At 39.4% G+C, this 69436-nt stretch overlaps 8 protein-coding genes across 12 annotated transcripts in view; 2 read left to right on the forward strand and 6 right to left on the reverse strand.

The window, feature by feature from the left end:
- Nucleotides 1-2414, reverse strand: part of mylk4a (myosin light chain kinase family, member 4a) — a 14058-nt gene extending 11644 nt beyond the window's left edge. For both annotated transcript variants that reach the window (XM_061732379.1, XM_061732380.1), the window contains exon 1: nucleotides 1620-2414. In XM_061732379.1, coding sequence (XP_061588363.1) covers nucleotides 1620-2147 — 528 coding nt within the window. In that variant the 5' untranslated portion in view covers nucleotides 2148-2414. The remainder of the gene's footprint in view (nucleotides 1-1619) is intronic.
- A 10265-nt stretch (nucleotides 2415-12679) lies between these two features.
- Nucleotides 12680-19940, forward strand: wrnip1 (WRN helicase interacting protein 1). Of its 2 annotated transcripts, none has more exons than XM_061732383.1 (7): nucleotides 12680-13304; nucleotides 14461-14655; nucleotides 15387-15625; nucleotides 16173-16396; nucleotides 17082-17237; nucleotides 19167-19246; nucleotides 19327-19940. In XM_061732383.1, the coding sequence occupies exons 1-7, from the start codon at nucleotides 12681-12683 to the stop codon at nucleotides 19606-19608; spliced, it is 1800 nt and encodes a 599-aa protein (XP_061588367.1). In that variant the 5' UTR covers nucleotide 12680; the 3' UTR covers nucleotides 19609-19940. The 2 variants fall into 2 exon arrangements, with proteins under 2 accessions (XP_061588367.1, XP_061588368.1); XM_061732384.1 differs by having other exon boundaries at nucleotides 19167-19241.
- A 10-nt stretch (nucleotides 19941-19950) lies between these two features.
- Nucleotides 19951-21839, reverse strand: LOC133452773 (chymotrypsin-like elastase family member 3B). Its single transcript, XM_061732386.1, has 8 exons — nucleotides 21795-21839; nucleotides 21548-21636; nucleotides 21195-21277; nucleotides 20907-21032; nucleotides 20641-20777; nucleotides 20392-20534; nucleotides 20142-20294; nucleotides 19951-20028 (listed from the first exon to the last, which is right to left on the reverse strand). The coding sequence occupies exons 1-8, from the start codon at nucleotides 21832-21834 to the stop codon at nucleotides 20011-20013; spliced, it is 789 nt and encodes a 262-aa protein (XP_061588370.1). The 5' UTR covers nucleotides 21835-21839; the 3' UTR covers nucleotides 19951-20010.
- Nucleotides 21840-23310: 1471 nt separating this feature from the next.
- On the forward strand, nucleotides 23311-32688 carry dhx30 (DEAH (Asp-Glu-Ala-His) box helicase 30). The gene is made up of 19 exons (XM_061732381.1): nucleotides 23311-23483; nucleotides 23696-23832; nucleotides 23951-24061; nucleotides 24145-24396; nucleotides 24477-24626; nucleotides 24714-24866; nucleotides 25990-26466; nucleotides 27644-28027; nucleotides 28154-28232; nucleotides 28326-28430; nucleotides 28514-28689; nucleotides 28782-28988; nucleotides 29267-29348; nucleotides 29474-29667; nucleotides 29821-29980; nucleotides 30542-30699; nucleotides 31344-31444; nucleotides 31529-31668; nucleotides 32042-32688. The coding sequence occupies exons 1-19, from the start codon at nucleotides 23312-23314 to the stop codon at nucleotides 32293-32295; spliced, it is 3492 nt and encodes a 1163-aa protein (XP_061588365.1). The 5' UTR covers nucleotide 23311; the 3' UTR covers nucleotides 32296-32688.
- LOC133452772 (alanine aminotransferase 1-like) lies at nucleotides 32579-49148 on the reverse strand. Its single transcript, XM_061732385.1, has 13 exons — nucleotides 49062-49148; nucleotides 44772-44933; nucleotides 37850-37939; nucleotides 37687-37776; nucleotides 37495-37603; nucleotides 34682-34815; nucleotides 34359-34602; nucleotides 34179-34258; nucleotides 33959-34095; nucleotides 33416-33590; nucleotides 33170-33325; nucleotides 32938-33050; nucleotides 32579-32830 (listed from the first exon to the last, which is right to left on the reverse strand). The coding sequence occupies exons 2-13, from the start codon at nucleotides 44862-44864 to the stop codon at nucleotides 32740-32742; spliced, it is 1512 nt and encodes a 503-aa protein (XP_061588369.1). The 5' UTR covers nucleotides 44865-44933; nucleotides 49062-49148; the 3' UTR covers nucleotides 32579-32739.
- A 1821-nt stretch (nucleotides 49149-50969) lies between these two features.
- Nucleotides 50970-56136, reverse strand: gpaa1 (glycosylphosphatidylinositol anchor attachment 1). The gene is made up of 13 exons (XM_061731137.1): nucleotides 56040-56136; nucleotides 55593-55713; nucleotides 55309-55488; nucleotides 55064-55175; nucleotides 54805-54952; nucleotides 54614-54715; nucleotides 54250-54446; nucleotides 53924-54120; nucleotides 53683-53836; nucleotides 53485-53556; nucleotides 53200-53393; nucleotides 52270-52440; nucleotides 50970-52166 (listed from the first exon to the last, which is right to left on the reverse strand). The coding sequence occupies exons 2-13, from the start codon at nucleotides 55664-55666 to the stop codon at nucleotides 51923-51925; spliced, it is 1845 nt and encodes a 614-aa protein (XP_061587121.1). The 5' UTR covers nucleotides 55667-55713; nucleotides 56040-56136; the 3' UTR covers nucleotides 50970-51922.
- Nucleotides 56137-57072: 936 nt separating this feature from the next.
- Nucleotides 57073-60141, reverse strand: exosc4 (exosome component 4). Its single transcript, XM_061731138.1, has 3 exons — nucleotides 59916-60141; nucleotides 57645-57851; nucleotides 57073-57556 (listed from the first exon to the last, which is right to left on the reverse strand). Exons 1-3 carry the CDS (start codon nucleotides 60084-60086, stop codon nucleotides 57197-57199), a joined length of 738 nt encoding a protein of 245 aa, XP_061587122.1. The 5' UTR covers nucleotides 60087-60141; the 3' UTR covers nucleotides 57073-57196.
- Nucleotides 60142-62085: 1944 nt separating this feature from the next.
- Nucleotides 62086-69436, reverse strand: part of prkacbb (protein kinase, cAMP-dependent, catalytic, beta b) — an 11834-nt gene continuing 4483 nt past the window's right edge. For all 3 annotated transcript variants that reach the window (XM_061732450.1, XM_061732448.1, XM_061732451.1), the window contains exons 4-10: nucleotides 69106-69204; nucleotides 68904-68986; nucleotides 68668-68794; nucleotides 68492-68587; nucleotides 66083-66205; nucleotides 65810-65974; nucleotides 62086-63604 (exon numbers count right to left, since the gene is read on the reverse strand). In XM_061732450.1, the coding sequence (XP_061588434.1) occupies nucleotides 63479-63604; nucleotides 65810-65974; nucleotides 66083-66205; nucleotides 68492-68587; nucleotides 68668-68794; nucleotides 68904-68986; nucleotides 69106-69204 (819 nt within the window). In that variant the 3' untranslated portion in view covers nucleotides 62086-63478. The remainder of the gene's footprint in view (nucleotides 63605-65809; nucleotides 65975-66082; nucleotides 66206-68491; nucleotides 68588-68667; nucleotides 68795-68903; nucleotides 68987-69105; nucleotides 69205-69436) is intronic.

Genomic DNA, 69436 nt, shown 5'->3' on the forward strand with positions numbered 1-69436 from the left:
AGACTCTTTCTCATTTAATTTATACTTTTTTGTGGTGGAGCTTTCCCTGTTTTGTTTATACCCAGATTTGTATTGTATGTATCCTCTGTTGAATAAAGTTTCGGAGGGACGAGTAACGACAGATTGCGGCAGATCTTCCTCAAGCTGTCATTTCCAGCCTCATTTTTGTATCTGTTTGTTTGTCTTCTTCTTCTTCTTCCCGTGAGTTACGTTGTTCATTTCAGCAAGCAAAAACGACATGTGTTTATTTGCATATGGAGCAGGAGGCCAGATTCAATCACTCAAGACACATTTGGGTAAACATTGTAATGCCAGGTGTAAACAGGCACACACCAAGCACCACCTGTGATCGGATTTCTTAGGACGCACAATCATGTAAGATCCAAACAGGACCTTTGTGACTATTTAATAGTCATCATGGTCTAATAATGTAATATTAAAATATGTAAAATGGTTGGCTATGGAGGTCACAGCATTGTCACTGGAATAGCTTTTTGGTGTGAAAGTTCGAGAAAAAATTGTATATTTGACTATTTTATTAATTCTGGGAAATCCAGCTGAGTGGCACATTGTTGGACAACACTGAGCTTCGTGAGATTAATTCACCTGGTTTTTTTTTCATTTTTATTTTTTTATATATATATGACTGGAAGTTTTTATTCCTCTTAAAGTTTTATGAAGAGTTGTTTTGCACCACAAGTGATCTATCATTAGCATAGGCTTCAGATAATACCTGTATTGCCATTTAGGGACAGCTCCTCATGTAAAAAAAAACATTCCCCTAACTGGCAGAGGCTGAACTAGGATACTGGGACAAGTAAGACTAGTTGTACTTGCACAACAGATCCATGGAAATGTGCGTGAGTGAAAGAAACAGAGACCAAAAAAACAGACAGATGGAAATTCGACTCATCATAAATTGTTGGCTCATGGTACACTGGTGGAGGGGGACGTGTGGTAAATCCCCTCAAACACCGCAACCCCCGATCAAAAAACAGCAAACTGGGCCACTCGTGTTTCACCCCAGGCCTAACAGTGGCCCTCTCGTGTACTGCTAAGGTTCCAAGAGTAAGCAAGAGTGGGCCTCGTGCCAAGGAGGCCATGCTGTCCCCAGCATGAGGAGGGATCCAACAGCTATAAGTGTGAGTTAAATTGGGAACAGTGTCATATTTATTTTGCAGTAGCTATTAATATGAATGTTACCAATTATTTTAACCTCAATCAGCAGTTGGCAACCTTGAACGGGCCACATCCAGAAAATGCTGATTACCCCACCACTTTATGTGCAAAACAAGCTCACAGGCCAAATTGCATTAATGAGGAAAAGAACTGTTGGTCAGCTTTGACGCCGTGATCATTTTCACATGTTCTGCCAAGAGCAACAAGATCCTACTAAGACCTAATAAATTAAAAAATAGCATAGAAAATATACTGTATGCAACAATGACAAAAACAATACTCAATATTCGTAACGATGGATCATCTGTCACAAAAACACATTCAGATTTTTTTAAATATCAATGTTATCCTCTCATATTGGTCAGGACGGCCAAAACAACATACAGCAGCAGGCCATATTTGAAGCACATATTTTGAGCATTTGTTTGAGCTTGTCTCACCTTGACAGTCTTCTTTGCTATTGTATCTGAAGATGATTTCCTCTTAATAGCTTGCTTCCCTTTACTGTCCTTGAGTTTGGAGGCCTTGCGAGTTGCTGGGCCTTTGAACATCATCTCCATAACCTTGGAATTCTTGACCATCTCCCCAATGAAGCTGATCACCTGCTGCATGCTGAGGACCAGTTTTTCCATCCCCTCCAGCTTCTGAGCCTGCTGCTCGGACCGCTGGTTCACAGCGCACATTATGGTGCTCATCTCCTGGCAGATATCTTTCACCTCTTGCCCCATCAAATGGGTCTGGTTCATTCTGGGCGAAATATGGATCTCTTCCTTGTCCACTTTCAAAGTCTCCATATCCTGTTCAATGCCACCGATCTCATGAGACATCCCATCTAGTCGAACGAGGACCTTTTCTTGAATGTTAATGAGTGTGTCCATCTTGCTGCTCAGAGACTCGATGCGGTTTTGCATTAGGTCAAAGCCTGCGCTACTGCCATCTTTCACTGCATTTATTACTAAGGAACTCATGGCTTCTGATTATGGAAAAATCACATTGAGAAACCAACCAAAAATAGCACCTAAAATGCTGGTCAAACAGTGCAAAACACTTTCTCAAAAATTGTTGCCAGCTCTATCAAAAGGGAGAGAAAAACAAAAGAAAGGACATTCAAAAACCAACCGATTATCAATCCTAGAAACTGAGATTCTGAATCTCTAAAACTGTAAATCTAAATAATAATAATCACAATAATACTCAGCTCTAAGTTGTTATGAAGTCAGCCTTCTGCTCCTCTCCTCTAAATGTGGTATCATGAATAGAGAGTCGGCCTGCCTAAATGTAAATGGTCAGCCTACGTCAGCAGGGTTTCAAGCATTCGGGGTGGGGGCTTGGCAGTACTTGGGCTACCAGACATTTGAGAGCCTTTAAGTGCTAAGCCCACCTCTACCACTTGCTCACTGGGTGTCAAAATGATCACTGTACACACTACCTTCTGTGTAAGACAAGTAGGACAATGCTTATTGATTTATACCCCTGCTCTTGTGCAACTAACAGCAGAATTAACCTGAAACTACTAATCCATGTGGTCCACAATTTTAAGTGAACTGTCCACAAATAAAGTATTGCCAGCAGAGGAGGAGATCTTTCTTAAATTGAAATGGAAAAAGAAGTTTGTTGTTTTGAAATGTTCATGGCATTGGCAAGTCTAAAGGCACACTACAGTGATTCCCCATATCCATATCGTGGTTCTGTGTGCATCCAGCCATGAATGCGAGCCATGCTGCAATGCAAATTCCCTCCTTATCTCTTGAATGCCTGTGACATCCAGTCAGTGTCATGGTAAATGAGAAGAAGCGTGCAGTTACGGGCTGGGGAGCCCTACAGTAAGAAGTTTAGCCTCTAGGCTGAAAGAAGAGCTGGGTGACGCAGATGATTTATAGGATGCTTACTCACTGACAAAAACATGCACCGATAACCTCCCTCGAGAGAGAGAGGAGGAGATCCCCTTTGACTGAGCTTGTATAATATGACTGTAATCCACATTCGCTATAAGTCAAAATAGATCATATATGGTGTATTCAAACAGCCATGCGAGTCAGGTAACACATCCTCTAACTAAAATCAAGCCATTTCTTGTAACTTTGCCTCTGCAAACTTCCTAAACTCATTTTGTCCCCATAAATTCGAGCATGATTGAACTGAGGGAGAATCCAGCTTTGCTCAAGCCACCATAAAATACTTTTGACAACAGCAGAACACAGCATAAATTGGGCCACAGTGAACCCAGCCAAACTCGCCACACTCCAGCAACCCAAGCCAAAGTCTGGGCTCATAGGAGCAACAGCCAATGAAGTGGGATAATTGGATGGGAAGGGGAGGACTTCGTCTGTCAGCCCAGATTTAATGACGAGTCACAACACTGGGATGCAAATTAAACTCCTTCATGTGTGGACAAGACCCAAGCTGTGTTATACAAAGTCTTCGGAAAGTCTCATCCACCACTGAGTGTTTTCTACTCTCTCCTGGGCTTACAGGGGCAAAATGGAATAGAGAACTATGATAGGGCAGAAACAGATGGGAGAGAAACAGGCCAGCCACCGATAACTCATGCTCACACCTGTGTTTGGATGCCCCCAGATGACAGACGACGTAGGTCATTTGTGGCGTGTGCTGGCAAATTGTTGGGCACGCACAGTCAATTGTATTATGTACTGACGTGCATGGAACAGACAAGGTTTTTCCACAACAATGGTGAGAAGATTTTAAAGCATTTGCAGTAAATATTTCAAAATGATGAAAAGAAATAGATTATGCATCATTGCACTATATTCAAGCATACAAAGAAGTTGGCATTATTATTGCATTACATCGTTCATTGCGTTGAGGCGGGAGATACATTGAAATTGTCAAACTCTGCAGGGGATATAAACAGAGCTTGAAGTCTCTGAAGCCGATGACATAAAGCAAATATCAAGTTTACATTACTTAGTGGAACTGAAGCCAGAAAGGTAACAGCATCATGCCAGCAGACCAAAGTCCTGTCTCACCTGCCAAGAGTTAGGATGTGTACACACAAGGTGGAAGCTGAGAAATCTCTCTGCGCTCCACCGGTGCGTGATATAGTGCTGTTTACTTAATGTGACAGCGAAATTATCAAGATGTTTAAACATAACGCAGCTGCATCAAAATGCTCAGAAAGCCTGTAAACCTAGGAAATCCTTTGGCTGTTATGTTCTGCACATGTGTTTCCATGCTGACATTATAGCTAAAACCTGAGGACTCCAAGAATGGAAAAAACGCAAAGGTAAACTGATATACACCACAGGGGATGCCGCCTTTAAATAGTCAATTTGTAGTATTTTAAGGTCACTGTGTTTACTTTCTAGACCCAACTGCAAAAAAAATAAAACATGGCGTGAGGTTTTTCATCAATCGTAAACCTGGAACATAATTGTTCTTCAAAAAGAGAAAATATTTGATTCAAGTCAGTGATGATCAAAACAACTGGAGGACTCCTTTTGGTCTCTTTCCTACTATATCTGTCATGCGTTGATTGAGGATTGAAAATTAAAAATCATTAGTAAATTATTAACTGGTGATTATGAGAATATTTTGAATTCAGATATACATCCTGAAGTCTTACCTAAAGCCCATTTGATTAAATGAAGTTGTAATCAAAGCAGATTCTTTACAGTAAATAAACTAAATGAACGCTAATCATTGAAACCCTTTACCGAACAAATACAGGAGACCAGAAGTGAAAAAGCTTCATTTAAAGGCAATAATGTGTCATCTTTAGACAGCATACTCTTTCTTAAAAGGCTCTGTAGTTGTAAAGCTAAACGAGTGAATGTGGTGACCTGCGTGACCTGTGGGCCATTTGTCTGGCAGTGAGACGAGGCCAGCTGTTAAAAATGGAGACAGAACACAATGTCCAAAGGAGCACGGGGGTCCATGTGCTGTGTGGCTACTGTCCAGTCACCTCTGCCGTCTCCACTCACACATCACCCTGCCAGCCGGCTCTGGCTCTACTTTCCCTCGGAAACTTTTAGGCTTAAGTGTGTGTGGCAGCCATGAAACTCAACTCCTCGCGCTAATGTCTGAGAAGTCTCCACTGTTCTTTCGCTGTCATCTCAGGTTTTCTCTTGGCATCTGAGCACAGTTTGTGGCTGCACTTTGACAGACTTCTTGGTCGTGTTTATATAATGTAATAAAGCCACATTGCACAAGATTTTTCCACTAACACATGCACAGTGTTATACATGTTGCAGAGGCATGCCCAAGTGTTAAAATATTGAGAGATTTCACAGTCTATGCAGGGATGCTTTTTTTAAACTGGGCATACTGAAAAGAAACAAACTACATAAATGTCCATTTGCCTGGCGCATTAAAAATGTAGGAGATTTAGCAAATGTAGCAAAAATCTGAGAAAAAACAAACAGCTTTTAGCATACGTGTATTTTAAGGTGGTGCAGTATGCATGTAGAAACATGTCAAATGAGCTGTGACCACTTCCTCACAATCACAGCAGTTGAATTTAAACTGTTCACAACTCAGGGCTCATGTTTGCTCACAAACAAGACCAATCTCTCACACTTTCAGATATTGATTGGTGACGATATTGAGAGGTTGGTGAGTTTAACTTTTGTTGTCAGCAGGATGGAGCTACTGACTCCTCATTGGTGAGTAAGCCGTTTTATAAGTAGAATCTCTATATTTTTGTTATTGACTCCAACAGGACATGTTCGGAAAATACAGTCAATTTACAGTACGAGAGGACTAGGAAAGCAAGTAAATACACACTTTTGGCAAGGTTAATAAATAAATGTACGCTGACTGTAATTAATTATCGGTGGTGACATCATCTGCACTTATATAGCACATATTCAATGTTATTCTCAGTCACCCATTCACACAAATACTCACTTTTTTTAATCTACTTTATATGAAAAGGCAACACAGGGATTTGATATCTTGCTCAAAGACACAGATCATGTCAGAACAAGTAAATAGGCCACCAACCTTGGAAAACACAACTTTTATTTCCACTCAGCTCAAGTTAACGTTCAGATATTGTATTTTGTGACATCAGAGTCAAGCACAGAGCCTGGGGGTAAGACTTTCCCAGACACACTATTATTATCAAAATGGAAATGTAAGAGGTGCATTGCGTTGAAGATGTCCTACAGAGTGTTAAGTCGGTGACAGAATGCAAAGAAAGCCTAGTTGCATGCTTGTAGATCTTCCACAGTAAATGTCAGTGTGGATCTCCTAAATGCCACGAGAGGAACTGAAACGAGAGAGGGTGGGAGAGATTCAACTAGTCTCTGATGTATACTACCACAGCATTAAATGACCACCACAGTGTGGATATTTATAGTAGTGTTATATACACAGTAGAGTATATACATACATGCTATATGGTATATAAGTTAACTATATATGTATGTATGTATGTATGTATGTATGTATGTATGTATGTATGTATGTATGTATGTATGTATGTATGTATGTATATATATATATATATATATATATATATATATATATATATATATATAGCCTATATTAACTCCGGTGCAGACATATCTTGAATATATGAACTTTCTGAAGTAGAGGACATATTTCTTGTAGTTTCAATGACCAGTTGGAGAATGTATCGTATCAGAAAAACTGACCTTATATGAGGAACCTCAGAAATTGAAAGCGGATATCTCACAGCCTTCTTGTATTGACCATTAATAATGAAAACATTAAACAGGTAGCGATGTCGCAGTTGTACTCATGTAAAGTAGCGTTACATCCAGCAGCCACTAGATGGCAGCATAACCAATATTATTCTGCACGACCCCTGTCCAGATTTACTTCGAGAGTTCACTCTGCCATTGCAGCAAGTTCTCTAAACCATGCTCTCATAAACACCACTTAATGCTTTATCTTTCCCACTCCTATCCTTAATATCAAGTCCATATTTTAAAAAAAAATCACATTACTGCTAAGAGGATAAACCACCTACAATATGATTATTAATTTGACATCCAGATGGATGAAATAAAAGGCGCAAAAAAAAAAGCTAGGTATTTTACAAAACAAAACAATGCATTATATTCAGGCTGTGTAAATAAACTCTCCATTGCCAAATTGGCCATCAGTTATTCAGAACTTTTGAAAGATACTATTATAACTGTATGCCTATTGAACACCTCAATTATACTGATATCTATCTATCTATGTAAAGTGAACAAACAACCACAAGAAAAGCATGTCTGTTGTCCACAGACAAATAATTATAGCAATATAATTTAAGAGGAGACCGATTTCCATTATGTCTTTGTTTCTATCACAAGTGACTGAGAGAAATTCCTCCTGAAGATGCTTCATTGCATCACATCACCATGATGATGCTGCTGCTTTGACAGTTCATGCTGTGTTGGAATTCAAAGGTTTCAATGCCTAATATTTTCTTTAAGATCAATCAAAGCTGATTGAGTCAGAATAGTAACTACGCCAAAACTGGACCGATTGCAAGCATCCAGAACATCCGGTGCTACAAATGAATATGGGCAACCACAGAACCAAGAACTGTGATGTTTTCATGTTTCCATGGGTTGCCCGTATTATAGAACATAAATGTTTTTCAGCTTTTGTTTCTGTTGCTTTTTCATAATCTGTCATGTCTCATTCAATTGTTCCCTGATATCGTCCCCTAATCAATCACACCTGCCTGTCTGTGTAAATTTGCTTGCTTCCTACTAAGCCAGTTTGTTTTAATTCCTTACAGGAGCTTCAGTATGCCTACTAAGATTCCTTGTGTTCTGATTCCATCTATGTTCCTTTTCCTTGAATTTGTCTTTAGATTTGCCTAAATCTGCTGTATAATAGATCCCTTATCCATTGACTGAATAAACGAATGCTATTTCTTTTAGTTTTGACTACCGGGTTCTTTGCTATGACACAGTATGTTCCTGTTATAAAAGCAAAATATTTTAAAATCAATGCTGCCATCCCTTTTAATGCACAGTGAGAGGGAATTATTAAAATGATGAACAATTCATCTTGAAAACGAGCAGGAGAAAGGAGGTATTGTGGGAAACATGGGGTCCTTACATGAATCTCAATTTAGCTGAATACACAAGTGTTGATCCACTAAAGAGGTTGTAACAAGGAGTAATGAACGCAATGATAGAGTGTCCTGTGCAATGCAATCTTGTCAGTGAATATAAGTTATTATTCACCCAAATGTTATTTATATGGTAAATTGGTATTTGGTAATAGCAGTCCATACTTTGAGGGTTACAAAGAAGTATCATTGACAGCAGCAATGGACATTACACTGGTACAACAGATAAACATGAGTCAGGCTGATTCCTTGTGTCTCTTTTTAGTGGAACATATTTTTTTTTTTTCATTCCCGTTTTCTCTTTACAAGTTTGTATTGTGTTAAGTTGTGGTATGTTAAAACTGACTACTTCCATTGTGGTTCATTTCATATAATAAATGCTTAAGTAGACACTGAAAATGACATTATGCTCAAAAGAAAAGAAGAATCTGTTCCTTAGGTGACAGTAAACACTAAAAGATCACTTTTTTTGCAGGGGATTCTGCTTCAACAAAAAATAAACAGCTGGTTGTTAAAGGTTATGGCAGTAATAAAATGTCACAGTCCAACCTGCTGCTGCCAAATATTTTAAGAAATTGTGATGTTAGTTTGTCATTCTGTTTAGATGCCCTAGAAACAATAATACAGCTGCTTCAACTTGGAAAAAAATGTCTAAATTAAATATGTTTCAATAATGCAATAAGACAAAAATAGGTATTTGTTATTCTGCCTACATAAACCCATCATATTATGCTTTACAGGATGAGCAAGGAATGTTTCCTCTCAGCAGCTTTCACGGTTGCATAGCTGCAGCATCGTCTTGCATCCTGAAGGCATCCTGTGCAGGTCTTCATGGATCAAGAGACGTCTTAAAGCAAATGAGCTTTTGTTCTGTGTGATTTCTCATTAGTACTTATAACTACAATATTTTAAAGGAAATACATTTTTGAAAATGTAATATAAAGACAGACGGATGTTTTCAAAGGTGAAACATTTTTTTCCCAATCAACCAAAACAAAGCCAGATGCTCCACATATAACAAGAATTGTAAAACTTTGTCCCCGTCGTTGCTTGTTTAATGTTTTAGACACTTTTTTTTTTTTTAAATGAGCTGCTTTTATTTCTAAATTATCTTTTGGTTTTTTATACATACCTGGATGGCAGATGGCCTGTGCCTCCTCCTGCAGTTGAGTAAATCACACAGCCTGTGCCAAAGGTAGGAAACAACCCCACACATGCTGTTGACAAGCCAAAAGTCTCCCACTGTAACAAAATTCTCCATAGCTTTCACTTTAGTTCTCATCCTTCATATACAGCCTTGCTTGACCTATGTGTAACTATGCAACGTTCTTATGAGCTTAAAAAGAAGTGCCTCAAGCGCAGCAGACGACAGTAGCTGCTCAGGGCAGGGACCGCCCAAACATTAATACTAGATATCCTCCACAGCGTCAATTCTGCCGACCTCCCACATTCCAATCAACACTTTGCAGCCGAAGGACGGGCAGTGTGTCCTCATGACAAAAGAGTGACAGGTGCCAACAAGAGACAGGCTCACTCACTCTGTCAAGCCACTACTTCTTCATTAGACAGTAACCTCTCGTTTTATGTACTTTGTGTCCTGCTTACTGCTTTCATAAAACATGGAAACTACAGTCCAAAAACATAATCAATCTGAAACCCAACGCTGACAAAGAAAAGTGAGAGAATGGCAATAGGGGGTCTAGTCTCCCTGTCAACAGACACTTTGAAATGGAGTAAATAAATAGCCTGCACTATTGGATTACTGCCTCAAATGTCACGATGAAAATCCCAAGGGGGGGGGGGGGGGTTCCACTCTTAAGCAGAGTCAAATTTTATTAACATTTATTCACTGCCCTCCTACATTACAACATCCAGTCACTGATGTATAGACTACAATCGACAATCAAAATTAGGAACACAGGATAGAAAATAATCCTCTGAGGTCATTTAAGATCTACAGCATAATCATTACAAAGACACTTGGGTGTGAAATATATAAAGTATGATGCCAAGATGGCATCATGTGGTCAGTGTTGGCCAATCACAGCTATGCGCAGTATGTGTGGAAAGTCTCATGTGACGCCACCAACAGCTTTGCCAAACACAATAATGGGCTTGCTTTTGGAGGAGAGCTTGCAGGGCTTAAACGGATCTATTTGCTGTCATGAAGAGAAAATTATGGTTTCACTTTGCTTTGCAGTAAACTATTTATAGTATTATCAAGAGCTACATAACACTGCAATGTGATTGAGATCTCAAAGTACCCGTCTGTACTGAATGACAATGGTTAAAACTGACAAAATGGCATACAGTATAAAAGTTACTATCGGGTTTTGGCACATCTATTGTGCGTTGATTAGGCAATAAACATGGAGTCATGTTTAAGTTAATACTTTAGCAATCACTGCAGTGTTTTTTTTTTAAGCTCCAGAATATTTATATCGGCACATCTTCAGCATCATTTCATTAAGACTTTGAACTAGGAAGAAAAGGAAAAGATCTAACATCCTGACAATTTTCTCATAAAATGCTGAAAACAAAAAGAAAGTTGTGAAATCCAAGGGAGGCTTGTTTTTTGATTTTTTTATTTCCTGGCATTGACTTGACTTTCTGTATATAGACTATCTTTTACACTGAATATATGCACAAGGTGCCATTGAGTATTTTGATACATACATTTTAAACATTATTTCCTTAAAGCATGATTAATGACATTCTTTCAGATAATTAATCTAAGTCATAACATGAAGTCAGAGTCCAAACAGCACAAATAAAAATTACACAGGTTCGAATCACTTTGAAACTAACACAGCAAATAAAGTAGTAACTTAAAACGATGCATCATACGTTTTTGAAGAACTGCACTTTGTGTATCATTTTTTTTTATTTCACCTTTATTTAACCAGATAAAAAAGACCCATTGAGGTCAAGACCTCTTTTCCAAGGGTGACCTGGCCAAGGAAGGCAGCAGCACACGTCCACACACAATTAACAGCAATCCCGTAATAAACATTAAAATGAGAGTGCAAACTGTTTAGCAAATAAAGTGCAATAGTGGTGACTTCAATATTATGTAAAAAACAACAACTTCAGAAATAATTTAAAATTTAAGAACACGGGCACATGTAGTTTAAAAACACAGGCACTGCCGAAAGGATTCTCGTTGTCGGTTTTTAAGAAGTGAGCGAAAGGCTTCAAATGAAACAAGTTCAGGCATTTTCAGTTCGAGTTGGAGGGTATTGCATCATCTGTTTTACAGAGATACATATACTGTAATATATGTATTCAGTTCCAATATTCACCCTTCATTGTTTTTTTGAATTGCAGAAGAATAGTGTCTGACTGCTATATGCAGTCAGACACAAATGCTATATTAAAATGATCACCTAATCTTTACCACACTTGGCAACCAGAGCTAATGATAAGGTTTATCTAAAAAAGGAAGAAGAAATTACAAAAAGAAAGAAACAAACAAACAAACAAACAAACAAACAAATGTTTTAGCTTAATCTTTATGTAAAGGTGTTTATATTTGTAATATTTTTTTCATGTAATTTGTGTGGAACAAAGGTATTGCTTAGAAATGCCTGTAAAGTAAAGTACCCCATATTAACAACGGGATATTTTGCAATGTGTATTTTAACTTTTAACTACTTTTTGCTTGCAATATCTGAAGGTAGGCCTACAGAAGAAAACATGAAAATCAAATAATGCCAGGGCAAGTTGGTTTCTGGAGTATAAATTGAGTTTGATGTGGCCATGATTACACTGCAGTCATAGGTTCCTCGTAATTAGTGATGCTTATACTGTTGAAATAATTTTAATGCGCTTTATAACATTAGAATAGATTATATTCCAGATAAGCATAATAAAAACTGTGTTGACGGACACTCTGGTCAGCACGTAAATGCACTCCCGCATACAGGAAATAAAGCGAACGATGTGGAGGAACTTTTTAATTACTTTCATAATTTAATTACTTATTTATATAAGTTCCTTATATTTCATTATGTCTGTTTATTATTTATTGTATTCAGTCTGTTGCACTTTAGGTTAAAGCATTTTAAAAATATGTCACATTAGGGTCAGTTTTATGTTCCCTTGTTACTCCTTCTGGATTTCTAATGCTGTATTGCTCTATTGCTGTGTTGTTTATTACTACTGTTGTAATTGGACATGTACATTACTACCTGCCTTGGGAACACCTGAATGTGTTTTCACTAATTGTAACGTCTGACCTTTCAATAAAGTTTCTAAAAAAAAAAAAGGAACTTTTTAAATGATTATCAAATATTTCTAATTTCCACATACTCACTTGTAAAAAGAACGGGTAGTCAAATTTGGATATAATATTTAAGATTAAAAAAAAACTTTTTTAAAAAGCTGATAACGAAAGCGTGTTTGGTCACGTGATGTAACCTGACAGTACGCGGGAATAAACATGGCGAGCGAGATGTCGTCTCCTGCGTCTGATTCGGTCCAGTGTCCTGTTTGTTCCAAAAACTTCACGCCTGCAGCAATTAACGTACATCTAGACGTGTGTCTGCTGAAAAGTGTCTCGGACAACAGTCCGTCAGAAGTCGCTGAGAACGGACCTCCTGAGAAGAAAAGCCGCATTAACGTGGAAACTGTCAGCGAATCCTCCTCGTCCACCACCGGCACTCCAGCATCATCATCAGCCATGTTTTCTATGTTTCAGCCCAACAAGGGGAAACAGCCTTTTCAAAGCGGACGAAGTGGTATGTTTTCCAATAAACGGAGCCCCGTCAGCAGCACGGGGGTGAAACGTGGATTGAGAGAGGCGGACTCAGACTCGGCAGACATGGAGACTGCTCAGAGCCAGCAGGCTGCGTCTCTGTCACACACACCCAGCTCTAATGGACCGTTATCATCACGACCCGCGTTTACGTTTGAGAAGCCTCTGGCGGAGATGCTGAGACCGAACACCCTGGAGGAGTACTCCGGGCAGAGTAAGGTGGTGGGCCAGCAGACTCTCATCCGGTCCCTGCTGGACTCTCAGGAGATCCCATCCCTGATCCTCTGGGGGCCGCCTGGATGCGGGAAGGTGTGCACAAACTCATGATGATGATGATGATGATGCAGCTTTTTATTTTATTGTATATTTATTTACTATTATTGTTTTTATTTGATTTATTTTATTTTTGTACATGTAAAAAAACAACACTTCAAGAGAAGTTTAAGAAAACAAAACAACAAAAAACCAAGAATTTCATCCTTTAACACTTGATATCTATATTTACATGTGCAAAAAAGGAGTAGGAAGAAGTGTAAACCTATTTAATCCTACCCTCATTCACTAATCATTTAACCCGTATTTATAAATACTCACACACTGTGCTCACACTGCTAAATAACAGTATTATTATTATTATTATTATTATTATTATTATTATTATTATTATTATTATTATTATTATTATATACTGCAATTATACTCACACACATACCTATACATACATACAGATAGTTGAATATTTCTATATAATTGTACACATGTCCATATAGATATACTTATTTACACTATACTGTCTCTGTTGTGCTCTATAGCTATGTTAATATATCTACTTATTTTTTATTATTATTATTAATTATTATTATTATTAATTATTAACCACACACACACCTACAATGTATGTGTATATATATATATATATCTCAGAATCATATATGTATATACATATATATACACATGCATACATGTAATAATATTTCAGATTATTTTAATGTTTTTTATTTGAATATTTTTCATCAAATTAAAAGCTGCTGTGGACAATAGAAAATGATTGGTGGGTTGATAAATATCCCTTTTTCAGACAAAAAAAAAGAGCGGAGATTAATTTGGGTGTTTTGGTTTAGAGCAGGGGTCTTCAACCCTGGTCCTCAGGACCCCCTGACCCCCCTGTCCTGCATGTATTAGATGTTTCCCTGCTTCATTGCACCATGATAAAAATGACTGTGTCATTAACAGACTTGTCCAGACCTGGATGACAAGCTGAACACAACCGTTAATTAGAATCAGGTGTGATGATGCAGGGATCAGCTAAAACATGCAGGACAGCGGTCCAGAGGACCAGGATTGAAGACCCCTGGTTTAGATTAACAGTGAAAAGATTAAGAACGTGCTTAGAAATGGGGGTATTGCTTTAAATGATCTGGCTACGTGTCATACACATTTTTAGTTATTGATTTCTTTCTTTCAGACCACTTTAGCGCACATAATTGCCAGCACCAGTAAGAAGAAGGGGACAGCTCGGTTCGTCAAGCTGTCTGCCACCAGTACATCCACCAATGAAGTCCGAGAAGTGATTAAGCAGGCGCAGAATGAGCTCAGGCTGTGCAAAAGGAGGACCATCCTGTTCATTGATGAAATTCACCGCTTCAACAAATCCCAGCAGGTGGAGTATTTACCCCAGAGAAAATGTATTCTGAGCCAAGTTTACAGTGTTAACTTTAGAAGAAAAATAAAAGGCACAAATCAATATGACTTGGGCAACACAACACAGGTGGTCAAGCTTTACTTCGCACCCTTCCCCTATTTTTGTGTCAATTATATGCAGCAACATTATGGTCTGTTGAATATTTGTTAACATAAACACATTTTTCAGATCCAGATTTTATGTGGCATTCATAACTATAGAGAGAGTTTTTAATAAGGACAGGATTTATGTGAAAATCTACTTACAGATTTATGAAGATTTCATGAATGAGGCCCGTTATGTTCTGTTAAACTCTTCTTGTCAATTCACTATTTAACCTGTAGAAAAAAAAATTAAAGCATTTATAACTTGGAGCCTGACCTCTTGTATTCCTCTCAGAACCTGGGAATAAGAAAGACACTATATAAGCGTAGACCATTTAGCATTTAATTGCTTTCAGTGCTAGAAAACTGGCTGTTTTAAACTATTTTAGGATTCTGTGGTGTCTTGAATGATTTAATGGTAAATCCCTGTATCAGATAACATCTGATCATTACATATCCCTGTTTTTTGACATTACAGGGATTGGAAATGTTAAACAAAGTGCCTTTTTTTGTGACGTGCCATCTAAACGAGTTAATTGGTGTTGTCTCTTTTGCTCCACTGTTTGCTGCCGTTCTTCTTTGAACTCTATGCGTGTTCGTCTGTAGGACACCTTCCTTCCTCATGTGGAGTGTGGGACGATAACTCTGATTGGAGCTACCACTGAAAATCCATCCTTTCAAGTGAACGCAGCCCTGCTTAGCAGGTGCAGGGTGCTGGTTCTGGAGAAGCTGTCTGTGGAGGCCATGGGCTCCATCTTGAACAGGGCCGTGGCCACGCTTGGAATCGGTGTCCGGGGACAAAGTTCAGAAAATCCCACGGATCAAGACCAGACTGATGGATCTGAGTAAGTGCTATCTTCACCCCTTATACACTCTGCTATCTTGTTCTGTTCCTGATTTTAGTAGGTTCATTCAGGCAGCATATGGGAAGATTTTGAAGTTTCTTGATGTCTGGCTTTGTCGTGAGAAAAAACGTTTTGCATATGTGAGTAGTAGACAGCTGTTACCTTATGTGTTATTTAGGATGAACTTAAATTGGAGCCTTTAACACTTATTGATGTAAAAGAATGAATTAGCTCATTTTGGGTTAAACCAGATTGAAAGTGACTGCCTTTCTTTCTGGGCACATCACCATAGCAACCTACGCCGACACAAGCAAAGGGGGATGTCTGATTTTGAGAGTTGGACAGAAATGTTAGAAAAACTTACTTTCTCTTCTGACTTGTCAGTTCTCTGAAAAATGAAATTCTCTTTTTTAAACTTAATTGCTGCTGCAGCACTTTCATTTGAATTATTATTATTATTATTATAATTATATCATAAACCCTGGACTTTTATACTATATATTGTCATATTTACATTTGCGATGACATGTATGTTATTGCTTTTTAGGCCAAGTATATTCATTGAACAAAAAGCCCTCGACACCATAGCCTACCTGTGCGACGGTGATGCAAGAACGGGCCTCAATGGTCTCCAGCTGGCCGTCCAGGCTCAGATTGGCTCAACACAGTCAAAGCTGTCAGCACAACACTCTTCTCCTCAAGAGATACTGGTGACAGAGGCGCACGTCAAGGAGGGTCTGCAGAGGTCCCATATTCTCTATGATAAAGCTGGTAAGATCATATGAACTTCTTCTGTTGTCTTAGGAACCAACAGTAGGGGTGGGATGCAGTTTAGTACCGTTCCCTCATGATGTTGTAGCGTTCTCCTCTAGCAGGAAGTGGCAGTTAACAGATGACACTTGGATAAAAATGTGCAACTTTTATTATGTTTTATTGTCAGTTTTTCAAAATGGGAGACCTAACTAGCTCAATACTGTGATGTGCTCTTGTAAAACTCATTGAAAGAAATTGTTTCTGGTGACTTTGTAGCTTTGACAGCTCATTTAATGAGATTGTATGTTTTGTTTGCTTGCTGAGTCACAACTTCAGCACAATTGTTCATTAAAAGTCAGAGTTTTTAAAAGTCAACACAGCATAGTTACGGTATGTACCTTCAACACCCTTTTACCCAGCATCCCCCCACATAAGACTCGAGGCCGCTCCACTGACCTGTTACAGAACACTCAGCTGTCCCAAAAGATAAGATTTAGGGATTAATTTACAGATTTACTGTTCCCTGCTTCAGTGGGGGATGAAGTGTAACCCAGCTCCGCATAAGTCCTTCATAGGGGCAGCGTATGTCAACTTGTTAGGACTTTTGTTGTCATTTTTCTTTCTAACCAACATAGTGAGATAATAAGCATATAGAACGGTCTTCTTTACTACATGTGATAATGGGAATGTGTGTTACTTGAAGGTGAAGAACATTACAACTGTATCTCAGCGTTGCACAAGTCCATGAGAGGCTCCCACGAGAATGCGTCTCTCTACTGGCTGGGCCGGATGCTGGAGGGCGGCGAGGACCCCCTCTATGTGGCTCGCAGACTGGTCCGCTTTGCCAGTGAGGATGTGGGTACGTGAATTTATGCCTCTTGTCATCCCAGCTTTTATTTTTTTATCGTTTATAATCATTTCTTTTAAACCCCCTATTACAGAGCTGGCATCTCTCACTACTCGCTGCTTTGAAGATCACATTTCAGTGTCTTTATTTGTAGCCTCTCGTGACTGTATCCATGGCTACATCAGTGGTGTTCATTCAGTTGGCTTCATTTCATTTGAGCAATAGGGCAGATTATATTCACACAGAACTTTTTTTTTTTTTTTTTAAGAGGTTCATAAAACATTGTTATAGTTAAATACTCTTTTTTTTTTTTCTCTCTTTCTTTCTCTTTTCCTATCTTCTGAGCCAAAGCTCATTTATACTTGTATGTATATTGTCTTACTATGTTCACACCACTCATTTTATTTGATGAAAAAGCTGTTTTTACAGTGTTTTTCAAATTGTTAAACTTAACCCCCCGGACCCGGTATCGGGTCCAGCAGCTGGATGCAAAAGTTCATGTGTGGAAAAAGTTACTCAACTGCTGTCAGGGTATTTTCTTTCAACTCAAACCACAAGCCCTAAAGCCAATATGTGAAAACTCCAAGTACGTTTTGTCAACAAAGTATTTGATTTATAACAACTTAAAAATACATATGCAACAAAGATGGCGCCCCCAACACCTGCAACAAAACGCAACAGAACGCAAGATCTATTTTCTCCATCCCAACGTAGTAGGTATCATATGAAACTAGAAAAGCTACACTTTCAGATGATACCGAACATAATCTTTTCTGGGTCGACCACTGCATGCCAATCTCAAAACAAACCAAAAGCCAAAATTCACATTTCACAGCCAGCACATCAGATTGCGTGTTCATCACACACTACGTCAGCAAATCCCAAAGCTATTCTGACCAAAAGCCGTATATTTTATTTCTTTACCGTTTAATTGTCATTTTCAGTCTATCCACACTGTTCTTTGACCAAAATTCACCATTTAATCCTTCATAGTAGTGAAACTGCTTCATCCGCCGTCATTTCATATCCTGCCGGTCGCGGCCATTTTGTTGACTTCTCGTGGCTTTTGGGAATTTACGTAAACTTTGTCGACATTCTACATGTCGCAATCTTTCAAACAATATATTACACTTGAACGAGACGTCATCCATCAGGCCTCTACCGTTGAGCATAAACTCTGGAGCGCGGCGGCCATCTTGAATCAGTGACACACAGTTGCACAGCGCAGAGAGCGAAACACACCGCGAGACTCACACAGAGTGCAGGGATGTTTGGATTGAGATATTACATTTACGAAATCATGTATCATCAAATCATCAAAGTATTTTATAGCCATATTCCCTTCAAAAAGGGTAAAAAAACACATTTGGCACAGTATAGGTATCCATGTGCCCAAATAGAGTCCGCCTGTTACTATCCACACTAAAACCTTTATACAATCTATGTGCTTTAAGCTATTTTCATGTAACTTGGTACAGTTGTAGTCAAGGAGTTGCTGAATCCAGACAGTGGTGTCATTATAATTATATGCATTGCTATCATGGTGTTTTCCACTGTGCACACTAAAATAAAATTAGACGAGCATAAAAATGTCTTTTTTTTTCTTTTGTTTATCACAATTTGCTCAGGCATGTGAACATTCACAATTTTTCTGACACTGGGAATGTATGCTGTGAGGTCTTAGCTATCCATTGAGACAAAGATTATGCATATTGTCCTTATAATTGTGGAGATATTGTTGATTTAATTCGGATAGGCCTGTTCAGGTGAAATTCACGTTCAAAATCTCTAGGGGTGAACAGGTTAAAGTAGTTGTTGCTATACTGTTTTGTGCAATATATTTGCCCTACGCAGGACATCAGTAGTGTGTCATGGAAAAAAGCCACACATGATTTTAATGCTTCAGTGTGACTGATATGCTGTGCATTTTGCCTCTTCCAGGTATGGCAGATCCCAGCGCCCTCCCTCAGGCTGTGTCTGCTTTCCAAGCCTGTCACTTCATAGGAATGCCTGAATGTGAGGTATGCTCAACGATCCACTCTGCATCACTTTGAAATTGTTGGTCATTTTAAAAAAATGTGTTTTCCGTCATCTGTGTCAGGTGATTCTGGCTCAGTGTGTGATCTACCTAGCTCGAGCGCCCAAGTCTGTGGAGATCTACAAGGCGTATGCCAATGTGAAGGCCTGTCTGAGAAACCACCAAGGCCCCCTGCCTTCTGTCCCCCTGCACCTCCGCAACGCCCCCACCAGGCTGATGAAACAGCTCGGCTACGCCAAGGGTTATGAATACAACCCGGCATTCAATGGTTCCGTAGAGCAGGAATACTTACCTGAGGAACTGCAGGGAATCAACTTTTTTAATTGGACCCCTTCAGACCCTTGAGTATTTCCTGTAGTGATTTACTTTTGCAAACTCTGAAGCCGAAAAGCAAAGCTGCTGAAGAAAAACTGCCTTTTGTTATAGATACGCTTAATTTTAGCTGTTGATCTGAAGTCATCCAGGCCTGATTTAGCTACAGTTTCTAGTTTCTACTACATATATTTAGTCTAAAGTCTTAATTCCTTGTATTACAGTAACAGCACTGAAATTGTTGACAAGATATCCCTCTGTCCTGTTCTTTGTAAGTTTTGCTACATTGTTAATAATTGAAATATTCTTTGTTTTATAAGAATAATGCTATATATTTCTAATAATCTGTGTATTTCAATGAAAACAACACAAATATATAATAAAAATGCAATTAAGTTTTATTGCAAATTCATTTCATCAGATATGAAGGTTTCTTCAGTTTCTGGCCATTGTCTGGAAGGAAATGTGACAGGTTAAAGATGGTACACTTCACAGAGAACTTGCTTTATCTGAAGTGATGGATTTTTTTGGGTCAGAGTTGGGGCCGAGGGGGGGGCTACTCTCACCTCACTGATCCAGGGGATGAATGAAGCCACACGGGTGAAGACTGAAGGTTTCTTGGGAGTATTACATCCACCTCCATGCACAAAACTGGTGACTCCTTCCACGTACCATTTACCGTCTCGGCCCTTACAGTTCAGAGGGCCTCCAGAGTCACCCTGCAGGTTTTAAGCAGAGATACAAGAACATTATCACTTAATGAATAACAATATTTTTTTTTCCATATACACAATTGAGTTCAGTTTGTGTCCTCACATGGCATGCTGACTTGTCACCTCCTCCGGCACAGACCATGGTTGTCTTGGCTGAGCTCCCCCACCAGTCACTCTGACTGCAGATGCTGTGACCCACCACAGGAAGCAGCGCTTGCTGCAGTGTAATAGCCCGGGGACCACCGGCTAAGAAGAATATGAATTGTTCATAGTAATAACTGAATAACATTTGATCCATCCTGAGAGCATCAGAATGAGTATCTGTTTCAGATTACGTGCAGAGTGATCTTACAGTAGAGACGGCCCCAGCCTGTGATGTAACAGGGCTGGTTGTGAGCGAGCGAGGCACCGTGCTCCGGCAGACAAGCCGGCTGCACCTTGTCGTTGAGAACTGCCGCCTTCTCGAGTTTAAGCAGGGCAATGTCGTTCCTACGTGACACCAGTAATCAAATCTCTCAATAGATGTGAGCACTTTGATTTTCTTTTAACAGTCCCCCCCCCCCCCCCAATATTAAATGTTACTTTGTATTCCTTAATAGACCCACTGGGTCAGCTTACCCACAAGACACACAGTTGTCGTTCCATTTGGGGTGAATGAACATTTTTTCCACCATGATGGACTGCTCAGGTCCCTCTTCCTTGTTCATGTCATGCTCAGCAAGAACCACCCTGTATGTGTGGAAGCTGGATATGGAAAATAAAAACCTTGTTCATTCACTTCAAAGCAAGATAAAATATTCATTACATTGAGAAGGTTCAGTCTGGGAATCTTAGATAGTTATCATATTGATTGATATATTTCATATTTCATTTGAGCTGCAGATGCTACTAAAACCCTTTCCTCACGTGATGCAGTGTGCAGCAGTCAAGACCCAGTTAGGAGCAACAAGTGTTCCACCACAAGAGGGGTAGAAAGACTCCAAAGAAACCTAAAGTTGAGGAGAAATTCAAATGAATAATGAAAAAGTATTCAAAGAGTGACATTGAAATAGATTTTTTCAGTTGCTTACTAGCAGTTTACCACATTGCAGTAGTCTAAAAGTCAGTTTCAATAACTTAAATAACTTATCCTGTACCCATACAGAAATAGCATATCTGGTGGAGTTTGGAGCAGTAAACCCAGTGTACTTTGTCACAATATCTTATATGTTAACATAAATGTGTTGCATTATATAAGACATGTTTTTGCATTGACTCGCCTGCCATGGCCAGCTGTATGGACGGGCTTCTTCTCCATTCACCACACGACCAGTGTTGGGCTGGTAACTGGGCACACCACACCCAGATACTGAAAGAAAGTAAAGGACAAACCAAGACTTACAAAGGACTTTTAAAAGCGTCCCTCAAGTATAAAGAAATATCTTCAAAATAAAGGCCATCAGCTTGCTTCACTTTGATTTTTGTTGGGTACACTTTCATCAAAAAGAAGCTTTTAAAGCAGCTTACCAGTTGTGACGAGCAGCAGTAAGAGAAGTGCCTGTTCCATCTCTTGTTTGTCCAAAAGAACTGACTTATCCAGATGAGCTATTTATGGGAATTGACCAGCCACCCTGGGAGTTTTCTTTCTTTTTTCCAGGTGGCAATGCCACTGTACATTCAATCTGTTTAGATTAGGTGAAGCTAAGCCCTATAACATTTACCAGGTGTACCTTGTAAAGTACGTTCTGTTCTTTAGTCTGTGTTTGTTGAAATAGCTTTAAACAATAAAGTTAGAATTAAAGACTTTTAAGACATTTAAAATCAATATGTAAGCTTAATAAATGTGAAAAATGCCACATTTTTAAATTATGCAACATGTATGGGGTTTTTGTCAGTTTAAGACAATATAGGGGCATTTATTCAATATAGATTTCATTTTAAAGACAGATTTTATTTTTATTTTATATTTTCAAGTCTTTATTCTTATTTTTTCTGCTGTCTAATTGCCCCAGGGTTCCAAAGAGTTGGGTTTTTCTCATTCACGGCTCAATAAATATTTTATCAAACAGCCAAGAAAGAAATTAACTTGTAGCTAAATAATGCAATTCATATTCAAAATGTATGTGTTGGTTATGGGTGTCGTATTCAAATATATAAACATATATGAACTGTCTCCAATGGAAGTTGTCTATTGATGAAATGTAAAGACTTCTTTTAAAAGACTGCATGTTTTCCAAGTTGAGAACCCTTTGAGTTAAAGCCTTAGCTGACATTAAAAGGCTACTTAAATATTTCAGATGAATGAAACATAGGGGCAGGCCGAAGGTGTAAGGAAACAAGATTTCTCTCTAAGCAAACGGCCACGAAACAAAACAATGATAGAATGATAGTCGTTATTTTCTGTCTACAACAAAATAAAGATTTTTGTTAACTCTTGTGCTGTCTTTGGGTCAAGGGAGGGTGAAGGGAGAAAAGAAGGAATGAAGGAAAGAAGGAAGTAAGGAAGAAAGGAGAAAAGAAGGAAGGAAGTAGGAAAGGGAGTAAGGAAGGGAGGAAAGAAGGGAGAAAAGATGGAAGGAAGGAAAGAAGGAAGTAAGGAAGAAAGGAGAAAAGAAGGAAGGAAGTAGGACAGGGAGTAAGGAAGGGAGAAAAGATGGAAGGGAGGAAAGAAGGGAGAAAAGATGGAAGGAAGGGAGAAAGAAAGGAAAGAAGGAAGAAAAGGAAAGAAAGAAGGGAGGGAAGAAGGAAGGAATGGATAAAATAGGGAAAGAAGGAAGGAAAAGCAAAGAAGGTAATAAAGGAACGAATGACGGAAGGGAGGTAGGAAGAAAAAGGAGTAAAGGGGGGTAAAAAAGGAGGAAAAGAGGAAAGGAAGAAGGGAGGAGAGAGCAGGAGTAAAGAAGGATAGAAGAATTGGGTCATTTTGACCCAAAGACAGCACAAGGGTTAAGAAGTCCCTACATCCTCCCCGCCAGCAGGGGTCGCTGTGACACGGACTGTTTGCTACAACGCAAAGATGCAGAAGAAGAGTTTGTAGTTTAAAGATGGCGCTACCCGGTGTGATACTCGTGCGACTCAGAGCGCTGGGCAATGTTGCCAAATGCGTTCAAACTGGAGCAAAAACACCGTTCAACTGGGGCAAAGAGATGCGGTGGTATGGAACAAGACCCAGAACCTTTCAGAAGCACAGCACATCTAACTGTGACTACAAGCGAGGTGAGTGAAAAAAGCCGGTAGCTCGTTACATAGCAGGTGACAGTTACGCAGGAGCAGCAACTCAAGGGCATTCATCATGTAAGAAACAGACTAAATGCATTTTGGATTTATTTGTCTTGGGTCAGTATTTCAGAATGTATTTTTTTACTGGTATGTATACATATACACTATTGACTTTTCTGCATTCCTCTGTTTATGTTGATCATAATTAGGTAATGGTAACCCAAACATCCTGAAGGAGTTCCCAGATGCCAAAAGCCTCTTGAATAACACAATTTCCCGTTCGCTGGGAGTGAACGACCTGTCCCAGCTCATCCAGTACAGCTGCTCGGAACAGGACGGGACCAAGGTCAGAGTTGTCATAATGGCAGCTTGTTTCTGTACTCACCAAGTGCATCTTTCAGCCAGTGTCTTTTTTTTTTTACATTTCAGTTATTAATATCGTTTTGTAAACTGTGTCTCTGCAGAAAGTCACAGTCACGCTGCAGTGGCCCAGCAAGATTGAAGCAGAGGGCTATGCTTCCAAAAAGATTGATGCAGAGCGACTTGCTGCTGCCGCTGCTTGTCTCAAGCTCAGAGTAAGTTTCTGTAACAGAACTATGTGGCGCACTGTTTGTTTTTTGTCTTGACAGTTCGGTTTCTGTCACTGTTATTCACACAGGATATGGGTGTGATTGGTCCAAACAACGAGCTTCCCCAGAGGAGAGTCGGCCGGGGGAGAGGAGGGCTACATTCCTCCCTTTATGATGAGGAAAACGGCTGGACAGATGATGCTCACCTGCCCAGAGCAGATAAACCGTCACTTCCTCAAGGAGACTCCCAGGATGTCTCCGAAGCTCTATCCATGTTTCCATATCCTAAATCAGTCCTGACAAGGGTCGTCCAGGTGGCCACATCAACCAACAGAACCAAGGTTAGTAAACATCTTCAGTGAATGTTTACATGTAACCTGTCAGGTGTTGTATATATTTACCCTGTAATGTCCTACTGCAGGAGCTCATACAGTTCAGAACAAGTGGAGGGAAGATAAAGAAAAGTGTGCTGACTCTGCTTTGGCCTGAAGAGAGGACATTCACAGCCACAGCAAACAGTCGCTTGTCTGCAGAAAAGAAAGCTGCAGCGCTCGCCTGCATGAAGCTCAAGGTGAGAGGAACTTTAGTAAAACGTCATGCCTATACCCACATATAAGGATTGTATTGAATATGCGTAAATGCTTGCTGTGTGTTGCAGGAGCTGGAGTTGCTGGATAAAGACAACAACCCACTGACTCATGCCAAGTACCATCAAGAAAAGGTGAAACAGGCTGGAGAGAGGGAGAGGCGCCCACTCCCAGTGGAAATCCCAGAATACTTGCAGAAAAATATCAGGGAGTACCTCTCACAGGTGGGTTCTCATCTCATATAGTTGGTATGATGATGATTATGAAGAAGAAGCATATACACTTAAACAAACTGTATGGTCACATGAACTTCTAAGCTCCTAAAAGGCCTCTTGGTTCTTCATCAACCAGCTGAATCTAGATGCTTGTACATACTCAAACAGAAAATATCAATCAAACTTTATTTGTATGGCACATTTAAACAACCAAGGTTGACCAAAGTGCTTCACAGAAGTTTAAGAACAAATGGATACTAAAACAAACACAGTAATAATTAAACACACACGGTTAAATAAAAAAAACAATAAAATTATTAGGTGTCAAATGGCCTCCTAAAAAGATAAGTCTTCAGTTTTGACTTGAACTGAGGCTGCTGGGAGTGTGTAACTCCGGTGGCAGTGTGTTCCAGAGTCTTGGACCAGCGACTGCAAAAGAACAGTCCTCCCAATTCCTTGATCTAGTCGTGGTATCTCTAACAGATGTTGGCCAATGGAGCGTAAAGCTCTTCTAGGTCGATGAAAACTTAAAATCTCACATAGATAAGACGGGGCAAGGCCATTAAGAGCATTAAAAACAAACAGTAAAAGTTTAAAAATTATTCTAAACTGCACTGGGAGCCAGTGAAGAGAATGCAGCACAGGTGTGATGTGGTCATGTTTCCAGGTGTTTACAGATGAGCAGCAGCGTTCTGGACAAGCTGTAAGCGATTCAGTTATGTTTGGTTGACGCCAAAGTAAAGAGCATTACAGTAGTCAAGCCGAGAGCTGATAAAAGCATGAATAACCTTCTCAAGGTCACTGCGGCTTAAAAAAGGCTTGACTTTACGGAGAAATCGAAGTTGACAGAAGCTGGCTCTGATAACCAAGAAAATTATTCTCAATTTAAAAAAAAAAAAAAAAAATTTGATAGAATTTGGTTCCTTATTTGAGTAAAAACTAAGTTTATTAAAATAATTTTCCAATTTAAGTGGAAAATGAACAGTAATTTCCAGTTCACTGCATGGTGGTTTTTTGTTTTTTTTGCGGTAACCTCAGATCTCTTTTGGGGTCTTTTTGTTATGAACAACCGCTTTGGGCATGAAATGATTGTGTCGTATCTTTTATCAATATTACCTCATCTCTCTGACAGTATCCAGTGGCAACAGAAGTACAGAAACTCTGGGAGGAAGAAGAGGCGGCTCAGGGACAGCAAGCAATGAACCCTGAGCATGACAATGAGGACGAGGAGGACTTTGTTACTGATGCCATCACTGGCAGGACATACAGGCCTCTGTCTGAACATCAGGCTCAGCAGCTTAACCTGGACCTGCAGAAGGAATGGGAACGGGCCAACCCTGGACTGAGTGTGGAGCTACCAGTCGATACCCACCGTCAGAGGGTGGTCTCAGCAGTTTGCTCTTCTAGGGTGGTGGTGATTGCTGGGGAGACCGGATGTGGTAAAACGACACGGATTCCTCGCTTTCTGCTGGAGGATCACGTGACGGGTGGATCGGGTGCAGAGTGCAACATCTTGGTGACCCAGCCTCGTCGGATCAGCGCTGTGTCTGTGGCTCACCGTGTTGCTCAGGAGATGGGTCCCACCCTCAAACACCATATTGGATATCAGGTAGCGACGCATCGACAAATTACTACTACATTTTTGTGGCAGGCAGAGTGGAAATTATTTTAATTTCATTCAGTCGCTTTGAGGACTTTTCAGCTTTCTGTTTTTTTGTTTTTGTTTTTCCAATCAGGTTTATCACTTTATAGTTTTAAAGGGGAAAAAAAACAAAGTTTCCAAATTACTTGAATTGCAGATGGGGAAAATATCAGTGTTTTTTTTTTTTTTTTTTTTTTTTTTTTTTTTTTTTAAATAAAGAAAAATATCTTCCAAGATCACGCTCAGTTTTAGTCTTATATTTATTTATATATATATATATATATATATATAAATATATATATATATATATATATATATAGAGCAGGGGTCGGCAACCCAAAATGTTGAAAGAGCCATATTGGACCGAAAACACAAAAAATAAATATGTCTGGAGCCGCAAAGAATGAAAAGTCTTGTATCAGCCTTAGAATGAAGACAACACATGCTGCATGTTTCTATATTAGTTAGAACTGGGGGAAGATTTTTTTTTTTATTATGCGCTTCGAGAAAAAAGTGAAAATGTTGAGGAAAAAAGTGAAAATGTTGAGAAAAAAGTCAAAATGTTGAGATGAAAAAGGAAGAAAAAATTTTAAAAAATAAAATAAGAGAAAAAAGGAGAAAAAAAAGAAAGGGGGGAAAAAAGGAAACATTTTCTTTGAAAAAGCTCCAGGGAGCCACTAGGGCGGCGCTAAAAAGCCGCATGCGGCTCTAGAGCCGCGGGTTGCCGACCCCTGATCTAGAGGTACTCTTGTTTTTGTTATCCGTGGTTATGTTAGCATCTTCAAGTGTGTTTTGCTGCTGCTCAACATCTAAATCGTGCTTCTGCATTCAGACACGTTTGCAAACTCTTGGATTACTGTTTTTAATCGGTTTCAGCTGAGCAACCAGTAGTTGTCTGTAAGGGACACCAGCACACTCGTTTTTCCAGTAATCGAAGAGCAATAAGTAACATTCCAAGATTAAAAGTTTTGCAACTACACAGAAGACTGCATGGGTGCACTGGGAGGCTGAAATTGGACATTTGTACAAACTGAAGCAATATACCTGCATATTGCATGAAAGAAACTTCTTCCAAGTTTGACACAGCTCACAGATCAAACGATGCACGAATTGTTAATTTATCTGTTGTAAATTCTGCACAAAGGTGAGACTTGAGAGCCGGCCCCCACAGAGCAACGGAGGAGCTATGCTATTCCTCACAGTGGGAGTCCTGTTGAAGAAGCTGCAGTCAAATCCAACACTGACGGGAATCAGTCACGTTGTGGTGGACGAGGTCCACGAGAGAGACGTAAACACAGATCTGCTGCTGGCATTACTGCGGTCGAGCTTAAAGGAGAACCCTGGCTTGCGCGTTGTGCTCATGAGTGCTACAGGGGACAACCAGAAGCTGGCTGAATACTTTGGAGGCTGCCCCATTGTCAAGGTGCCGGGGTTTATGTACCCAGTACAAGACAGATACCTAGAGGACATACTCAGAGAGATGAGACGCCCTCCAATGGTAGCACAAAGAATGAAGCCAGACAAGCAGGTGAAACTCAAAATTTCATGATTTGTTTGCTTTTGTGATACGAGTCACTAATAATTTATTTCAGTATCAGTCATTTTAGACAATAGTTTCTCTTTCTCATGAGTTGGCATTTGTTCTCTCTTTTAGGAGGGGCTAGATGAAGCCGCCCCAGATATGGATTTAGTTGCTGATCTTATAGAGCACATTGACAGACATGGAAAACCAGGTAACTTGCACACAATCTTAAACAACAATCCTTTACTGTTTGAATTTTGGCCTCAGTTATATTTTTAGTACCGTTTTCCCATCATTCGTGTAGGTGCAGTGCTGTGTTTCCTCCCTGGGTGGCAGGACATCAAAGCAGTTCAAGACAAACTTAATGGAAAATCCCACTTCTCCTCAGGCTCACACATGATTGTCCCATGTAAGAAAAGTCCAGACAAATTGGTCATTAATTTTCAGCAAACGAATTCAAATGTATATAATTTAATTCATTTTTAATCGTAGTGCACTCTAGCTTATCGGTGGCGGACCAGCAGGCTGTGTTCCAGCGACCGCAAGCGGGCCAGAGAAAGATTGTACTCGCCACCAATATTGCTGAGACCTCCATTACAATAGATGATATTATCTATGTGGTGGATGCAGGAACTCACAAAGAGCAGAATTATGACCCACGGACAAAGGTTTGATTATTTATTTATTATCCCTTGGATCAATGCATGCTCTATCTGGTAGTTCATGATAAAACCAAAAATTAATCCGTTATGTTTTTCAGGTCTCTTGTCTGGATACAGTTTGGATATCTCGCTCAAATGTCACGCAAAGAAAAGGACGAGCAGGACGTTGTCAACCAGGACAGTCCTACCACCTGTTCCCAAGAGAACAACTGGAATCAATGACTCCCTTCCCTGTTCCCGAGATACTGCGTATTCCACTGGAGAATTTAGTGCTGCAGGCTAAAATCCACAGTCCTAACTCCAAGGTACTTTAACCCTTTATACAGTAGTCACTTAGATCCTTGAAACTAAAAATAAGAGCACACAAAACAATTCTACAGAATATTGCAAAACTTAAAAAAAAAATATATATATATATATATATACACACACACACACATTTTTTTTTTATTAATATAATTTTACTATTGTCTGGTTAAGGGTTAAGAGGATATGTGGTGTGTGTGTTTTTTTTTTTGTTTTTTTTTTATGTCTGTGTGCATTTCAACTCTATCATAACCATGTTGTTTTTTTTTCTGTGCAGGCTGTCGACTTCTTATCCCAGGTTTTGGACAGTCCAGAACAGGATGCTGTGAGAGATGCCGTCCGAATTCTTCAAGATATAGGTGAGTGGCTTAGAGTCACTCAAAAGGCTGATTTGTGTGTACACCTGTTCTGGTTTGTATACCTTATACATACCAGATATAATCAGGGTATGACTAAATTTACTACATTGGTTTTCTCTTGACAGGAGTTCTGGACCAAACCGAAAGCCTGACTCCTCTTGGACAGCGTGTTTCCTGTATGTCATGTGATCCACGGCTGGGGAAAGTGCTGGTCCTCGGCGCCATGTTCAGATGTGTTCTGCCCATGTCGGCTATAGCTGCCAGTCTGACCAGAGACCCCTTCTACAACAGCATGCAGAACAGATCACTCGTCAGCAAGGTGTCATGTCTTAACAGAGTTGTTCTAGTGTTTTTATTTTGTCGTGTCTTTTCCTCATAGTTACACCAGTTCTAAATATTTTGGTCCATATCAATAAACTGAATTCTTTAATAAGCATCAGACCATTGATTAATTTGTGTTCTGTCTGTCCAGGCTAAGGAGGCTCTGAGTGGCTCGAGCTGCAGTGACTATTTGGCGTTCAGTAGAGCGGTTCTGGGCTGGAGGAGAGTTCAGCAGGATGGTGACAGAGAGGACAGAGATAAATATCTGAACGAGTACATTTTGTCCAGAGCCGGTCTCCGATTCATCAATGGTTTGTCTGAAAATCACTCATTTAAACACTGCTGAGTCCAGGAATGGGTGGTATTTATGACTAATTCACATCCATGAATTAGTGTGTGTGGGAGGGTTTTTGTTTTTTATAAATACTTGGTCAATAAGATGACATAACAGAGGAGAGGATGCATGCAGCATTTGAATCGTCGTTCAGAACTTTCATTGACTTGGCAAACGCTTGAAACATCCTTCAGTTTCAGCTGAGCTTTCATGTTTTTGTCCCAAAAGAAAATGTTGCTACTTACAGCCTGACGTCAGTGGGTGGCGGGAAAAAAGCAGTCTTTAATCGTAACATCACTCAAATGAACAAAGAGAGGGTTAATATGAGAAAAACAGAAGAAATTGTGTCCACTTAGTCCACTGTATATAGAAACATAGTTGAGAAAAGTATTTTTAGTCTTTTCAAAATGTCGTATTTACTTTAATACAATCAGAGACTTTTGTATTCCATCTTGATTTACTGTATTTGCCCGTTCCAGGCTGAATACACTTGGAATTGTAAAAGCCAGCTTCTGGTCTTGTTTCCTCCTGCTTACAGGTCTCATTTCTCAGTTCAGCGAGAACCTGCATGAAGCGGGGCTGGTTTCTCGTAGCAGTGACTGCCAGCATCGTGCCTCTCTCTACAATCGGCACAGCAACGAGACTGAGCTGCTCAAAGCTGTGCTGATGGCTGGACTGTATCCCAACCTCATCCAGGTATCTTACAACTTTCCAAAATAAAGTTTATGCAACTTGTTTTGTGCTGATCATGTTCAAAGAACTAACACATTTGTATGCAACTCCCAGTTTTAAGAATGAGTCAAACACGACGTCTGTTTTCAAATTATTCAGTGAGAAAATACTTGAAATTATTTATTAGGGTACATATGAATTAATCAAGATATACACTGTCATTTAGCAGATGCTTTTATCCAAAGCAACTTACATCTGAGAGAACACAAGCAAGAAATCACAAATGAGGGTCCAGCATGGATAAGTGCTGGTCAGACTGCTGTGGGATATATATATATATATATTTTTATTTTTTTTTCTAATTTGGGGATTTTTTTTTTTTTTTTTGTTCCCTTCCCACCCAACACAACAGTCTCTTTTTATTCAGCAAACCTAGGTCTTAAATTCATATCATCTTGGCATAAGTGCATGCAGCTTTCTCAGTGCTGAGTCATGCTAAGAGCTGGACAAATCTAACTCATTCTGATGAGCAGAGAAGTCCGGACAGAGTTTGGTAGGACAATACACCATCGGGCAACAGTAGAGGAAAAGAGTGAAGATCCTGATGACCATTATTAATACATGCTGAGATATCTTATCTGTTTTATCTTGATTTCCCTTGTTCATAGGTAAAGAAAGGTGTTGTAAACAAAGGACGCTTTCGTCCCAACAGTTTAGCTTTCCGCACATTCAGTGGGCCGGTGCTGCTTCATCGCTCCTCCGTGAACAGGTTTGAAAATGTTTGTAAATGTTTATTAGAACATTACAGACCTGTATGGTGTGAACATTAACACGGTCTTCCTTTCTCTTGCAGGGGAAAAGACAAACTCCCTAGTCGCTGGTTGACATTCTTCAGTGCAGTCAAGTCTAATGGGAACGTTTTCATTCGAGACTCTTCTACAGTCCATCCACTGGCCCTGCTGCTGCTCACAGACTGTGACATCTCAGAGACAGGTAGCATGTTAGCTGCTGTTTGTATTCTTAACACAGAGGGGTAGTAATGCTTGAGGGGGCTCAGGACTAGAGGACATTTGGATGTAATAGTTCAGTCTGCTGTGTTATACTCCAGTATGCAGAGTAAATTCATTTTCAATTGCAAGGAAATAAGCGTCAATGAAAGAATAGCCTTAGAATGGATATAAAAACTGACAAACAAAAAGGCAGCAGTTTTCCCTTCTCAACCGTCCATATTATTACTATAGTTGCCCAGAACAGAGAAACTGCAGCTCAGCTTTTCTGTATTATTTATTTTTTTTAAACCATAGTTTGGCGATAGATTAGGAAGCACCAAACATTTAAGCATCCCCTCCTTCTTCTTGTTCCCCAGTGAATGGCAGCAGAGTGGAGATATCGTTTCCTGGACGTGGTCTCATGCGCTGCGAACTGTCAGTTGAGACGTGGGAGTTTCTGTGGGAGCTGCGTACTTCCATTCAGACCATGCTATACCGCAACCTCAACAATCCCAGGAACGCAAACACTTTTCAAGATGGAAAGCTCATATCCTTAATCGTGGAGCTGCTCAACAATACAGAGTCAAACCCTGTCGTTCACAGTGCCAGTAGAGAAAGTGAGGTAGATTAAAAATGAATGTGTATGTGTCGTTTTTCTTTTTTTGTCGCATCTTTTGGCTGGTACAGAAGGACCAAAGAGGAAAAGGATTTGATTTTGTAAGCACTTTTGAGTGAAGTCTGTTAAACACGCTGAATTAATCAGGAATTGTTTTAGAAGCAGAAATCCACAGTGGATTGTTAGCCACCGGCTTGTTTTCATTGGAAAGCCAAAGTTTCCTCAGCATGAGGGAATTAATCATTTGAGTCTTCACTTTTTTTTTTCCTGTTTTGCCCAATGGTTAAATGCTCATTGAAAAGCATAAGCTGGATTTAATTCAGAATAAAGACGGAGGCCTTTTGAAATGGACTGTATGTAATTAAATATTTATTGTATTAAACATTTACATGGCTTACTTAGGTAGTTGTGGTTCTTTTCTTAGTTTTTGTGTCTAAACTGACTGAAAAATGGTGCAGTTTATGAAAAATCATTCATAAACTTTCGGTGAAAGTTACTCAGGCGTCTTAGTAATTCTTCCATTATGTCCGGAGTGATCATAATGCAAAATCTGCCCAAAAAAAAGTCACATTTAGTGTTCAACACTTACCACTTATGTTAGAAAATGTGCTCTTTAAATCTAGTATTTCATGGTACTTTTCTAGACTGGGCTCCTACCTGATGTGGTAGGTGCCCTCTCTTTGTCCACAATCACAGCCAGGTCTGGCTATCACTCCAGCCTCCTCCTGCAGCCTCAAACAGTAAAATGTGTCTGGCTGCATTCCTACTTCCTAGAATAGACACATACATCTTGCGTTATGGCACATCAGAAGCCGGAGGTCGTTTTCTCGGGACTACTGTGCTATTAAATCATGTCGCTCAAGCTTAGCAGCAAATTTTATCCTCTAACCTTGGCTGCCTCAATGGCTTTAGGTGGAAGATGCAGTCTGGGGAATGCAAATGCTCCTCCTTCCAGTGGCTGGCAGTGAAAACCCTGCAAACTGTTGACAACTTCCGAGAATTTCTTCACATTTTGCACCATCATGGTTCTGATGTGTTGAGTCTCCTGTGGAGTAATGACCAATTATTTGTAATGTATTAGTGCAAATGCAAATTAACACTGAGCAACATGAATGCACTCAATTTCAGGTGTCACCTGACTATAAAGTGGGTATGAGGGCTCCCCTGGCTGTGGAGGCTTGGACATCACATCCAGGCCTATCTGACCCAACACAGGGGGACAGGAGTCAATGGAGAACAGATTGTAGATGTATTTCATAACACCGGGATCCAGATTTACAAGCTCAACATATCCACCACGCAGGCCACACCTGGAAAAGACATTTATGAAGTTTGTAAAGACAATAGTTTTATCTGTAGCTGTTCTAAATCATCTCATCTGTTTCCTGGAGTTGTCTTATTGTATAAGATTTATCTGAGCACTTTAAGGATTATTTTAAACATCTTCAAGAAATATAGACGGCTAATACATTCTTTAAAACAAACAATGTGGATAGAAATAGGAATATATAAACGTCCTATAGACAACTTGAAGTCCAGGCTGATAATGAAACTCAACGATCAGGCTTTTGTATCCATAAATTACTGCATAAGTGTCTTTATTTGTCTCAGGGGAGAGCCTGTAGGTAGCAAAAAAAATACCTGACACGCTTCAGACATATCAAGACTGAGTACTCACTCCCCCAGGACGCCTTTTGATGCTGAGTGGAATGACGCCAGCTCTACTGTGTCTGACAGAGGTGGTCCCATCTCGGCTAGAACTCTTTTGAAAGAGACAAAGCCTCTGTTTTCCCCATGAATACAGTCCTGATAGACCTAAAAAGAAGCACATGAATCGTTAAATTGTTTCACACAGGCGCATTACCGTTTCTTAGCTGAGATTTCTCTGAACCTCCTACCTCATCTGCCAGAAGAAAGAGCCTGTTCTCTGCAGCAAACTGGATCACTTCTTGAATTGATTTCCTGGTTTGAAGATGACCTACAGAGGTAATGTGGCATGAAAATAATCATATGAAATGCATCCTCTAGTACAAAGAAACACCACGGAGATTGTATCCTTGCTGGATGGATTTCACAACCTGTTGGGTTCCCAGGGTTGACGACGTACAGAGCAACAGGATTGCACACGCCCTTTGCAGACTCCAGTGCTCTGTGAAGCTCTTCTACCTGCAGAGTCCAGCCTTGTTCCTCATTGAGGAAGTAGGGGACGGTCACTCCTCCCAGGCTCTTTACAGACAAGTTGGTGACAAAAAAGCCTGGCACTGGAGTCAACACTCCTGTTCTGGATGAAGCCTCCGGGTTCACCAAGATGTTTAAAATGTTCTAATAAACACAGTAAAACACATGTAGTTTCAACTTGATAACAAACTGGGGGCAGAGACAAAGCTGGCAGTGATGTTACCGTGAGAGCCCACTGTGAGCCGCAGGTGATGTAAATGTTAGCAGGATCAGATGGAACCCCGCCATCTCGCCTCGTTATGAATTCGGAGACTCTGTGTACTATTTCTGGTATACCTGCTGTAGCAGTATATGAACCTGGAGAAAAATCAAACATTATATAAAGAATGCTTAGGAAAACACATGAATGGATAAGCAAAACTCAGAATTATCATATAATGGTTAATCTTTTAACTTTAATCGCATGGTACCGGTATGTCTGTTTAGGTCGTCACAAGGGTCATTCCTGTTGCCAAAGTTACATTGCATCTAGCAGGACATATTCTACAATGCACTACGTATACTTTAATAACTATTAGATTGAGATTGAGATTCAGACGACTTTATTCATCCCTTTGGGAGGTTGACTCAGGGAAATTGACATCTCCATCTCACACACACTCATTCATATACAAATCAAACACCCCAAAAACCAAACACCCATATAAAGATAAAAAGATAAAAGAATTTAAAAATGCTAGTTTATTGAGTGTGCATTTATTAACTATGCCCATATACCCAACTTCATGTATACTGGAATACAAAACATGGTAAAACGATAATTAACAGTAAACTAAGTACAGGGATGTTTGACTTTCTGCTCTTAAAATAACAGAGCACCGCTTTTTTTTGGAAGATGGTTCTTTAGTATACTGATTAAGAAAAGACAGTTCAAATAAATAAAGTTAGTACAAAAAGTAAGGAAATGTATGTTTGTTAGATTATGTCTTTATTGTAACAATGCTTCTTGGTGATAAATATTATACTGCTGGAAAGCCTGTTTATTTCCCTTCTAAATGTTGCCACATCTGTCAGGAAAATGCATTTGTGGGATGAGCGGCAGAGCTGAGTGTAGGGGTTGTGGCTGGGACATGCTGTCCGTGCCACAACACAACCACGATGGCTGACTTGCGACGAAGGCTGGTTGAAGAATGGGACATCCTACAGCAGTGTGTGACCAGGCTGGTGACCAGCATGAGCAGGAGGTGCCAGGCTGTTGTGGCTGTGTATGGTTCTTCTTCATGCTACTGAGGCTCCTGTTTGTTGAAGGAATATATTGTTCAATTGCCAATATGTGTTGTTTCTTCAAACTTCAGTCATCCAATCCACCAAACACCAAACAAGAGTCAAAGCTATGTGGCTTTGGCAGGGAAGATTTGGCCAATTTTTCATGGCCAGAACCCACAAACTCAGCTCTGCTGCTCATCCCACAAATCGATGTTCCTGACAGATGTGGCACCATTTAAAAGAGAAATAAACAGGTTTTTCTTTGCCAAGAAGCATTGTTACAAAAAAGAAATAATCTACCAAACACAAATGTTCTTACTTTTTGAGTTTGTTGAGGTCTAGTTGATATCTGACAGACCAGGAAAACTTATGTGATTCCTATTAATCAAAACCCATATTTCCTGTCAAAACATCTGAACTGATTAAGTCTTGATGCCTTTATGGAAATGAATCCTGTGGAGTGAGTAAGATGCAACAGAAGTTTTTGAACATGATGTGCAGAAATATCTTTGAAGTATAAAGGGTTCACCAGCTGTTTGATCATGGTTGGGGCTTGTGTTGCAGCCAGCGACAAGACTGGGCTCAATTTAACGCCAGAAAATTCTGGAGGCAAACATTAGACCATCTGTAAAAAGACGAAGATGAAGAAAACTATTCATCATTGTTGATGATCATTATAGCGCGTGCAAGGCGGCCTTAAAAAAAACCTCACAGAGCTGGAAACCTTTTGAAATGAAAATGGGAGAAAGTCCCCCAAACAGAAACTCACAGATGACTACAAACAGCATTTTCAAGCTGTGATGTCTGTTAAATTGATTGCTACTGACTACTGACTACATCATTCAAAATTTAGCTTCAGGACCCTTTTCCTTCTTCTCATTATTATTTTTTTAAGTTTTTCCCATCATTTTCTAATTATTATTTCTAAACTGTTCAATACTTAGATTAAAAAATATGGACTAAAATATCAAAGAAATACTAATCTTTTACTCAATACATTTTCTATACCCGCTGTATCCTTCACAGGGTCATGGAGGTCTGCTGGAGCTTATCCTAGCTCATTGCAGGCGAGAGGCAGGGGTCGACCCTGGACAGGTCGCCAGCCTATTGCAGGGCCACATATAGAGATAAACAACCACACACTCACACCTACGGGTAATTTACAATCATCAATTAACCTACCATACACGTTTTTGGACTGTGGGAGGAAGCCTGAGTACCCAGAGGGGAACCCACGCAAACACTGGGAGAACATGCAAACTCCACACAGAAAAACTCCCGCCGGGCCAGGAGTGGAACCGGGAGCCTAACTGGAAGCCTTCTTGCTGTGAGGCAACAGTGCTAACTACTAACCCACCGTGCTGCCCCTAATCTTTTACTGATTCAACTATAATCACTAACAGGCATACTGACCCAAACTTGCCCCAGTTTTTGCACATCACTGCGCATAGATTACTGTATGTGTTGCATGACACAGTTTCCACACAGTTCACACTAAAGTCCTCTTTACGTAACCGATTACAAAAACATGACCTCTTGCATTTGAGACGCTGATTGAATAATTAAAGGTTTAAATCAGTTGGAAACTTTTTACAATTTACAGTTTTAGTTTGTGCAAGTTACAAAGAAATCATTGTACATGCATCTGCAGATATTGATGTCAAATTATCATCAAGACTTGGGAAATTAAAAATGTTTGATCTTTTTATGTGGTATTCAAATGCTTTTGCTCTTATATTTTTATCAGACAACCACAAAGATGCCCCTCACCTACACTCCCTCCAGGGCATTTATTCAGCAGCCCTTGAGCCCTCTGTCGGGCATCCATGGGCATTTTGTTGCTGTTGATAAGCTGAGGATGAAGACATGCTGCAAGAACCTGTGAAACAGTGAACAACAAAGAGGTTTATAGTCAAAACAGACCTTACAGTCTTGTACAGCCTGCTGATGATCACAGGTTACCTGTCTGACAAATGACAGAGGTTTCAAACCTCCGCTGTGAGGATCACCCCAAGATACATCTATCACTTCCCTGTAGGGCTTTCTCACTCCCTGTGAACAGGATGCAAATTTGAGTTTAACATCCATTCTTTGCAGATCTATGAGAATAAGCATGTGTCTTTACCTTTCTGAGCTCTTCCTTGATCTGGTCAGTTCGCCTAACGAGGACTGAATTTTCCAACTGTTTCATGTTCTTCATGTTGGAACTGATCTCCTGCAGGACAGATATTTCTGTGATTTGTCTTCACTTCTGTTTGACCACAGGCTGAAACGAAGTTGCTGAGCAGTTTCTGTCTTAAAAGGTTTTTCTGGTTAAAGATATACCTGGATGAAATATCAATCACTTATTAACAGAGAGAACGGTCTTCCTGATGCTGGAAGGCGTTATGCTGTATTCATTTACCTTGCAACGAATGTCTTTGTTATATTTTTACTTTTAGTTCTGACAATGCATTTTCTGACAAAACAAGTGTTTTTTCTTATCACATCTGGATGCACTAATTTATTAATTGGCATTGTGATGTAGAAGTTTGAAAGTAACATGAATTGTTATCTTTAAGACAGTCACATCAATGAAAAACAAATGCCATCTGTTTCTGGTTATTTCTTGGCTGAAGCTTTCTGTCTATAGGTTGCATGTTTCCTCCAACATCCTAACTGATTTTATTGGAATTGGTTGTATGTGCTTCTATGAGCCTGCATGGTTGTCTGCCTGTCTGTCTGTGTCTGCTCTGGATGGGTTGTTGATTTGGATTAAACCAATCTTTCATCTAGTGCCAGCTGGAAGTGTTTCCATCCTATTAAAATCTGCATGGGCATGAGTAAAGACCTGAGGAAACATCAAACTGTTTAGTTCACTGGGATGACAGAGCACACTGGGAAATAATAAGAATTATTTAGATGTCTCCATGTGTCCTTCTTCATCAAGTCATGAATGTGTAAGAAAAGGTCCCCTACTACACATGTGAGAAAGAAAGAAAGAAAGAAAGAAAGAAAGAAAGAAAGAAAGAAAGAAAGAAAGAAAGAAAGAAAGAAAGAAAGAAAGAAAGAAAGAAAGAAAGAAAGAAAGAAAGAAAGAAAGAAAGAAAGAAAGAAAGAAAGAAAGAAAGACATTTTTATTTGATCTTTTTTAAGAAGGGTATTAAGAATGTATTATAAGTGTTGCCTGAAAATATGTCAGCTTCTTTTGAAAAAGATTTTTAGCTGGAAGAAAATGTAGAACTTGCTTTTACATATAAGTTTAACAAAGTATTATTATTATTATAATTATTATAATTATTATTATTATTATTATTAGTAGTAGTGGTAGTAGTAGTAGTAGTAGTAGTAGTAGTAGTAGTAGTAGTAGTAGTAGTAGTAGTAGTAGTAGTAGTGGTATTATTAGTAATAACGATAGGCAAGGCAAGGGAAGTTTATTTATATAGCACAATTCAACACAAGGTAATTCAAAGTGCTTTACATTGACATTAAAAGCGGCAAGACATAATTAGACAGTAAATAACAAATAAGATTGAATAAAATTATGAATAAGATGATAAGAAAAGAAGTAAAATAATAAAAAGCACCAGCTGTTAAAAATAAGGGTAAGAGTACGCTTGAGTAAACAGTAATGTTTTTAGGCCTGGTTTAAAGGAGCTGACAGTTGCAGCAGACCTCAGGTCTACAGGAAGTTTGTTCCACCGGTGAGGAGCAGAATAACTGAACGCTGCCTCACCTTGCTTGGTTCTGGTTCTTGGGAACCACAACAAACCAGATCCAGATGAACCTCAGGGGTCTGGGAGCTTCATAGGAACTAACAGATCAACCATGTATTTTGGTCCAAGACCATTCAGGTCTTTGTAGACCAGCAGTAAGATTTTAAACTCTATCCTTTGACTCACTGGAAGCCAGTGTAGTGATTTCATGACCGGTGTAATATGGTCCAGTTTCCTGGTGTTTGTAAGGACTCTGGCAGCAGCGTTCTGGATCAGCTGCAGCTGCCTGATTGATTTCTTAAGGCCTGCAAAGATGCCATTGCAATAATCCAACCTACTGAAAATTAATGCATAAATAAGTTTTTCCATGTCTTGTTTAGACAGAATCCCCTTAATTCTAGCAATATTTTTTGGGTGGTAATAGGCAGATTTAGTGATAAACTTTAGATGGCTGTTGAAGTTCAGGTCTGACTCAATATTAACACCCAGGTTTCTGGCTTGATTTGTAGCTGTCAATGACATGGAGCCAAGGGGAGCGTTACTATTGGGATTTTACGGCCACTATTGGGATTTTAACCCTCCTATATCTGTAATTACATTCAGGCCGCCTGGATTTATTTTGATTTTATGACTGTAGAATTGTCAAATGTGCAAAGAGTCAGTGCTCCTGTCCATTTTTCCCCAAGATAACTTCAACTTTCAATATCTGGCAGTTTTTCAATATTACTGTGTGTTCTGACGGTGTAATAACTGTTTAATCACAATATTAACTCTCTATAGTTACTTCTTTTTTTAAACCTTCATTTGATTATTATCATTTGTTTTATCTCATGGTGGCAACTCAACTAGGTATCTGGTTTCACGGCTAACCTGTTTCCCCACGGAGAATAATAAGAGACGTACTCTCCCACTTCCTGTTTTGTTTTTCTGTCGCTCCTCGTCTCAACGTCTTGCTGGTTTGTGCACATCTATTCACACTTTATGGTGTAGAAATGGGGGAATTTGCGATGCGAGGAGTTAGCCACAGCCTATGCGCTTTGTTTAAACCTCGGCGGCCCTTGTAGAGCCCCCACCAGCACCACCAGCAGCAGCAGCACCGCTCCGGCCCCGCTGCCCGCAGACATGGCTCTCAGCTCGGGCGGCTGGGCTCCTCCAGCCCCGGTCTCTGCCTCCGCATCCTCTCAGCAGGCTGCGTGCGGCGGGCCCGCGCCCACCACCGCCTGCTGCAGCACCGTCCTGATGTCGGTCCGGGTGTCGGTGTCCCACTCCGGGATCAGACCGCTGTGCCTGCCCGGGGCGGGCAGCGAGGCGCTGCGGCTGCAGCTCAGCATGGACCCGAGCCGCGCCGGGGAGTTCCGCCTGGCGCTCCGGGACACTAGCGGGAACCGCAGCGTGGTAGGTCCGCACCAGTATATGTGTCTGTGTCTGTGCTCCACACGGGAGCCCGGGGTCTGCCAAAAAGTGATTGCCTGCCAGAATCTGATGTCTCCCTTGAAAATGGCTCTTTTTTTTTTACTGCGGTTGAATTGATTTGATATTGGATATTGGATATTATGAATTCAACACCCATAAAACTTGTGATACATACCACTGATTTTGGTCAAACCACTTGTGATGTGTTCATGGTCATCTAGACTATATATCACAAAACAGTAATTATTAAAAAATCATATATATGGGCATATATGGGCTGATTTAAAAATCATATATATGGGCTGATTTAATGTGGTTTAACGAATTCAACACCCATAAAACTTGTAATACATAACACCGATTGTTTTCATTAAACCACATTAATCAGCCCATAATATGATTTTATAATAATTACTCTCTTGTGATTTATAGTCTAGATGACCATGAACACATCACAAGCAATATGACCAAAATCAGTGGTATGTATCACAAGTTTTATGGGTGTTGAATTCATTAAACCACATTAAATCAGCCCATATATATGCCCATATATATGCCCATATGATTTTTTAATAATTACTGTGTTTTGTGATATATAGTCTATGACCATGAACACATCACAAGTGGTTTGACCAAAATCAGTGGTATGTATCACAAGTTTTATGGGTGTTGAATTCATAATATCCAATATCCAATATCAAACCAATTCAACCGCAGTCTTTTTTTCACCTGCCAAAAATTGATTGAAGGCCAAATACAGTTAATGAAAGGTTGTTTCTACCTAAATATGACTTGATCTCATTCTTGAGCTTCATAATATAAACACTAGAGCTCACAGGATTGCTTTTAACTCTTTTAAGGACCATTACAACACAAAATGGGCATTTTCACCTGCCAAAAATTGATTGAAGCTCTTGAGGTCTGCTCCAACTGTCAGCTCCTTTAAATCATGGTTAAAAACATTACTGTTTACTCAAGCGTACTCCTAAATTAAATACTTACTTGCTGTATTCTACTGCCCTTATTTTTTAACAGCGTGTGCTTTTTATTATTTTACTTCTTTTCTTATCATCTTATTCTTAATTTGTTCAATCTTATTTGTTATTTACTGTCTAATTATGTCTTGCTGCTTTTAATGTCAATGTAAAGCACTTTGAATTACCTTGTGTTGAATTGTGCTATATAAATACATTTGCCTTGCCTTGAAGGCCAAATACAGTTAATGAAAGGTTGTTTCTACCTAAATATGATTTGATCTCATTCTTGAGCTATAATATAAACACTAGAGCTCACAGGATTGCTTTTAACTCTTTTAAGGACCATTACAACACAAAATAGGCATTTTTACCTGCCAAAAATTGATTGAAGGCCAAAAACAGTTAATGAAAAGTTGTTTATGCCTAAATATGACTTGATCTCATTCTTGAGCTTCATAATCTGAAAATCTGGCGTTTTAGCGCTATCGTTCAACGGGCTGCTGTGCGCGCTCCCGCGGCCAGAAATCAGATTCTGGCAGGCAATCACTTTTTGGCACAACAGCGGGTCTTTAGGAGAAGTTCTGCTGTCATCTGCTCAGGGAAATCACGTTAAATCACGTCTATCAAGCCTGATTTATGGTTCCGCGTTAAATCGACGGCGTACCCTACGGCGTAGGCTCTGCGTCGGTGTAACGCGGAACCATAAATCAGCCTTTATTCATACCAGGAAAGGCCTGCACTCTACACGCCATTTTAAAGGAGCCCCCTCATCCAGAGACAGGTAGCCTGACAGATTCTTATTTTGGGTTAAGGATCTGCTGAAATACAAATGGTAAAACTTGTCTTAAAGTGCTGTAGAATGCCAGTTGAGTCGCTGGTGTTACAGTTAAGAAAAGCTTTTAGTTCCACTTTCAGTTTCACCCATCTCACGATGTTTGACCTGACTTGGCCAAATAAACCTGATTCTTATTCAGATTTTTGAGAAATAATAAGAACGCTGATGTTTAAAGTGTAGAGGTGAATAATGTGGAAACATTTAGATTTGTTCAAAAAGCATACAGTGACATTCATATTTTTCACCTGGGGTTTTTTGTGGCATGCAGCTGATAATGAACTTGTGCTTTTAAATCTGAAAAAGATTAAAGTAAGCAAGAAATCCTGAGTTTCATGTGATGTGACGCAGGATGAGTTCTTGATCCAGACTAAAACTCTGTCAACTCATTAAGACAGCTGTCAAAATGTGTATAGACCTTGTAGAAGACTGCATGGTTTTAATTGTGCAGCTAAAATATGTTTGTTTAATATAAAGATGTTACATTATTTAATACATTACTGGGAAACATCCCTTAATTTTTCTTTTTTCCCCTCAGTTATGACTAATGCACGTCTGCAGGGTATATTGCATGTTTCCTGATTTGGTGAAGGTGGCACTGGGGTTATTAGCTGATAGCACTGAAAGTGGTATTCAAAACTGTGGTCACTGTTTGAGCTATGAGCTATGACCAAAACCATGCAAGTCTTTAGAAAAATTACAATTAAGAGGGGGTGGGGATATTAAAATGCAGACTACATGCACACACAAAGTATGTCACGACTGACAAACCCGAGGATGTCATATTTTAATGTGTACCCATCAATTGTTTAGATAATTGTTTCGGTTCTAGTTTGAATAACTGCAGCATACATAGTTTAAAATAGAGCTTGAACATAAAGTACTAAATGATGAGGAGGTAAGAACCACTTCTTCATTTTCCACAGAGATTTAATCTGTCGCTTCAGGGCTGATTTTCAATGACCTGACCATACACTTGCCTTGCCTAGTCTGACTAAACGTGAGCATCAGTAGAACAATTAACTGGTATTTTTGGCACCTCTGGTCCGGTAAGCAAAGTGAAGCAATCAAATTGAAAATTTTTGAGATCAGAGAATAATTTTAGAAGATTAAAAGCATTAGTAGAGGATTTAACATTCATTAGTTGCAGCCAAATATATTTTTCTCAGTAACTGAATTAAGGTAGTTTAAGGTCAGCATGTGTTTCCATGCTTAAACATCATGAGAGATTTCAGTGTCAATTTTTTATGTCCAGTGTCTGAGCTTCAACTGTGACTAAAGTGAATCTTTATCCAGTCAAAAAGTAGACGTATAAGCTCAATCGTGATTTAAGTTGACCTTGCTTTGCACTTCCAGTCCAAAGCCATCACAGTTCGTCACATGACGTCTTCCTACAATTTCACAAGCTTGAAGTCTTGTTTTTCTTCTCACTTTTCCCCTGACGGTTGAGACGCTCCCTGATTTGCATGTTTTTTCTTTGAGCCCGGCTTCTTTTAGATCGTGTAAGCTTTTTCTGTACAAAGTCAATTCAGAGAATTCATATGCATTCCTTCCGGCTAGGAGCAGATCCTTTGCTGCCTTGGTTTCCCAGCAGCAGACCTTTAAGTGAACTCCAATGCTGCAGTGAACAGGAGAAAACAGAAATCTTCAGCTGCCAAATTCCCTCCCTGATGACGGTCTGTTAGTGTCAGTCGAGTTTCACACCATTTCTGCCTTATTCACGGGAGAAGTTCCCTTCTCTTCTTGTGGAAAGTCAACCTTACTTCCCATTGACATTTTGCACTTGGTGGTTTAGGTTTTTTTAAGTACATGGAAAATTTATTTACAGTAATATACAGAGTATACAGTAATTTACAATTTCATGGGGCTGCCTTTAGATTTACACTTGTTAGATCTAATTTGACAAAAACTGTTAGCGCTGAAATTAACAGTTGGTTAATTTATTAGTTCAGCAGAAAACTATTATGCAGTTATTTTAATGAAAGAAGGATCTTAAATTTGTTTTTAGAAAAAAAAATCAAACTTCTTTCACTTTCAGCTTTTCACACTTGAGGCTTTGAAACATTAGCTTGATTTGCACAAATGTTTCCTGATTTTACATTCTTTTTTTTAATCACTTTGTGTTTTTACCCTCAGTTCATTGCAGAATTTGACTTGCGCTCGGTCTTTTATGAGGTCAAATCTTCTCGCTGCCATGAGATGCGTCTTGTTGCCCCCCCGCATGACTGCATCCGCTTCAACTTCCGCTGTGACAGAGAGGCTGAGGAGTGGGCCACCGTGGTGATGTCGTCACTAAGAGAAGCACACAGAGGTGTGTTTTACAACTCCTGTTTTTACTGTGCGTGCATGTGTGTTCACCCTTGTTCAAAATGATGGACCAAACCTTGAAGATAACCAAAAAGCAGCTGTGAATGCTGAATGTATTCCCTGAACTCTGCCGAAACATTCAAATGAATTTGCTGAACCCCAGTTGTTTTGTGTTTTTAAACCATTTCAAACTATTTTCATTGTAAAAGTTCAGCCAACAAATTTTTTTTTTTATTTTGTTTTAGTAAAAAGGGGAATGGATGTTACGATTTTAATAGTCAGCGGAAGATATAGAACAGCTGCACTACAAAGAGCTCCCATATGGAATATAATTACCATAGTCTTTGTGATCTGGTTCTGATCGGGACTTTTATTGCTTTTTCTATAAATTTCACCCTCTAATGTTTCTCTGTCAGCCTCTGTTATGCTCTCAGACTTACGAATTAGACATTTATTCAAAGAAAAAGTACTTTTTTTTCTGAATTTGATAAGCACAATATAAATATAGAACATTTATAGTAGTATACCTATTAAGATGCTTTTTTTTAACTTTGTTTTTTTATTGATTTTTCACATTTTGCAAACATCACTTCACAATACAAAAACCAAACAGCCACACAAGAAAAAAAGAACAAAAAAAACACGCACAAATTAAAGTCCTGTTGGGAGTTGCATTCCTACTTGGTCATTTGTTAGTTCATTAAGATGCTTTAGTGATCCGGTGACTTCTGTCATATTTATTGTGACATTGCACATTTATCCTTTTTATTGTGTTAACACATGCATCTTTTAATTCACTTACTAACCCTTTCCTTCGTGTCCCTGCTAACAGTTGCAAACATTAACGTGTGTGAATCGGATGGAAAGCAGAACATCACTGCTGCACCGGAGCAGTGGAGCGCCACCACCTCGCTGCCGCTCTGTGGTGAGCATCTTGCACTGCTTTAGCACTTTCTCCACATGCTCTGAAAAAAGGGTCTGTTTTTGAGTGCTTACTGATGCTTTTCAGAGGAGCTGTGTCTGGAGCTCGCCAGGGCGATCGAAGCGGGCGATGCTCAAGCTGCTTCGCAGCACGCGTCCGCGCTGGCTCGGCAGAAAGCAACACTGACGATACAACTGTCCCAAAAAAACTATGCTGATGGAGAAATCAGGTGGGAAATGAAGAAAGCCGGGGCTTGTTCTGCATGAGTAATGTATGAGTAATAAATAAAGTCTTTTAGGTCACTGTGTGTGTCAACTTACACTGACAAATGTGTGTTCCAGTTTATCTGTGGTGGTGGAGGATGTTTCATCTTCCTGTTGTGTCACAGTGAAAGTTTTTCCCTACATGACGGTGGCAGCACTAAAGCAACAGGTCAGAAGAGTGACATTTAATGAAAGCAGTATTCGAGGTTGATTCTCATCAGTTGATTTCCACTGCTCTTCTCCTTCAGGTGTTTCTTGAGTACGGCTTCCATCCTCGTGTTCAGCGCTGGGTGATCGGTCAGTGTTTGTGCACGGAACCGAGGTCCTTAGCCTCCTACGGGGTCCAGAAGGACGGTGATACTGCGTATCTTTACCTGATCTCCGCCCGCCAAGCCCGCATCACACGCCAGCTGTTTCAGCAGGACCTGGAGGGCGCCCTTCTCGCCCCGCCGCTCCCCCCAGGCAACGGCCCCGCGTCCCAAGACTGGAGGGCTTACAGCACCTTGCCCTCGAGGCTTCCCAACCACAATCAGGGTGAGCTGAGCACATGCCTGGCAACGTTTACATAGATTATACACCATGTTCTTTAAAGTAGTGCTGCTTCACACAGGTTTTCTCTGGCAAACCAGACGGAGAGTCGGTTTAAGAAAATAGCAGAGGTTTGAAAGAGGTTCAGAAAAACACAGCCAGTGTCCTAATTAGATGTTATTGGAAACTCAAGTGACTTTCATCTCTTAAATCATTTGTTTGATATAGACAACTCTGAATTGGAGGGTGAATAATCCTAATAGCAACGAGGATAAGAGGGTCAGCAGAGCCAAAATGTTATGGTTCAAGTTGCCTCCAGTACTTAATTATCCTCACTTTTATGTTATTTTCTCTTTGGACTCCACCTCCGTCTGTGGGGTGTGATGTGCAACCCCGATTCAGGAAAAAATGAAAGTGACAAAATATGAAGCAAAAAAAGACACTTACCAGTTGTTTTTTTTGTTGTTGTTGTTTTTCATTGCTGACAATATGAACTAAAATACATGTATTTTGTATCTAGAAGAATATTTTCATTAGAAAATGAAAGATACTGCTGATATCAACGTGGGGAAACGAAATGTAAAACAAAAAACTTTCTATTCTCTTGGCAAAACTCAAGTGGCTCTGAAACCAGTACATAGTTTGTCAAACTTTATCTTTAATTACAGCACACATTTGGTGTGGCATCATTTCTATACTCTTATGTGCTGTCACAATATTCTATTTCCATCCAGATTTTTTTTTCCTACTAAGCTCTGGTTCTGAGTCTCCGAAGGAAAGTCAGATCATTTGAGATACTTCTCCTATTGACTATTACGACTAAAAGCTTTTTTGACTATGGACCAATCAAATTTGTGGACGTGACCCAAGGACATTCTTTGGCCTGTATCTTGTGACGTAATAACAAAACTTGGACATTTCTTGGAAGTGCACCAGTATGTTGTGAAGTATTTGTCACCGGGTGTGCTAACACTTCCACATGTCTAGAATGTATTATCCAGATGAGATAAAACACAAGAATTATGCTGTTCACAATAACAAAAGCTGTGGCTGATAGCTCAGTGGGTTGAGGGGACTCCCAGCCTGTGGCTCTTTACTGCCTTCACCCCTCTCTCTACCCAAGTTTCCTGTCTATTCACTTTCAAAATAAAGGTCACTAGTGCCACAAAAAATAAAAATGAATAAGTATAACATTTTAGAAATAACTAATGCTAAAAAATGTAGCTGTTACACAAATTGGCCAGTAGGGGGTGCTATGATTAGCGAAATGTAGACCTTTGCTCATCTTGGGGTGAAACATTCTTCTTACTTCCTCTGATCTTCTGAAGTAAGTTGACATTATAATCACATTTTTATGTCCTCCATGACTCTTGCTGTTCTAATTCCATATAAAAAAGGGAAAACAAACGCATCCAAGCCGTTCCCCATGTATCCCCTCCATGAATGATGAAATGTTATTAAGAGAATTACTTAGAATTTACGGGCCACTGACAGTGACAGTTAAATATATCTATGACCTTTTATTTTCTGATGTACAAATAAAAAAAATTAAGACGCTCAACACTGTTGATAAATCTGAAATTATTTCACGTTTTATCGAATTTGGTAAAATCTCCCCTGTGGGGTTCTCGTTTAAGAAAATGAGTGTTGTGTGGTTGTTGCTGGGAATCTGCTTCCGCCTTCATGATCATCACATCTTTTTTTTTTCCTCCCAAGCAGCTTATTGGAATATTGTTAACTGTAATTTTATCGAATGAGTTGGTGTAAATCTATTTCTCTGATTTATGTCCATCTGCTTCTTTCAACAGGTACGTGTGGAGGAAGTGAAAGACCTGTTGACATGAAAGATGTTCTCGACATTGAGAAGCTGCAGCTGAATGATCACACCAACAAAACCAGTAAAGCACAGGTATTTCACCAATCCACATTGTTTTAAAGACTGTAGTTGAAGAGAATTAAAAGTATTTTCTTAAAGCCTTTTAGGTAGGTTGAATGGTAAATGTGACTTTAAATGTGAAAACTCACCTCTCCCAGCAGACAGAGTGGGCTTGTCCTTCATGCACTTTTATCAACAAGCCGTCTCGCCCTGGTTGTGAGATCTGCGCTACGGCCAGACCCGACACGCAGAGCTGCATCCAGCAGGTACCGCATGATATACAGCAATCAGCACAGTGAAAGTCCTTATCTAAACATTCCCCCTCACCAGCGGTCATCTTTTTCATCTCTCATAAAGGAAAAAGGAAGGAGAGAGGATCACGGAGAGTGTGGCTTAAGTAGCAGCTGACTGCCCTTCATCGCCGTCTGGATTTCATTTATAGGTCACTTCCACTCATGCATCTGCAGAGAGCATACACGGAAGAGGAGGCTAATCTGCCATATACATGTTGACAAAATACTCACCCAAAAGAAAGTCAAGCGCACTGAGAGTCCTCTGACAGCTGGTCGGCTGCTGAAGACTTGAGCACTGCAGTTAACGGGGAGCTGCATCCGCCGAGGCTCAGACGATGAACTGCTGACAGAATCTTTTCCGTTTGGATGGACAACACGACCGTGACGTACATATGCATTTGACCAGACCTTTTTGCTATTTATTTTAGGAGGTATGTCCTTGTGGCGCAAGCAACACAAACAGCCTCATATTTATTTTAGGGGAGAAAGAGGTGATGTAATATCTTTGCATCTAATGATAAGTTCATGTAATCCTCAGCATCTGCCAACTGTGAACAGAGAAGCGGTGAAGCCTTGAGCAATACCCTGTTCTGTTAGTGTGTCATCAACTGTTGTTGCCAAAATAATGTTAGAGTGGAAAGGCAAGAAGGAATGTGTGGTTTACAGGGTTGTATTTTATTGTTTTTATGTTTAACAACATTGTATTTAGTGTATTATTTCTACCAAGATGCATTGAGTATTATATGTTCATGTCAGCAAGTGGTATAAATAAACTCAATACCCTCTGAATTGTGCCAGCAAATGAATGGCCTGCTTGTACATAATGTGCTGTATAGTCTTTGTTTTTCTTGAAAAGAAAAAAAGTGTCATTTCAGATCTGTGCCCTACGTTTTTGCTTTCAGAAGTTTTTCACAAAGATTGAATAAGGAACTGATGACTTAACATTTGTGACAATGATACAAAGTAAATATGTTGAAATTGATGTAGCTTATGTGTAAAGTGTGTAAAATAATTTTTAAAGAATCCTCTGATTTTGTGGGTCTCAACGTTAGGCACGTGCAAACTGAACTAACGTTTTCTGAGGAGAAAACTGGGTAAGTACCACCAAGATTCAGGTGTTGTAGCAGCACCTTCAGCAGCAATAATTATGAAGTCATTTCCTGTATTACTTCATCAGTCTATCACATTGGAGTGATTTTGATCCCTTCTTTATGACATTGTTTTGGTTCACTGAGCTTTCTACGTATTCCTTTATATACACTTCTCCCTGTCTCAGCATCTCACTTGGGTTGATGTTTGAACTTTGACAAAGCTCTTCCAACACCTTTCATCTTTCAGCCATTTTAATTTTTTCAGATTGTTTCAGATCTTTGTCCAATGTCATGACCTAAGTTCAATCAATATTTAGCTGTTGGACAGACGGACTTAAATCTGACTCTAAAAACCTCAGTTGTGCTTCCATGTTCTTTTACACGGGGGGCCTTTTCCTGACAACCTTACAATATTTGTACTGGGTTGTAGGGAGGTGAGTTTAGCACCAGGATTCCTTTACTTGGGAATGATGCTGCTGTATGATGCTAAACGCAGAATGTAGTTTGGCGTTGTCCTGCAGAAGTAAAAAGGACGGTATGCTTCTCCAAAACTTATGTATAAACATAATGTCCAGCCTCTTTCGTGGCTTCGCCAAAGTCCCTTATGCCATCAGTGAATCCTTAAATCACCATGTATGCCGGCCTTTGAACTCTGTGCCAGTAAGTTATGTGGTTCTTTTTCTCTTCAGTTTGTGCAATATGGTGTCAACAAGTTTTGAAAATAATTTCATATTTGATCAGACCACAAGACAGATTGTATGAATCACTGTGAGCTATAAAATAATGATATAAATATATATATACAAATACGTCTGTTGAGGAGGCTCTTCATAGTTACTTATGTGACTGTTTCAGACATCAAATTTAGAATAAAAATGTGTCTAATGACAAAATGTCCCCTTTTGAACATTTGGTGTAATCTTTTCACTAAAATATAGACTGCAAATTGCTGTCTATAAAAACTAAGTGGCATCAATGGCTCCCAAAAGTGTTTAATGTTTAAAAATGTGCTATATCTAAAAGGCAGTAATGTAAAAGGCAGTGTTCAGGTTTTTTTTATTTTGGCGGTTATAAATATGACAAACATGTTTCAAAGAAAATGTATCAAAACGGGTATAAAAAAAAAGAAATAGCTGGATGGATGACTTATTTAACAGATGTACATATAAGCCATTTTCACACAGAGGTTGCACCATATTGGTACAAAAAAGCCGCTCTTGTTGACCCGCCACTGTTGCCCTTTAAAATATTCCCACAGACCGCTGTGACACAGCGCTATGATTGCACACAGCACCATCTGAGTGGAAGGAGCGCTGTATTCTGCCATCCTGGCTCACCAGTGTTTTGACTCTTTGTTCCTCCCGAGGCAGAAAAGATGCACAACAAAAGCAATGCCCCACTGTTCCGTCTCTGGATCTTTCAAAGGAAACAGGGAGGGACATCAGCGCAGCGTCCCACCTTCAAAGTGCTGTGTGTAAAGAGGCTGTTCAGAGATCTTAAAAGGAAGCAGCCAACTGCAACCATTTGTTTAGTGCTGTCTAACTGTACCACTCTGATATACATCATTAACAAAAGTAAAAATAAAAAGAAACTGTTATACTGTTCTTCATGCACCACAAACTAAACAATGCAGAAAGAAATTTCTTCAATCACATTCTGTCTTGGCAGAAAGAACACAACATAACAGGCTAAGATCTGCCCCGTCCCCTTTATGAAATCACACAATTCGAAAAGTGAGGTACAATAACTTCATTCCTCGTAGTTTAAAAAACTGTTTTGTCGGTTCCAAAATTGCTTCACTCTCAAAAGAGTGAAATACGTGGAGTTAATATTACATCACCAACAAAATGTCCAACAAGCGAGCAATATCATTCTTTCCAAGGCAAGTCTTCTTTCCAGTTGATTTAAACAGTAGTTGTTGACATTCCCCTCAATACAGAGAAGCCTGACATCCACTCAGAAGGGGATGGGACGCTCACAAGCCTTATTTGGACCTGCAGGCTACTTCCAGAAAAGGATGTTCCAGAAAAGCAGCCAGCATGGATAGACCAGCAAGGCGATGAGTGGGAATACCAGAGACCCATACAGGTAGTGGTCCAGTATGCCCTGAGAGATGACTGACAGGTACATCAACCAACCGTCTAGGAAGCTGACAGGCATTTCCTGCAGCTCTTGGAAGAAAAATACTGAGAAGAGGAGCGTAAATGCTGGGCTGAGTAGGACAAAGACAAAAGCTGATAGAAATCTGAGAAGAGAAGAAAAGAAAAGGACAGTGAAATTCAACTTCATCATGACTCAAAAACCACATCAGAGAGGCAGTGACTAAAGTGTGCATGCAGGTGTATTACTTGGGCACGTCGGGTGTAACGTAGGCAGCCACAGGCACCAGCGTGAGAGCTAGGATGAATCCCAGGGAGAAGTTGATGAGGGCGGTGCATCCCAGCACCACAGCCAGGTACAGCACGGCCACGAGCTTCAGCACCTTCCAGCCCTGCTCCGTCCCCTCGCCGGACAGCAGTCTGCAACGCACAAATGATTCGCTCAGCTGCAGCTCTGTGATGAGATCCACACTGTTTCAACCATTGGACATAGGTCTACGTTTGAAATAATCAGTGTGGACATTACGATAGATCAATCATTTAACTTTCTGGTTGTGTTCAGACTACAATCAATGTGGGTTCATTTCTCCAATTAGGTTGTTAAAACAAGGTGTGGCATTCAACTGCACATGACCATTTGATTTGTGCAAACATCAGTAAATGCCTTGCCCCACACTGGATCCAGCTTTGTAGATGTGGATTTCTTCCTACTTTACCTAAAATATTTCCTAAATATCATAAGTGGGCAGTCTTGCCCAACACATAGTTCTCTACAACCTACAGCTAGACAACATATTGATTCTGCACAAAAGGGCTCTTGCTCTGGATTTGCCGTTTTGTCCATTTGTGCGTGAGACAAAAAACAAACAAAAACAAAATTTGAATTTGAGCTGCCAAAGCCGCTACAGTGGCACACAGCTACAGAAATCTGATCAGAGCTGCACTTTAAACCATCTACGCGCGCGGTTTGGTTCACATCTGAATCAGTGTTATCTCATCAGGGATTTTGTTAAAATGTCTCCTAATATCGAGACTTTCTAAAAAAAAAAAAAATCAATCAGAATAAAATCTAGTCATGCCAAAAATAGATCTGAGCTGGGCATCTTAACAAAGCTTGTAGGAGAGAACAAAATAAAATAAATAAAAGAGATTTAGAGCTAGAAAATGGAGACTGGCTACCTGTTTGTGTTATGCGGTAAAGCTAGTCCTGCTGTGTAAACAGCAATAGCCGTCAGGACAACAGCTTCAGTCTCAGAAACTGGAAAATGTTCGACAGCCATCTCCTGAAAATAGACTGGCAGCATGTAGAGAGCAACTCCGGTCAGGTGGCTGATCACCAGAGGAGTCAGCACCGACAGCACTCCCGGACTGGACTGTTGGAATGAAGCAGATTGTTAGAGAGGAAATTAAACAGGCTCAAGTAAACCATTTGTTAGATTTTGATCATAGTGTTTGTGCAAAAACCTGCTCAATATCAGCAATTCCATCCTCAGTTCTGGTTGGTGGAGTCACAAGTTGAACCCATAGGTCTAAGGCCTGTACAGTAGTCAAGGAGAAACTTTAAAGACTACATGGTTATTTTATCAGCTGTTTTTCAGTTACTTCTCCACATGTCATGAAGGACGACTTTTAACTGCATTTAGAATTGAGGAGTGAGGATACACGAAGCAGCAGGATAACAGCAAGGAGGCCAAAGGCTGGCATGTAGTATCCAATCGAAACAAAATGAGAAAGTGACGGCATCAGGTAGAAGAAGTAGGACTGGTGCAGGCGCTCCAGGAGGTTGTTCAGTTTACGATACATTCCCTCCAGCAGTCTAAAAAAAACAAAAAACCCAAATCACTATGGAGCTGAAAATCATAATAAACATTCTAATTCAAAGTGAGTATGCAATATGTCCGACCTGCCAACGGTGGTAGCATCAGTCTTATACTGACGGAAGCTGTTGAAGCCCTTGATGGTGGCGGCCTCAATGTGGTAGCGCAAGAACAGACCGTGGTCTCCCCACGGCCGCCCGCTAGCCTGCTTCATCGCCATCAGCATCATGGTCTGGACTGCATGGCTGTAGCCGGACACGCTGTCCCAGTCAGTCCTCTGCAGCTGCACAATCATCCACAGAGAAAAAGAAAGGTGGAACTTTGGCTTTGCAAACTAATGTGATGCATTCCTTCCAGAATATTATGTTTGCTTTGCAAAAATCTTATTTCACACGGGTTTAGAAGCTTTTACCTTGCCCTGGATGGTGCAAAGGATCCCTATCTTCTGACAGAAAGCATAGAAAAGGTTTGTCAAATCCAGGTTGGGTAATTGGCCATTGAGGCCTTCCAGGACTATGTCCATACTGGTGATGACATCACTGCTGAGCTCCAAGGACAGGGCGGCCTGGATCGAACCACCGCGGCCTTGTAATGGAGACCAGTCCATACCTAGATAAACCGTACCAGAAAAAAAAAAAAAAAAAACCTCTGAAAAATGATGCCATTTTTAAGACAGTCCTGCAAGACGCTTAGCAAATTATATTGAACAAAATAACTTATCATTTAATAGTTTAGTTGTAACTGTTTATGGGTACTGGATGAATGCAGATGATCACCTGTAACATTGGTGTGGTGGTAGCCTTCCAACCAGGCTTGCATACCAATCAAATCATGCTCATTCACAAGGAAGATGATATCTTTAGCCCAGAAAATCTGATCTGTAAGGACAAAACTAATGTTATGATGAAAAGCACCATAAAAAATATCGTTCTAACGTTGTCTAATTGTGTGAACACACTGTACGCACTCCGAAAGTATTGGGCCAAGCCGAGCAGCAGCCCCACAGCCTGGTTGTTGTTATCGCCGAGGCTGCAGGGAGCACTGAGCACCAGAGCCTCTGTCCGTGGAGCTCTAGGGGCCCGAAGGATGCCATATACATTTGTGCCTTTCACAAGCTACCAACAATAAATAACAAATATCAATATAACAGTCCGTCACTAGATGAGAGCAGCGATGTCAGGGAAAAAAAACTGGACAAATGTAATAAGCTTTCATCACAAACTCACATATCTCTCTTTGTTTTCGTCAGGGAAGGGAAGTTTGCGAGAGAAACTCTGGGTAAAAACCTCCAGTCCTCGAGCCTGCATGGTTTTCACTAGCCAGTCCACTGGCATCCCACTACAGGGCAATACAAGTCAATTAAACTAATAATAAAAGTGTTATACAATTATAATTGTGTTGATAGTTAAAGGAAAAGACTAAAATTATTGGAAATTATTTTTGCTTGAGGGAAAAAACAAACAATACTTGCCCAACTTTTCTCTTGTGAGCAGCAAACTCTCTGCCTGTGGCCAGTGCCCTTTCACCTGCAGGGAATCGCTCCTCCACCATGGTGGATCCCATGGCATTCTCTGACATGTACGTCCGCAAGGTAAATGGCTCAAAGGCCAAGCCCATGAACCAAGCCACTCCGGCAAGATAGCAGACCACACTGACACGGAGAGAGGGGGAGAAATTAGATTTGATGAAGCATGGGTCCAAAACATAAGAGCAAAAAATGTGATTAAAAGACATTCACTAATATGTGGAGCTCACCAGATTGGAGCATTGAGGCGTGTCAACATGCCAATCAAAGCCCTTCTTCTGTTGGGGTCAGACAGCAGTCCCATGTTGTTGTCCTCTACAATATAATAAGGAAGTCTGGATTCACAGGACCCTGAAGGCATCACACACAAGCACAGCAACTATCATTTCTACACAGTGAAGACTGGTCAATTACTGCTAAACAGGACAGCCGGATATCTCCATATGACCCATGTTATCATCACAGAACAGTTTAATATCTGCACGTCATACCATTGTATGTAAACTCGAGCGGTTTTCTGGCACTGATTATCATATATATCCTGATAGCTAGGTAGCTAGTTTGCGGTCTGTGTTAGCGAAATCATAAATGCTTCGAAATGTTGCCCTCAATCAAGAGGGGGTGGTATTTATAATTATACAAATATTACTGTCATCACTCAATGAATGAAAGCATACCTCAGTCCAGTGGTCTCATTCACCTGCAGAGGTGGGGCTTGTTCTCTGCACGTTTCCTTCTTCCTGTCGGAGCGCTGATACTGGGGACCGACTTCCGCTCAGCAGTTAACAAAATAAAACAAACACTGGAGACCGACTTCCGCTCAGCAGTTAACAAAATAAAACAAACACAGGATTTTAAGAGAACTAAATAATGTGTTACGAAATTCTAGAAAGCTGTTATGACCCAAATCACGTTACTCCTCTTGCTACTACATGACAAATTGAATAAATGGAAATGTCGCAACTCTATTTAAATATTACATTACCACCATGTTTGGAGTAAATTATCATAATAAATTCATAAAAGGACAATTAAGTTATTTGCATGATGCGATAATCGTTACTGGCTCAAATAAGTTGGTGTTGAACCTATTTAGAAATTTCCATAATGCTGAAATAGGTTTCAGTTAATAAAATGGTCATAATTTCTAAATATATGTCCTGTTAATAAAAGCTTGTTTGAACAGTAACATTTACCCACAACTTAAACAGTGATTAGTACAATATAATTAACACCAGATGAATAATAAACGCAGAATTGCAAATCTGCACGACAAAACAGGCTAAAACATGCACAAATTGGACAAACATGAGTTTATGATTAAAAACAGTAAAAAAATAAGTCTCATCCTTCACTCCTGTCGCAATAGAGCTGTTGTGATGGTGAAAGGTAAAAAAGAATCCCTAAAATATTCCTTTTGAAGACCAAACTGAATTTCCTGGAAAAGTGAACTCTTCTACCCATCTATATTTGCTTTGAGAATTGGATTGTCCATAAGGAACAATAAGCTAATTTACCTCAAAATATAGTCTGTTCATCAATTCTTGTACAGTGTCAGTGTTCCTCTAGTTTTTTGTTGTTTTTTTTACAGTGATTCATATGTGGCTTCCTCTGTTTCTGCTAAACATTGCCAAACAATAAGCATCACAAGACACATATGTGGTGTCATTCTAATTTTCATTAGATGCAAATGAAGAAGAAATGACAATGCACATGCAAATGTTTATTTGTTGGGTTCATATAAAATATACAGTAAATGCCATGAGTGAATACAAAAACAAAAAAAGAGCTGCTCTCAGTCCAACAGTCCAGATTTTCTTCCACTGGTCCCACTTCACTCTCTGGTGTGTACTGCAGCTTCTTTAAGATGTTGTCTCACCACATCATCCAGCACCTTGCTCACACCTTTACAAGCAGTCATCGCAGCTTCAATCAGAGTCTCGAGGTGATCCTGATGCAGCCTTGCGTCCATTTGAAGCAGAGCAATCTGTCCTCCCCGGGGAAGCAGCGCTAAAGCCAGAGAACTCACTCCACCGCTTTCCTCAGCATAGCACAGATCGGCGAGGGGAGTCTCATCCACAAAACCTACTGTACAGGCGCACACGTAGTCTCGCATCGGGATTCCTGCATTGATCACTGCTAGCGTGGCAGCATTCACACACACGCTGTAGTTACCGCCATCTGACTGCAAAATCTGCAATATGAAAAATTGTTTTGTCAAAAACAAGACATTTCCTTTTCTAAAAATGTGGGACACGGTGCAGCTTCTGTTTAACCTCTACCTTGACATAGATGTCTATTTGAGAGCGTGGGTAGAGCTGGGTCATCACAGCAGCTTCAAACGTCTGCTTGAGATGGAGGCTCATCTCGGTGGATTTGCGATCTCCATGAGGTCTCCTCTTTCTCTCTGCCGTGCTGAAGGTGGCCATGCTGTACTGGCAGTTGATGACAGCTCGATCGTGAAGAGTCCGACTCCTAGAACCTCGCATCTGAAGAGTGACAGAGGAGCAATGAGTAATATGTGCCACCACATCTTAAAATTCCAAACCAAATCAGTGCTGAAGGTTTGTACTTTGAAGTAAATGTAAAAACTGCATTCTGAACAGATTATAAACTGGGACATAGATATTCACACCAATCCCATTTAAAGCGAAAGACATTGATGCAATATGCAACACTTTGGTAAACAGAGTTAAGATATCCTCCAAAGATTAACTGCAAGCAGCCATATGCAGAGATCATGTTTGGGAATTTGTAACAGGAATAAATTACTATTAAATTAATCAAACTATTACTTAAGTGTCTTTTTAAAGCATCCTTACTCAAGTGCTACTTTGATGGTTTATTGCTGACACTTTTATCCTGATGTTCAGCTTCATAAACAAAACAGACTCCCATTGCATCATTTCATGCTTTTTTTTCTTCTAATTTTCATTATCATGGTTATTGTAGCGGCCCTCTCGTTGCATAGGTAAATGAGAGGAGAGCTTCTGAGTTCTCTTACTTAACTCTGAATAACTTAATATTAATTATTCTGTATCTCTTTTAAATTAATAAAAGCTCTGACTGTTTTAAAACCACACTATCATGAACTTACTTTTTAAATGCAGTTTTTACCCGAAATCTAACGTATTAGACCGTTTTTAAAGTTCAGTTTTACTGTAGTAATGACCTATTTGTACCCAAATGGAACCTCTATACTAAGTAGGCAATCAAAAAAAAAAAATCACAACAGTCAGTATTTATAAAAAAAATAAAATAATGAATCAATCATGTATTAATGATTATTGCAATGATTAGTGCACATGTTGAGTAAACAAACAAAAATAGTAAAATGTAAACAATAGTAAATGGGCTGTAAACACTGTAGGTTGAAAACCTTAGATGAGAAATACCCCTATTCTTTCAGGAATATTAATTAACACTCAAAAGTTTTGTTGTTGCCTAAAATACCAAAAATAATAAATACCTTTTCAAAAGTTATTATTTAAACCATGGCTTATATTTTAACTGGGCTACATTATTATACTGTAATTATATTTTAACGTATGCTATAACATTATATGTTGATGTAATTGTATTACTAATAATATAAATGAATGAATTCATTTTTATTTCGAACATGTATATAAAATGAAAGTAAAAATAATAACAAAAAAAGATAAACATTTACATCTTCATATAAATATATGTTCGAAAAAAAGGAGTAGGAAGAAGTGTACACTTTTTCCCTAGTTCCTACCCCTTTATAACACTATGGATTTACATTAATTGCTATTACAGTATTATATCTACACAATATAAATATAATCTATATAAATACTCTGTAAACATACCTATTATTACATAATTATCCATATAAGTATATAGACCATATAAATATTACATAAATGTTATATCAATATATAGAAAATACAACTATTATATACATCTATATAAATATACACTATATAAACTACATAAATATCCCTATAAATATATATGTGCTACATACCCAATAAATATATAACATACATTACATCATTTCAACTATCTCTCTCAATAGATAATATATACTACATAAATATCTAAACATATCCTAAGCAAGTATAATATACCATTTTTCCCCACCTTATTTGTTTCTCACACTCCCCGTCAACCCATTTCCTCTTCCATATACCTGTTTATAAATATTTTTTTGTATTTCTTTTTAAAACAGATTTGTTATTACTTTGTTTCATTTTCTGCTCCAAACTGTTCCACAGAGTCACTCCACAGTTCGATATGCACATGCTTTTCATTGTTGTTCGTACTTTGTTTTCTAAAGTTTAGTTCTCCCCTTCTGGTATTTTTTTGTAGTAGATTATTCCTTGCTTTGAACATTATTTGCGCTGTTTTGTATTTAACCAGAACATAAATAACCTAAAAGCAACTAAACTACAGCTCCTCGTCAGCTACTTGAGATAGACTGTACAGTGTGGCGTATTTGGACGTGTTTATCAGGTGAATGTGAGGGTCTTCACGTGTCTCCGTGTTGTTTCTAAAGGTGTTGCAGCTCCCTGGTGTCTGCTCACCTCGTGGGGACCGTAAACCACCGCCAGAGCCTTGGTGTTTCCCTGCTCCAGGTACGCAGACCCGTCGGCCTGCGTGAACACACCCATGCGGGCCTGGACCCTCCGCAGCTCGGTGGCTTTCCTCCCGTCCAGACGGTATCCCTGGTCCGACAGCAGCTCCAGACCCGCCATGTCTCCGTCAACACCCGCGCAGAGGAGGACGAACACGAGCCTGCTTGTTTTCTATGTTGGTGGTGAACTCATTTGCAGGCGCGTTGCTGCCACCAACCGGCCTGGAGTACGAAACGGTACAACATGCAGCATTGTTTGTAATGCATGTAATAAAAAAGAAAATATTTACCCTTTCTAGCCAGACTTTGTACTTCCTTTGTTGTTTCTATTTGACTTCAGTGACAGGGGTTTGTTTCCCCGCCCACCTTCCTCCCAGCACCAGAATGCTAAACAAATGTTTTCCATATCTAATATATCCTAATATTCCTGCCATGTGTCCTGAAAATGTATTTACTTCTCATTTGCTCAAGTGAAATTTAATGTCAAGTCTGTTTTGTTTTTGAAGAACCTAAATATGTCACTTGCCACTGTTTGGCTTAAGGTTTTTCTCCCACTAGGGGCCTGTACTACGAAGCAAGTTCAACATATCCAGGATATCTTTTCCTTATCCAGATTCACTAAGCGGGACAATTGCAATCACGCTAAGCGGTCACACGACGGCGGTTATCAACTCGGTATATCAACCCAGGTTTCTCCAATCTGGATATGAGCGCGTGCACATAAAAGGGGCGGTGTTTTCAGCGCATGACCAATCGCAAGCATGGAGAAGTCCGCTGTCAGAGCCGCTTATTTCAGTAGCAAAGAGCAAACAATAATTTTACGGAAATATGATGAGTATAGGCATATAATACAGGCAAAAAGCAACACAGTTGCAGCTGCAAAATGCAGGAAAGACAGCTGGCAAAAGATCGCTGACTGTATAAATGCGTAAATTCATAGGGATATAAACATATATTTGAATATTCTGGGAATCTTAATCTTAAACTGTAAACCATGATCAGCAATATTAAAATAATAAAAGGCTTGCAATATTTCAGTTGATTTGTAATGAATCCAGAATGTATGACATTTTTTTTGTTTTTGTGTTTGCATTACAGAAAATCACAATATTCTAATTTTCTGAGACAGTCTGTATATATTGGTTCTATAACTATTGTTGTTGACCGATAACTTGTGCTGATGCTGTACCAAAGAATTGGGTTTTTTTAATTTATTTTATTTAATTTTTTATTTTTTCAGGAGGGGGGTATTTAGTATTTTAAAGTGACTTCTCAGAATGTTCGAGGGACGAAATTGAAAATCCCTTTTTTGCTATCCCCTTACAAATGCATCTTCTTTTTCATTTCTTCTTGATTTATTTATTTAATTGGTATTAGTTTTGGATTGACTGTACATCGGATTTTGGGTGATGATTTGTTTTATTTATTCATTGATTGATTTATTTTTTATTTTCTCCTCCACCTCTTTTTTCTTTTTTTCCTTTTTTTTTGGATCGTTCATAGGTACTCATCAGGGAAAGCAAAGGGGTTTTGGTGGTCCCTGAATACGCGTTCTCTTCGGAGGGATCCTCTCACGATCCGCGCACCGAGCTCCACTGGATTCTCTTCGAAAGGGCATGCCATTTTCCAAGAGAGCTGATTGGTCAGTGGGCGGTGCTTTTATACCCGGCGATCTGTATCTCGAACATAACCTGCTCCGGAGCAGGTTAGCTGTTCAGCATAAGTTACCATGGCGATGTGCCCCGGTAAGAAGTGAACCACCGTCGTAGTCCTGAAAACCCAGGGTTAAACCTGAAGTTACCTCGCTAACCTCAAATCCCGCTTCGTAGTACAGGCCCCTAGGGGAGTTTTTACCTGCCATTGTTTATGTTATGTTCATGTAATAATTGCTTGGGGGTCATGTTCTGGGTCTCTGGAAAGCACCTAGAGACAACTTCTGTTGTAATAGACGCTATATAAATAAAATTGAATTGAAATTGAATTGAATATGAAGCTGTCTTATTATAAAACCCCTCAGACCTCTTGAAATCACATCAGAACCCACTCATCAACAAAGAAATTAAATTTGAAATGCAACACAACAAAAGTCACAATATAAAGATGGATCCCAAAACTTCCAACACTTTTAAAAATAAAATTTATTAGCATCTCTAATGTGTATAAATAAAAACATATATGAAACAATGCATATATGTATAATGTAATGAGCTTAACAAGAACGGGATTACATGTGATACAAAGGAGCAGTCTTCATTTTAGCCAGTGTATTGTGAGGAAAAGATAATTAAAAAAAAGAAAAACAAACAAAAACAACTTTGAAATCAAGCTTTCAAATATGCATACCTAGAAATTGCAAATCTACATTCTTTGACAAGAATGAAAAAGGTAATTTGCCTGGGGCTGGTGACAGGAAGAATATGGATATCCTGTTTTGCCTTTCTGATTCTTAATTAACTTTTAAAATGTCTTTCATTTAATAAATAAAATCTGAATTCTTGTTATGGTTTAACTAACAATGTTGAGGCGAAAACCCCCAACACTATTCACACTGATTTTTGCAGATTTACAAAACACTCAAAAGAAAAATAAAATAAAATAAAAATCCTATAAAAGGATTTCACTTCACTCTTTTCTGTTTACTGAAGTCACATTGTTCCACAGACTTGTAACAAAGGGTCCTAAGCAGACCTGAAATCTAGGGACAACATGACTATAATGTTAACACGGTGGCAAACAAAACAGTTAAGGTTGCAAATGATCGTTTTTACATGTAACTAATAGACCCAAACGGATCAAACAAACAAGTGGACTTGCCAATGCAAGGTTTGTCATTTTCTGCGATAGCTTTGCTGTGCCTGGGTTAAAATTACCAAAAAGACAGTGAATGGATGCTTTTGTGGGAGATCTGAGGACTTGGCTCTCTAAGGCAAAAAGCAAAGAAAGGAAAGGCCCTCTCTTCTTGTGTCACCCAGAATTTTTCTATTTGGTCATGCTTTAAACACTCGCTGTGTTCAAATGTCTTCCAAACTGACAGATATGCACATAAGACAAAATCTACCTCTTTTTGCTGGCTAGAACTAAAAGTGATGTCAACTTTAAATGTACATTGTTGATGACAAAGGGAAAAAAATGTATAAACCCACTCAGCTGTGTTCTTAAAATGCCACAGAAAAGTCAGTTACAGCGTGTGGACTGTTATGACCACCGTCTGTTTTTCCCTCATAAAATCAAAAAATATCACATTGTGAGTGAGGATTAAAAACATCCAAGACTACTGCCTCCAAAGTTTAGAAAAGAAAAACATGTATAAAAAAAAAAGGAAAAAAAAAAGAAAAAGTGATGTGTCTGCTTTAATACGCAGGTGTACGCAACAGTGAGAGGTTATCGGCACCCAAGGATCATGGCGACCTCATTCAGCCTTGTGGAATGAAGGGACTATGTAGTAGATCCAAGTCTTTTTGAAGAGTGCAAAGATCCCCTTAAATTTCCCTGATATATCCATATTATGACGTCCTAAAACTCTGCAAACTCCTTTCCGCATTTTTCTGTTACAGAAACACGGATCTCTTCCTCCTCGTAGTCATCAAAGTTGCTGGTGTCCCCCGGGCCTCTGCACTTTGGTATGAATGGAGCTTCAACCTGCATGAGGGAGACACACAAGGAAGGATTAGATTCATGACTAAACTGACTCTTAGAGAATTAGACAGTGAAGTGTACCTGGAAACAGTTTAAACCGTGGGAACAAGAATACAGAGAATAATATCCACTGTGCGAGGTTAAAAAATACTTTTTGTATTGTGTGAAAGCAGCATTATGTGAAAAACATTAAGCACTCTCAGCTTGACATGTTTGAAACATGCTGCTATGCTGCATCCAGCTGTTTTTGTAACATTTTGAAACTGACAGTTATATAATTGATGTAGTGAGTTGTGTAGAGAGGCAACAGTATGGGGTTTCCTCTAGAAACTACAGCAGAGTGAAGCACAAACATCCTGATGTTCCTGAAATGGTCCAGAATTGTGCATATTGACCTTAATTTTAATAGAATAACATTTTTAAAATTCAGAGCTCCATTTGAGACTGGTGGGAAAGCTTGCGCCTGCAGTCATTTACCTTGAACAATTTGTAGAAACGAGTTCATCTCAAGCCTAGCACTGGAAAGTTATTGAGTCTAACTGATTTTTTTCTTCCTCCACATACCTGTAAAGTGTGACTTCTAAAAAGCAACTTTAAATGTTCACACTTAGATAACTGAGGTGATCATTCAGACAGCAGTTTTAATACCTGTTGCCTGCACTTGTTGGAGACCAAGAGGAGTTTAAGAGGAGACTAGTGATGCACAGATTGTTCGGTAACCGAAATTGTTCGGCCGAAAATGGCAAAAAAACACTTTCTGTGTTCGGTGGAATAAGTGGGGAAAAAAACCGAACAATTAATAACGGCGTTGTAAAATAAGGAAATAGACTGGCCGCTCCGTCCCGTAACGTTGCGCACTACATAAATCGTTGGCCAACCAAAAACTAACCCCATAAGAATTTTACCTAATAGACTGGCCGCTCCCGTAATAAATCGTTGGCCAACCAAAAACTAAACCCCATAAGAATTTTACCTAACATTCACCAGGAGGTGGAACCAAAACAACATAATGCTGGGAAATTAATAAAATTTAATTTTTTTATGTTCAATAAATATTTTCTACCTTGTAATTTTGTAAAAGATTTTTTTCTTTGAAAAGCATGCCTAAATCAAATGTATTTGATTTATGCAATGGTGAAAAAATTGGCAAAATAAATGGAAAAACTGCTGAACAACCATGTTCGGTATTGTTCGGTATTTATTATTGTTGTGTTTATTATTATTTTCGGTTTCGGCCACAAATTTTTATTTCGGTGCATCACTAGAGGAGACCAAGTTGACAGTAACTACATTTTGGAACTTTTAGCTAAAACAGACAACAAATAGTCAAGACAACCCAATCCATCAACTTCTGACACGAGGCCTCCGCTCAGTTGGACATGACCAAAACGCTTCCCGAGGAAGGTGGTCCAGGAGCTGCCCAAAACATCTCAACAGGACTCAGCTTTTATTAGAAGGAATAAAGCTCACTTAAAAAAAAAAAAAAAAAGTCTGGTTGTTTTAGGGTGAAAGACTGATGCCATATTGACACATTTATTTTGGGTATACATATTTTTGGGTATACATATTTTCAAAAAATAATAAGCTGAAATGTACAAAAAAATTTCAATGCATTTATGCATTCATTTAAAACCTAACACTACCCTTTTTGTTACAAGTTCTTAAATACATATGCTGAAAAAGAAAAATTAACACTGTTTCTTTATATCCCCGATAGGCCTCTCTGTTACTCTGTGTTTCGCTGAAACTCTTCAAATAATTTCAAATATATCTTGAAGCTTTAGTACAATGAAAACCAGTTGAAAGACATTTCTTTTACAGGCAACATTACAGCTCATAAGGAGTAACTTATAACCAGTTAAGCGAACAACGCAGGGCAAAAACTGGACACAAATCTAAATCTTAACAGTTCTTCTTCTTAATCAGTTCTTGAGACGCATCAAACTACCTCCACCAGTTCTGTATTTACTAAACAATGGATTATGTTTGGCGGTCAAAGACCAGACGGACACAGAAACATAAGGTATGTTTGTGTGCAAACCAAGACACCTGAATTGTGAGCCCTGAATGCTGGCTGGGATTATTAGTTTTGTAGCTTTTGCAGACTGTCAAATAAAGAACACAAGCAAAAGTGATTCCTCTTTCAAGAAATACGCAATAAGATTAAGTAATACTCAGTTGTGTTTTGTTTTTGCATGTTTGTCCTACCTTTCGCTCATAGATTGCGATCCAGTCTGTTGTAGCAAACCATTTATGGCCCTTGATGTCGTTGACTCCGTTCTTCAGGTTGCCGTATCGTTTAGTCAGATCCACCTGCAGGAGGTTTCTCAACAGGTCTTTCAAATCTGAGCTGAAGTGGGAGGGAAATCGTACCTGGCAAAGTTTGAGAATTTAATTTTAACAGTGAAAAGTGGATGGGGAGTTAAGGCACAAGATACTCTGAAGTACCAGTCTTTTTGTCTTAAATGAACCCTTCCCTACCTTTCCAGACACAATCTTTTCATAGATCTGGATTGGCTGATCTGCAAAGAACGGGGGGTATCCAGCTGCCATTTCATAGATGAGGACTCCGAGGGCCCACCAGTCCACGGCTTTGTTATATCCCTAAAACAGACAAGACAGACATTGATATCAATGAAAAAGAAATAAAAATCACTTCAACAACTCTCAATTTTTAAACATCATACCTAAGCTATACAGAATTTCCTCCTTAAAAAGGCAACTTTTAAAGTTTAGAGGGAACTTCCAAAAAGTTCCTATAGCTCCACTGAGACTCAGTGATAACACTGACACACAAAATTAGTCCGTTTCAGCAAATACTTTTATAATATATATTAAAATAAGTATATAACAAAGAGTTTTCAGATTGAAATATAACTGCATATAAAGCTCCTAAAATTAAAGTGATTCATATTGTATTTATTCTTATATTGTGATAAATTTGCTTACTATTAAATCTGGTTTCGGTCTAAGATACATGTTTCACCACCACAAATGTGCTCAAACTCAGTGTTGCAACGTGATTGTAAAACAAATCTGCCAAACTCATTTGGCTAGGATTTCCTGACTTTTCCATGTGTTCCAAATTCAAAATGTACAGTTGTTAAACCAACACTCAGACCAAATGACTGAATCTTGGCAAGCCTATTAGACATGGACACAATCCAGATTAAAACATACGAGCAGGAGGCCGTCTTGTGAAGTGGATGATGCTAAGGCAAAGCAAATGTATTTATAAAGCACATTTCACATGAGCATGGACTCGATGTGCTCAAATACATAATCAAACAAACAATCAAAATTACAGGTTTAAAATAACAGAAACAGACAAAAGTATGTCAAGAGAAAAACAACAATAACAACAATAATTCCATTTTAACAAAAGTGCGATCACTCAGCCAACCATGTAGAATTTACTCAAACGCCTGTGCAAAAGATACGTTTTTAGTCTGCTTTTGAAAGAGGGCACTGTTGGTAACGTTACGACGTTTGATGTGCTAATAAATCTGAACTAGGGAGCAGGAGTGTGCGGTCTCCTCTCTTGTTTTTTCCTGACTTTTCAACTGAGAAAGTTTTAAATAAAAAAATACCATGTGCTACTTGCTGAGCCTTCCCCTTTAGGAAAATGGAATTGTGGGTAATCTGGTTCTGGCATAGGTTGGGACCATAGACATACATAATAAAGGCCTTCATTATATATATCTATACCATAGACTGTATATAACAATGGACTAAGCATTCGGTCACATGATCCATTGGATTCTGAAGACCGGTTTTGCAGCCCATCTTCATTCGGGATCAGCATTCACACCTACTGCACGTCAATCAAAGTTAGCTTTGCTCCCAGCTTCTTCAGATTAACCACGCCAAAATATCTGCAGAGCTGCCGTCAGACATTTACATCAGGATATACCATTCAACATGTTGGATGAGACCCTGGACTTATAAAAGTGGCTGGTTGCTTCGCTATGGGTGGTAGCATGACGATTAGATATGTGGAAGTGATAACGGCTAGCGACTGGCCGAGCAGACAGCCAATCAATCATATTAGAAATAAACGTATTGCATAATATAAAATCCTCTAAAGTACAAAAAAATGCACCCCGCTCATTGTTGTCATGGGTGTGAAATCAAACGATTGAGACCAAAATAGTTTTTTAGAACCAGGCTGTAATCGTGTTCATTTCTGCTCTAAAATTGGACATTTTATTATAGAGGTCAATGGAGATTGACTTGCTTTTGGAGCCAGCCTCTATCGGTCAGTTGAGGAACTGCAGCAAAAGTTAGTTCTGCATGAGACTCAATGTGGAATATGGTAACGCTTGTTTGGGACGTTTGATGCAGCTGAGGAATGTATCCAGACATAAGTGGTTACATTGCCCATAATCAGTCATTATGCACCCATGAAGGTTCACGTTTCAGAATAATTGTTGTAAATGCTTTTTACCTTTAAAGCCCCCCCCCCCCCCCCCCGAAAAAAAAAGAGTTCTGGTTGAGGCAAGACAACATTACTCATTCACTCTTCACTCCAAAATTGGTAACAAGTTATCAGCTATAAGCTAGTGTGTGTCAGGCACAGTAATTGCACAGGATAGTTTTTGGAAATATATTTAACACTCCTGATGATTTGGTTAACACTTTGTTATTTTAACCAGACAGTGCTGATTGTGCAGCACATTAAAGCAGCAGCTCGCTCACTGCTCGTCAAGACAGGGTCACAGCCTTGGTTTTAGTTTGGGTCAGCTCAGCTTGCGTGTGACATCGTCAACTGTTTGTAAAAAAAACAAACCTGTGCAACATTTAAAGCATCCTCTAAAATGAATTAGGGATCAGAATGCAAAACTATACATTACTTTGCTGAAAATCATCAGAAAAACTTAAAGTCCATACTTTGCTGAGAATGATTTCAGGCGCCAGATACTCCGGTGTTCCACACAACGTCCAGGTTCTTCCTTTTACCCGCTTGGCAAATCCAAAGTCTGTCACCTGCAAGTCAGAGGGACATGCAGTGTTCTGTGCATTGCATGCAACAGCTTTGCGTATGAATTTAATGCACTGTAGCTCACCTGAATGTAGCCGTGGTGGTCAATGAGAAGATTCTCAGGTTTCAGATCTCTGTAAATGAGATCTAGCGAATGTAGGTATTCAAATGTCAGCACTATCTGGGCAGCATAAAATCGTGCATGTGGTTCACTGGAAACAAAGAAGAGACAAGCATTTTCAACCAAAAGTTCTGAAAGGGATCAGTCCATAAGATAAAAGGGGTCAAATCAAAATACCGCTGCTCTTAAATAACGCTCACCTGAACCTTCCAATTCTTCTTAGGTGTGAGAACATTTCCCCTCCTGGAACATACTCCATTACCATATACAAATTGGAGTTGTCCTAAAAAATAAACAAAAAAAGAAAAAGGAGAACATATATACATTCTCCAGATTATTACACATGTACATTCCCCAGATGATTACATAAAATAATTGAATTTTAAAATAAGCACACTATACCTTAAATGCGTACTCAAGTCTGACGAGAAAGGGGAAGCTCACTGCTTGTAATATCCTTTTCTCGTTTAACGTGTGTTCTATTTGCTTGAGTTTTACCACCTGGTAGATAAAAGAGATAAGATGACTTTGTTAAGGCAAATCTCACTTCGATTCACAACAAAGTTACAAGAACTCTGAGAGCAAAAAGGCAGATTTAAGGTATTAAGAATATGTTTTACTTTGGTACTCCTAGTAACTATTTTAATGCAACATGAATAGATTAAAGGGTATTTATTTTAAAATAAGCTGTAATTTTGCTGGCTTTAGTAAGTACCACCCAACTTTATTGTCC

The sequence above is a fragment of the Cololabis saira genome, chromosome 10, assembly GCF_033807715.1.
Source record: "Cololabis saira isolate AMF1-May2022 chromosome 10, fColSai1.1, whole genome shotgun sequence".
NCBI lineage: Eukaryota > Metazoa > Chordata > Actinopteri > Beloniformes > Belonidae > Cololabis > Cololabis saira.

Coding starts and splice junctions, on each gene's coding strand:
- wrnip1 (XM_061732383.1), top strand. CDS start 12,681: ATGGCGAGCGAGATGTCGTCTCCTGCGTCTGATTCGGTCCAGTGTCCT. Junction 16,397..17,081: donor TATTCTCTATGATAAAGCTG/GTAAGATCATAT, acceptor TGTTACTTGAAG/GTGAAGAACATTACAACTGT. Junction 19,247..19,326: donor TAGGAATGCCTGAATGTGAG/GTATGCTCAACG, acceptor CATCTGTGTCAG/GTGATTCTGGCTCAGTGTGT.
- LOC133452773 (XM_061732386.1), bottom strand. CDS start 21,834: ATGGAACAGGCACTTCTCTTACTGCTGCTCGTCACAACTG. Junction 21,278..21,547: donor CATACAGCTGGCCATGGCAG/GCGAGTCAATGC, acceptor CCTCAACTTTAG/GTTTCTTTGGAGTCTTTCTA. Junction 20,535..20,640: donor AGGCTGGGGCCGTCTCTACT/GTAAGATCACTC, acceptor TATTCTTCTTAG/CCGGTGGTCCCCGGGCTATT.
- dhx30 (XM_061732381.1), top strand. CDS start 23,312: ATGGCGCTACCCGGTGTGATACTCGTGCGACTCAGAGCGCTGGGCAAT. Junction 24,867..25,989: donor TCAGGGAGTACCTCTCACAG/GTGGGTTCTCAT, acceptor TCTCTCTGACAG/TATCCAGTGGCAACAGAAGT. Junction 26,467..27,643: donor AACACCATATTGGATATCAG/GTAGCGACGCAT, acceptor TTCTGCACAAAG/GTGAGACTTGAGAGCCGGCC.
- LOC133452772 (XM_061732385.1), bottom strand. CDS start 44,864: ATGCGGGGGGGCAACAAGACGCATCTCATGGCAGCGAGAAGATTTGAC. Junction 37,940..44,771: donor AATTCTGCAATGAACTGAGG/GTAAAAACACAA, acceptor TCTGTCCTGCAG/GAGATCAGTTCCAACATGAA. Junction 34,259..34,358: donor CAACCCTGGGAACCCAACAG/GTTGTGAAATCC, acceptor TTACCTCTGTAG/GTCATCTTCAAACCAGGAAA.
- gpaa1 (XM_061731137.1), bottom strand. CDS start 55,666: ATGGGACTGCTGTCTGACCCCAACAGAAGAAGGGCTTTGATTGGCATG. Junction 53,837..53,923: donor GATGCTACCACCGTTGGCAG/GTCGGACATATT, acceptor TGTTTTTTTTAG/ACTGCTGGAGGGAATGTATC. Junction 52,441..53,199: donor TTACCGCATAACACAAACAG/GTAGCCAGTCTC, acceptor TGTGCGTTGCAG/ACTGCTGTCCGGCGAGGGGA.
- exosc4 (XM_061731138.1), bottom strand. CDS start 60,086: ATGGCGGGTCTGGAGCTGCTGTCGGACCAGGGATACCGTCTGGACGGG. Junction 57,852..59,915: donor TGGTTTACGGTCCCCACGAG/GTGAGCAGACAC, acceptor GTCACTCTTCAG/ATGCGAGGTTCTAGGAGTCG. Junction 57,557..57,644: donor AAATAGACATCTATGTCAAG/GTAGAGGTTAAA, acceptor TTCATATTGCAG/ATTTTGCAGTCAGATGGCGG.